Here is a 72089-nt window from a genome sequence, read left to right on the forward strand (position 1 = left end):
TGGATACTTCAGCGAAAGTTCAAGAATAGAAAGCATGGATTAGGCTATGTGAGCATAGTGTATTAAATACAAAGAGGGTACTTGTTGTTGGAGAATTTTATTTAATAGTTTCATTTTGCTCTGTTGACTTAGTACTTTGAAAAAGTTGACCTTTATTTTGAGACTTTGTCGTATTCTTATTCTTAGTTAATTATTTGGAAGTAGATGATTTAAAACAATGAGGTCTTTGAGTAATTGAGGAATTGGAGTTTATATTTGTACAATGAGATACGATTTTTGGTGACACTCCAACCCTTTCGAGACTGGGGCGTTACAGTTGATATCAGAGACAGTTTTGAGATTCTACATACTATAATAAGGAGTTTGATGATTAAGTTTTAAGGTTTTGCAGACTTTATAGATTTAGGTTTTGGGAATTTGAGATTTGAGATTTGATTGGCTTATTCTGTAGGCTGTATGACATGACTTTAAGGTTTAGATTTCAAAATTGTCATAAGTTTGACTGAAAGTCAGGTTTAGATGTTCTGTAGACTATAACATATGAAGTTTTGGATATTTGTGGGTTTAGAGAGTAATTTCATACTTGAGGTATAGAAATTTGTGGACTACGAGATGATCATGGGGATATACTAGGTTTGAAGTTCTGCAGACTTTTAAACATATGAGGTTTCGGATATCTGAGGGTTTAGAAAGTAACTCCGGACTTGAGAAGTAGAAATTTGAGGACTAAGAAATGATTATGTGGATTTTTTTTAAGGATTGATATTCTGTAGACTTTATGGATTGAGATATTGGAACTTTTGAGGTTCAGAGACGATGGAAAAGAATATGATTTTGATGATACCCGAGGTTTTAAATTTTTAGAGATTTTAGGATATGGTATTAGAGCCTATCCCAACCAGAAATGTTGGACTTGAGCCGTGCCACCTACAGTGAACAAGCCCGAAGAGGACCTCGAAAATTTAAGGGAGGAAATTGTGATACCCCATATGATAAGAATAAGGGTATGTAGCATACAGGATTCCACATTGCTTGGGAATGAGAAGTTCTTGCTCTTTATAAGATTTCAATAGAGCTCCAATTGTATCATTCACTAGTCTTTTTGGAGTATAGGCCATGTGGTTTGGGCCTTCCATTGGAGCTTTACAAATGGGAAGCGTGGTGGGCCCATAACCCATAGCTCCCAGGATCGAAACCTGGCTCTGATACCATTTGTATCGCCCCAATGGAAGGCCCAAACCACATGGTCTATACTCCAAAAGAACTAGTCAATGATACAATTAGAGCCCTATTGGAATCTTATAAAGAGCAAGAACTTTCTCTTTTCCAAACAATATGGAATCTCATACGTCACATACCCTTATCCTTATCATATAGGGTATCACATACTATTTACTTCTGAAATTTATTTGTAAAAATTTAAATACTAAATAATATAATTGAAATCCTTATTTATTTTCTTTATAAGTTCTTATATTTAAAACAAAGATCTCACAAACTAAGTTTAATATATAAACAAGATCAGGCCCAATATAGAACCAACATAATGATAGGGGTGTTTTAGGAAATGACCATAACGTGTGTGGCCTCTTTGGGAATTAGGCAGAAATTTACAAAAATTTCTGGAACTACAACTCGAGACCCACCCATGCAACAGAGATGAGAGTTTCATACCGAGACAGAAGGACATGTGAGATCTCCAACGTTTTTAAGCTTCGTTTGAATCTCCTTAAAATTGTTAGTAAAATACACAATAATATAATAAAATTTATAATAAAATTAACATTCAAACGAAATCGGATTGGACTAAGGCATAAAAATCTCGCTCTCGTTAAGGAGATTCAAGTCCCATGCGGTATGTAAAGTTTCATTTGAACCGGTGTTGCAGACCTCATATTGACTCGTCCCCTTTAGGATACAACAGCCCAGCTAATCGTCGTATAACTCCAACCAAGTTTATACAAGTGACTGAGCCCAAAACTCCTCTAAAAATAACACCTCTCTATTGTCCGGAAAACTCTCAATAATCTCTAAACACTACCTTATTTTATCTTTGTAAAAACTCTCACTTTACGTTCCATAATGGACAAAAAGATAGCTTTTACCTTTTTTTTTTTTTTTTTTTTTTTGGTACGCCCCACTACTATCTTCCCAAAGCCCTGTGTTTTTTTTCAAAATACTATACATTGGTAGTTTCACTAGATCCCATCTTGTGTCATAAATGATCTTACTCCTAGATTCTAGAAAATTGAAAAGGTTACAAACGGCTAACTTTGATTTTTTTTTTTCATCTGCTGAAACCAACTTTGAATATTTTCATCAAATTGATTTTTTTTTTTTTAGCCGAAGGTCACATGTCCAATAGTGACCTCATCCTAAATTTTATTAGTAGCTCTCACTTATGACAAAGGAATACCGTGATAATAAGACAAACACTTGGGATCTACAGATAAGATATTAAAACCATCCCTTGTATCAAACCAAAACAAAACAACCAAACCAAACCAAAAAAATTCTAAACAGGCCTATAAGGGAAAACACAAAATTCTGAACAAACCTATATGGTCAAGCCTAAAAAACACCAAAATTGAAACATACAACCAGCATAGTTCTAATGGTCGGGAGACCCACTTTATCAATCCTAAGAATGCCCTTTAACAGCATCGGAAAATGGTCATAGGTATCATAAATAGAATTAGAGCCCAACTCATCTTGTTTATCAAGAAAATCTGCAGCTTGATTCGCCTCATAGTATTGATGGAGCACTCTGAAAGTAACCCCTTGAAGTTTAGACATTAGCACTTCCCAATAATCCCATAAATACCAAAGTACATTTCCTTGCCTGAGTCCAATCCACAATAAGTTTAGAGTCACTTTCGATAACCAGCACGACAATCTTTTGCATAACTGGACCCCCTCTACAATAGCCTTAACCTCAGCCCCATTATTAGGACCAATGCCGAAATGACAAAAGAAGGCTCCCTTCATGTTACCCTCTGCATCCCTAAGAATGCCCCCTCCACCTGAGCTGCCTGGGTTGTTACGACAATTTTTGTAACAATTCAACTTTAGCCACCTTGTTGAGGGCTCAGACCAGCCACTATTTTATGATCTCTCGTCCCAACAGCTGGAACTTGCAATCGAAATTCTTCTAAGATATGTAAGTCATGCATAGATAACGGACGAGTATTAGTGATTTCACCTACAAGAATCCTCAGCCACACCTTTACCGACCTCCAAACTTGATCAGTGCTCTCTTTCACACCCTCCATACGCACCTTACATCTTCTTTTCCACAAACTCCATGTAATTAGGCAAAGAACACTAGTAATCGTCACTTTTCTTGCACAAGTGAACCATGCAATAATTATTGCCTTCTAGGACCTTTGACGTATGCAAGGTACGCCCAGAAGACTACTAGCATGATCTCAAACCCCTTTTGCAAATTGGCCCATGTCTAACACAAGATCAATGGTTTCCCAAGTTCATAAACTACAACAATCACACGCTGAAACTAGTAAAACACCTTTGTTTTGCACCCTATCATCCACAGGTAGCCCATTAAATCATGCCTTCCAAATGCACATAGAAATCCTATTCGGTAATATGTGGTTCCAAAACCAATCATTCCAAAGCATGTAATATCCAAATCCTACTACGTGTATCCTTACGTCATCTATTAATTCTTAAGTTAAATATTTTGAGATAAGGACTTTTATTATTTTATTAATTTATTTTAAGATTCGTGTATTTTTATTTTATGTAGGTTATTAAATAATTCAAGGGTGTGATTTTTATGATTTTACAATATTTCTTTCAAACCCTTTAATTTTTATTTACTGAAGAAATGGTCCAAACTCTTTTTGATCTCCTCACATGTGATCTCCACCGTTCATTCCCTAGCTTATGAGACAAGTTTGATTTAAACCCATTGACTTTTCTTCTCCTTGAAACCATAGCTTCCTCAAGAAGCCAAGTGAATTCCTTTCCTTCTCCTACACGATAGCATCCAAGGCTAGTAAGTAATTTCTTTTCCTCATTTTCCTACACCCGTCAGTCCTAAAGCAAACAAAAGAGAAAAGCTTTCCTCAAGTGTTCCTTCCTTCACACGAGAAACCTCTCAGTTTCCTCTAGCCGCGCGACTTCCTTCTTCTCCTCATGTCAATTTCTTCCACTTCCTAAACCTAAGATTCCCACCGAAATTCTTCAAGGAGAACAACCTTGTAAGTGATTTCTATGACTCTAGCTTCTAGTTTGGGATCTTGGATTTATGGGTTTAACCTAGGGTTTTGTTTAAGAAATTTTCTGTTTGTGTTCCAGATTTGAGATTCGGATTTTCTCTTCCTCTTCTCATTTGCTGTGTATTTCCATGGCTTGAAAGGGGACCAAACCAAGTAATAATCCTTCCGTGAGTTTTTCCTATGATTTGGAGTTTTTCTAAGCAAGTTTGTGCCTTGTAATTGAGGGTTCGAATTTTGGGCTAGCCGAGTGTTGTGTGGAAACTTCCTAGACCAGTTTCTCGTTGCCTTCTCTAGTGATTGATCTAGTGGGTTGCAACCGAAACCCCTGTTTTCTGAGCAGATCGAGTGTCTTGAGATGGCTTTGCCGTGTGTTCTTATCATTTAAGATGACATATTTCCTGGTTTAAGTTTGTTAGTCACAAGTGATGATTATTTTATCTATTGTGTATATATGTACATGAAGAAGCCGTGAGTTATGCTTTGTTTTGGTGTGTATTCCAGTTGTGTTGCAAGGCAAATTTTGTAGTCTTTCTTGTGTTTTCTTAGTCCAAGCCATATTTTGATTATACCTTTATGTGTTAAATTAATGAAGTTAAGGTTTATAATTTTAAACATACTTTCCTCAAGTTCATGGCCTAAGTAAGCCATTAAAAGTTTTAAATCTAAACTAGTAAGCTTACTTTAGGAATTTAAGTTGCCAAGAGTTGTATCTTTTTATCTATGCTATGTTTCAGAAAATATATGAGGTTTTTTTTTAAAGTTTTCTACCACTCTTGTATTATTTAATGGTATGGTTGAGTTTTGGGTAAGTGAGAGATGTTTAAGACTATGAATGTACTAAGACTTGCTAGTTGTCCACGTATTGCAAAATTCTGAAAAATGTTCTGTTTTGAAGCCTAAATCAGCCCATTTTATCCCTTGCTTAATTTCACCTTTTTGTTTAACCAAGGATCAACTTTAGTATGGAAAACCCTTGAAGAACAAGACAAAAAACCAACTTCTTGTAAGCATTTTCTTTTGTTAGAATTACTTTCCACATGATGTTACAAAAGATGTCAAAATGCCCTTTTATAAATATTTCAGATTTGGTAGTACCTCCTTGTTCCCTACCATACTTAAATAAATCCCTGCCATCCTATACACTTTAACTTATGATTCCTACCTATCCCTTGTATAGGATATAATAGCCTTTAAAATGGGACAACAAGCAAGTTATGTACCTTCATGAGTTCTTTAAATGTCGAAATGAGGATATTAATGTCTTGAATTAGTGTCATGTATGTAGCAAAAGGGGTTAAGGGAAATGCTTTAATTCCAACTTGGAAGTTTAGTGAGCGCGTATGGGTGTCAGATAGTAAGCTTAAAGTGGAATGAATATTAATATGTTTATCCCATTTCATTGAATAGGAGTTTATTTTCAAGATTCAAGGAATCTTCTTGTAAAGCAACGAGGTAAGTAGCTATGACCATGCTCCTTACACACAAAGCTCTCTTATGAAAGAATCTCTCTCTTTACACATGTTCTCTTATGAAAGAATAAATGTATATATATTATGTACAAGCCTTTCTTGGTAGCCCCGGTTAGGCACCTTATCGATTACAATTATGTATATGTAAGGTAATGCATCATGAGATTTTTATGCATGCTCTCTTAAATAACTACGCCGTACCTATATGTAGCATGACATGAAACACTCTTTTCAAAGAAAAGCATATGCATTCGGACTAAGAAAAGATAATGAAAATGTTTGACTGAAAAGATAGGAAAGAAATGAAATGAAAGCATGAACGTACGTAACGACCTTATGAATGAAAGGGTACCAAAGGAATGGGCAGATTGCAATGCCGGGTAAGTAGTACTGGTAGTGCACCCAGTGTTGCCCCCCATGAAAGGGATTCCCAACCTATGGCCGCGGGCAGAATCTGAGTCCAAAAGACCGCCAACCCCAACACACGGGGCATAATAGTGTGTACTGGTCCAAGAAAGTGAAACGTAAAGTAAAATTATTTCTTAGGAATGTTTATGCATGAAAGTACAATTATGCCTTAAGCCATTTATGCATGAAAGTATAGTTATTCTTTAAACTGTTACGCATGAAAACTTTGTCAAGAATTAGCAAATGTTATATATGCATGTTTCTAAAAGAAAAGATTATGTGATTAATAAGTTAACGGCATGGTGTACTGCTTACTGAGTATTAGACTCACTTTGTGTTTATGTTTTAAACATCCAGGTATGAATGATGAGACTGTGGAGCTATGCACTGCTGAGGAGGGAGGGGCCGATGCTTAGAGTTCCCTGTTGGTTCGGTTTTGATGATAATGATTATGTTTTTATGCCTTTATGATGGGTCCCATGTTGGGACGTTTTGTTGGCTTGACTTTAAGACAATATGCCTTCGAGCATGATGTAAATACTATAGTGGGGTGATGGTAATGGTGTAACTTCTATGGTGGGGTGACGGTAACCCCACATAAGAAGGTTAAATGCCTTTTTGTATGTGTTGTATGGACTGATATCCCTCTTATTTAGAACTAGTTATGTTTGATGAATAGATGATGGACTCTGAGAGTCCTTTAATTAGAATATTGAACAGATCGTTTATCAAGTGTTCTTTTAAACTAGAAGTGCAAAGTACATGCATGACATGCTCACGCATATCCCTTATTCCCCTAGTAGAAAAAAAAAAAGAAAATATATAGCAAAAAAATATAGTACTAATAATTATAAGGAAAGAATAGGTAAATTGTCGCGGCCTCGACCTAGTCTAGGGCGGGGTTGTGACAAGGCAACATCTCTCTTTTTCTTCTGAGTCGCCTACCATGCAGATGTAGTGGAAAAATTCCCATCTAAAGATGGCTTCCATACACACATCTGGCCCTTCACGACCAATAAACCTGGTCCGAATAATTTCATCAGTAGCAATATCGCCTACTAGCTCCTTCAACAATTCTACATCCCAAGTCTGATCAACCCAACAGTCTTAAATACAAAGTTTTTTGTTCTAAATTTTCATCACTTCCACAAATAGAGGCCTCGAAGCCAACCAACGGTCATACCTAAAGGAGAAATTGTCACCCCTCATCAGAACTTGGACATTATCCATCACCTCCGGCACAGTAGACAAAATTGACCTCCAAAAATGAGAATCAGAGGGCCGCTGAACATATTGCATAATGTGACCATCTTTTAAATATTTAGCTTTGAAAAAGTCAGCCCACATACTCTTGGACGTCAGAAAATGGAATGCAAATTTCATGTGAATAGAGTGTTGAACTTCCTTAATATCTCTCACTCCCAAACGCCAATGCACTTTTATTTTTACTGTCCACATCCCCCCATAAGAAATTAGCCAAGATGGAGTTTATACAGGAGATAATAGCCACCGGAATATTAATCACCAAAATAAGATGAATAGGCATACTGATAGTACATGTAACCACAGTGATCTCACACATTCTCCAATTAATTTGCAAAATTTATTCGAGAAACCAAAGGTATCTAGCCCTTCACGACCAATCAACCATGTCATACGCCTTCGACCTATCAATCTTTATCATCATATTACCACCCAAGATTTTTTTGTGCAAAGAGTGTACCATTTCCTAAGTGAGAGTAATATTTTCAAAAATGCTACTCCCTGGTACAAAAGCCCCTTGTTCATGAGAGACCAACTTATGAATAACCCTTGTCAACCGAGCAACAATAATTTTAGAAAAAGCCTTATACGCCATAGAGCACAAACTAATAGGCCTGAATTTATCAAAGCTCAAAGGAATAGGAATTTTCGGAATTAATACAATAAAGGAAGATGAATAAAACCTTGGCAATGGCGAGGCCCTGAAAAATTTTCTAACAGCCTCAATAACATCCTCTTTTATAACATCCTAGCAAGACATAAAAAAACTAGACCCAAATCCATCAGGCCCTGGGTACTTTGTTGGCCTTGGGTACTTTGTTTTGGAATGGAAAAAATTGCTTCTTTAACTTCTTCCTCAGACGGCTCTAAACATAGCATATTATTATCCTCGTCAGAGATGGATTTATCAATGAGAGCTGATAAATCGCCATACTCCACTTTCGTAGGCGTCATAAAAAATTCCTAGAAATATTTAAAGGCTTCAAATGAACATCTTCAGCATTTTCCAAAATCCGACCATCCGAAAGACCCATACGAGAAATATATCCTTGTTTCCGTCTATGATTAATAACTGGGTGAAAAAATTTCACATTCTGATCACCTTCCTTAGGCCATTTTTTCTTAGCTATTTGCCCTAGCCGAGTAGCTTCTCTTTTTTCCCAGGCATCAATCTTTATTTTGGTCACCAAATAATCAGCTTCAATCTCTTCCTAGTACCCCAACTATAATTGATTATCCAGAAATTCCAACCTTCCCTCAAGGGCTCTAATATTCCCTTCAACACGCCCAAAAATATTTTTATTCCAACCTCGTAAGGCTGGCTTAGTCCTTTTCAATCTGATAGCAAGTTTTAAATGGCCCGATGCCGAATATTGCCAGTGCCATGCCTCCTTTACACAAGATAAGAAATTCTCGTGTGAGCACCACATATTAAGAAATCGGAAAGGAACCAGACCATATTTATAAAATGGCCTGTCCAGAGAAACCACCATTAGGCAATGATCCGAAGACTTGCAACTCAAATAAGCTAACTGTGCAGACACAAACTCATCTAGGAAGGCATTGTTAATGACCACTCTATCCAATTTCGCCCAGCTTCTCGTCAACCTATTGTGACCATTACACCATGACATAATTCTACCACCACCTAAAAGATCAAACAAACCACAAATATCAAGTCATGCATTAAATTCAAACATAGATATTAGTGAACTGAGACTGCCACCAATTCTTTCTAAATTCGTACAAATAGCATTGAAATCACCCAATACCATCCACGGTTTATCTGTTAACTGCCTCTCCTCCAATTCCTTCCATAAATCCCTTCTTTCCATGTAAGTGCATTTAGCATACACAAAAGTGACAAGAACATGCATATTGATCAAATTAAACCAACCAGAAATCGATTGAGAGGCGCAAAATAGTACCTGAAACATAGTAGCCTCTTTCAAAAATATCCACAGCTTCCCACCTTGCTCTTCATTTGAACTAAAGTTATTAAAATTCAAATAACTTTTGAGAGAAGCCATAAGATCCTCTTCAATAAATGGCTCGGCAATAGCCAACAAGTTAACACCCTTCTTGTTTATCAACATCTTTAGCTTGCTTCTAGAATGACCTGAGCCGCTGATATTCCAGTATAAAATTGTGTCTGTCATAGACTTAATTTTTTAGAGCGGGTGTGAACCCTTTGTGATTTCCTCACTACCTTGTCCTCCACCAATATTGTTTTTCCAGCATCAAACCGATCGTCCCTATCAAATTCATATACTTTTTCTTTCCCCAGCATTAAAGGAATTTCTCCTTCCTCTTGATCTGAAAAGTAGCCAAGAGTCAACTCCCCTTGATGTTTTCCTGTAAGCCGTTCCTTATTAGGAGTTTTCGAAAGCACCCCTGTTTCCTTCGGCTCTGCTACCTCAATGCAATGAGTAGCTACTGGTTCTTCATCATGTCAAACTTTTTCACACTCTTCATCACTGGACACAACTTGTTTTCCATTACCAGAAGGAGTATCTTGATCAGAGACCCGATTTTTACCTAGCGACGGTTTCACCAACCTGATCCCCCATCATATTTGCACTGCAACCAACTAGACCTGAGTTTTCAACCACATTTTTAGCTGCTTCAACACCAATTTCATCAACTTGATTAGTATTTCCAGAGATAGCAACATCATTTTGCTTCATTTCCGTGAGATCAGTTACCCCTTGAATCACAAGCTATTTTCCAGATGTCTCATCATTCTAAACCCTTTACAACCTCCGCCTCCTTGGAATCCAAAGGCTCTCCCACTATTTACTCACTTTCTAGACTTTTTTTTTTCTTTCAGTTTTCCCTCCTCCTTACGCTTCTCACCCACCCTACAAACAACAGCGATATGCCCTTGGCAGAAACACTTCTTACAATAAAAGTCCAGTTTTTCATATTTAGCCTCCTGCCATATGCAAGTCGTCGGAGATACCACTATAGGAAAACCCTTCACCAGCTCTAGGGTTAAATCCACCTCCACACAAATTCTAGCCCCCATTGCTCTCGTCCTTTTGATAGTAGCATTATTAGTGCCAAGATAACGGCCAAATAGAGTTGCAAGGATTTTGAGACAATCCCGTCTATATAAATGCTTGGCAACCCTAGCAAGAAAATCCATTGAGGAGCCAAATGAGACTCCTTCTCTAGGTCGAAATCTCTGGTCCATTTGAACAGCCCAAAGGAGTTCCCATCCAAAGCTCTTCCTTCACGTGCCCAACCATGCACAAAATCACGTTCATTTTCCATGTGAATCAAAACATGATAATCATCCATAAAACTAATCAGTGGAATCTCTAACAGCCCCATTTTTTCACCACACACAAATATATTATCAATGGAAGGCCTAACTCGCATGAATTTCATAACCAAAGCAAACTTTAAATCTTCTGCAGCCTTCAACATCTCTGATTCTGAAAATATAACACCCAAATCCCCATCAATATCTAACGAAAAACTCATAGGTAACTTGAAGGAAGAATTCTCTGCATGTTTTGAGACCGCTTGAGCATAAGAATTACTCATTGAAACACCAAGTACGGCATTCCCCACTGATGGCAAGGCCATTAGAGGGGCAGCATGGGCCGTCGAGAGGCAACCCTAGCAACCAAATCTCCCAGAATAGGAAACCCATAATCCCTAGACTTCCCAAAACAGAACAAAAGAAAAAAGAACACATAATTGCCAAAAAATTGCCCCAGTCTTGCCTCTCTCTACAATGCTTCGAATACATATAATCTTACTTACTAATGTGACATATTTCAAAGTGCCAATAGAATCTCAAACCTTAAAAAAAATCCACACCATTAGAATCAATAAGAATGGCATTTGACAATTGAATCAATGTTCTATTTTTCCTTTCAACCACACCGTTAGAAGCAGGTGAGTATGGTGCAGTAGTTTCATGGGTAATTCTCAATGACTGAATAAAATAATTCAACTCATTTGAATCATACTCTCGGCCTCTGTCAGTTCTAAATCTTTTTATCTTTCTACCAAATTGATTTTCAATTTCATAGGGGAATTCTTTGAACTTTTCAAAAGCATCACTTTTATTTTTTAATAAATAAACATGTGTATTTTGAAAATTCGTCAATAAAAGTGATAAACTATCTATTTTCTCAACGAGTTAAAATTCCTTCAAATTCATAAAGATAGGTGTGAATTAAATCTAACAATTTGGTATTTTTTTTCTAAAATCTCATGGGGGAATTCTTTGAACTTTTCAAAAGCATCACTTTTATTTTTTAATAAATAAACATGTGTATTTTGAAAAATCGTCAATAAAAGTGATAAAATATCTATTTCTTCAACGAGTTAAAATTCCTTCAAATTCACAAAAATCAATATGAATTAAATCTAACAATTTGGTATTTTTTTTCAACACCTTTATGAGGCTGGTTTGTAATTTTTGCTTGACTACAAACTTCATATTTTTTAAAATCTTTTTTCATTTTGGGAATAATCCTAAACTATCCATGATTGCAACATATCTACTATTAATATAATATAAACGTGCATGCCAAAAAATTAAAGAATAAGGCATATAAACATAAACATTCAATGCTTTATTATCAACGTTCAATTTAAACATTTCATCACAAACATAGCCCTTGCCCACAAAAACTCCATTTTTAGTAATAACATATTGATCTAATTCCATAGTTTTCTTGAAGCTAGCTTTGTTGAGTAGAAAGCTTGACATCAAGTTCTTCCTCATAGACGGTGTATATAGCACATCTTTGAGTCTCAATATACGTCTAGAGGTGAATTTTAGCTCGACCTCACCACTCCCAAGGACTTTGGTTTTGCTTGAATCACCAAGCATAATAGATTTCTCTTCTTCAAAGGGAGTATACATTGTTGAACAAATCTTTATCATAACAGACATGTCTATTGGCATCAAAATCTGCCCATCACCCTTCAACAAATTGAACCATGTTAATGTTTGTAATCATTGAGAATTATCCAATATTTCTTTGCTCTAGCTTCTTCCGTATCATATTTATTCTGTCAAGCTTTCCAATTTTTCTTTGTATATGAGTAAGAAGTATTGTAGAAATCATAAAATTGATCTGCAAGAAAAATTAAAAGGTAACATCGACAATTATACTTATCTTTTATATATTTCTCAATCTTTTCTTCATGAGTTTTGACTTGTACTTCAGCCATATTCTCGGAAGTGATCTTGCCTGGATTCTTTGCAGTGAGAACATAGGAGACGTTGAGAAGGCTTAGATAGAAGTGCACCTTACACTTCCATCTCTTGAAATGGGCTCCCTTGAAATAGAAGGGCTTGTTGAGATCTCCAACGTTTTCCGTAAATTTTTCATTTGTAAGCTCCATTTGAATCTCTTTAAAATTGTTAGTGAAACACACAATAATATAATAAAAATTACAATAAAATTAATATTCAAACGAAACTAGTTTGGACTGAGGGACGAAAATCTCGCTCTCTTTAATGAGATTTAAGCCCTTTACGATACGTAAAGTTTCAATTGAACCGGTGCAACAGACCTCCTCTTGACTTGTCTCCTTCAGAATACAACAGCCCAACTGATCGTTGTATAGCTCCAATCAACTCTACACAAGTAATTGAGTCCAAAGCTCCTCTAAAAATAACACTTCTCTATTATCTGAAAAACTCTCAATAATCTCTAAACACTATCTTATTTTATCATTATAAAAACTCTCACTTTACGTAAGATATTAATGGACAAAAAGATAGCTTCTAACTTTTTTCTCTTTTTATGGTACGCCCCACTACTATCTCTTTACCTATTTTTCCAAAATACTATACGTTGGTAGTTTTTCCAGATCCCATCATGTGCCGTAAATGATCTTTCTCCGAATTATAGAAAACCGAAAAGATTACAAACGGCTAGCCTTGATTTTTTTTTTTTTTTATTATCATTGACCATATAAAATATAAAATAATATATGCTATCAATTAATAATAAATCATAAATCATGTAATAATTTACATCATTATATGTAAATAGTTAATACGTACATATCATACATGAATAACCATATATAAAATTATTTGATACCTAAATTGCAAGCAAGTATGAATAATCTATGTACGCAATGAAATTATTTGATATTCATTAACCATATATAAAATATATGATATTATTAATAATTATGCATACTAAATAATAAAGTCTACGGTAGGGGGCGTGGTGGTCGCTGGACACCAGAGAGCAGCAGATCGACCTTCTACCATACTTAGCCCTGAAAAAACAACCAAAAATAGAAAATGAAAGAAGAAAACTAGAGAGGAGATGGAGGAGGGATGAAGGAGGGAAGGGGGAGGAAGGAGGGATGAGCCGAAGCTCCTCCCCCCTCGGCGCATGTTTTGATTTGGTGGTGGTCTCTAAAGAGGAGGAGTCTCTCTTTAAAACTAGGGCCGGCTATCTCCCAATCAATAAATATTTTGAATTGAAATGAAATTATTGTTTTTTGTGGATGGTGTTATTGATGCAGTATTTGAGGGTTTCAAAATTTTCTTCGATTCTAATTATCTTAGACCGATAGTACTTTTACTTATTCATATCATTAATAACATGCATATATCTCTCTACGGAAAATATCAAGCCAAAGCCAATTCAAGATATGGACTAGATCTACCCATCCATCACAGTTTTTAAATTAATTACAAACAATCCAAGATCATGGGATTTGGAAAAAATACAAAGTCTCTTTGATCAAGAAAGTGCTGAAGAGATACAAAAAATCCCACTGACAACGATCTCACAGAGTCATGATAAAATTGTCTGAACGCTAGCTAGCAATGGGAAATTTTCGGTCAAAACTGCTTATCACGAAACACTCAGCAACCTGATTCCATAAATGCAAGACACAATAAATGAACTTTTCAAACCTCTTTGGAGATTGTGAATCCTTGACTGACACAAGCTTCTGATTAGGAAGCTACCATGAAATATCCTCCCCACCAAAAAAAGAATCAACATTGTGGAATACCCAATAATTCGTATTTTAGGACATCAAAGTAGCTGACCATTAAATATAGCAAATCTTCCCATCAATTCCATATCAGACTAGATAAAAATGATCATACATCCGGAAAAAATTTTGGGGTTGCGTGATAAAGAAATTCACCACTTTGAAATTTTTGCGATGATTATCATGGATTTTATATGGAGACAGAGAAATGAATCTATCCACAATCAGACCTCAATATCTATGGAGCAAGCAAACAATCAATTGAGCCATATTTATGAAGATTATAAAGAACCACGGGAAAGGAAGCAGAGTAAGCCAGAAGAACTATAGATACCTCCTCCTACATCTTTTCAAAGCTTCTCCTTCAATGCAGCAGTCATAAATAATTTCTCAGTGGCATCTGTGGTACGAAGAAACGACGATGGTGATATCCTCAAAGTCAGAACGGAAAAAATTCAAACATCAAACCCACTGGTAGCTGAAGCTTCAGCAACTCTACTTGCTTCAGAAATGGCAATCCATCAGAATTAAGCAATTATTGAAGGTGATGCCCAAAATGTCATCACAGTAATACAAAATTCTGATCTATCCCTGTTATGGCAAATCTCACCCATTATAATAGATATCTAACAGATTTCTCCACAATCAAAATGGGTGAGAACTAGCAAAAATCTATCGATCTCAAAATCGATGTGCCTACTCATTTGCGCAATGAGCAACAACCAATCTAGTATTTGGATGCTTACCCTTAGATAAAATTCTTAGATGCTTTCTGTATATTGATAGTGTGAAAGACCCTTCCTAAACTCTTGTAATTCGCTTTATTCTATAATATGTTTGATTTAAAAAAAAAATGCATATTGCTCTCGTAAACCAATTGGGTGTGTATTCCAATGTTATATATCCCGACATCTTGACACTTCATCAAATTACAAGTGGCCCATCGGGGGGTGCCACATGATTGGACCTGAGAATCCTTTGCCGGCATAAGCTTCAAGCTTGCTCGTATTGATCTCCCAATTTTTAGACATCTCTTGATGTCCCAATCATGTTTCCTGTCCTCTACCGATCTCGATGTCCCTTCCTTTATAGCTTTCTTTAAGCTACGTTTGGGTAATGAGAATACTTGAGAAGTGTTGAAAATGTTTGTGAATACTTACGAGTAGAAATTGAAGTGGGTTTGTGGGTCCCATTGAGAGTATTTTGAGTTGTTTGGATGTATAAAGTATGTTGAGTTGTTGACTTTTAAATAGGTAGTTGAAAAAGGTGTGAGTCCCATCAATATTATAGTGATTTTACTTTTAGTAATAAATATTATAGTGATTTTATTATAGTGATTTTATAATATTAATAAATATTGTAGTGATTTTATTTTATTTTTATATATAATAATGATAAATATTATAATGATTTTATTTTTAATTTATATATAATAATGATAAATATTATAATGATTTTATTTTTTTATATATAATAGTGATAAATATTATAGTAATTTTATTTTTATATATATAATAGTGATAAATATTATAGTAATTTTATTTTTTATTTATATATTATAGTGATTTTATTTTTAGTAATAAATATTATAGTGATTTTATTATAGTGATCTTATAATATTAATAAATATTGTAGTGATTTTATTTTATTTTTATGTATAATAGTGATAAATATTATAGTGATTTTATCTTTTATTTATATATAATAGTGATAAATATTATAGTGATTTTATTTTTTATTTATATATTATAGTGATTTTAGTTTTTATTTATATTTAATAGTGATAAATATTATAGTAAGTTTATTTTTTATTTATGTATAATAGTGATAAATATTATAATGATTTTATTTTTTATTTATATTTAATAGTGATAAATATTTTTTATTTATATTTAATAGTGATAAATATTATAGTGATTTTATTTTTTATTTATGTATAATAGTGATAAATATTGTAGTGATTTTATCTTTTATTTATATATAATAGTCATAAATATTATAGTGATTTTATTTTTTATTTATATATTATAGTGATAAATATTTTTATTTATATTTAATAGTGATAAATATTATAGTGATTTTATTTTTTATTTATATATAATAGTGATAAATATTATACTGATTTTTGGAAAGATTTTGGTATGAAGATGGTTCATTGCGTTGGGTATGTGGAGTATTTTTAATAGTATGAGAATACTTAGAAAGTGTTGAGGTATGTTGGCTACCCAAACACAGCTTAATCACTTCATCCAGAGAGAGATTAGAAAGGGCAAGAGACAGGAATTAAATGAGAAGAGCAAGAGACGATAGAAAAGAAAGCGAAATGAAACTAAACAGAACAGAAGGACCCTCGGACAGACATAATAGAAGTAGACGTGTTTTTCTTGTATATTCTATGCAGTTCTATGCTGCGCTTCACAGTAATGGCAACTGTCGTTTCAGACGAGAGGGCCACTGATTGGCCGAGACTATTTGGTGTAACCCAATTTTCCTTTTTTTCTTACGCTTCTTACTCAAGTCAATGAGGTCACCTCATCCGGTCCGGGACCGATTCTTAGAATGTGAAAACCGGCCAGTTCCGGTTTTAAAATTTTTTGGACCGGACCGGTTGATAAAAAAATATATATAAAAAATAATATTTGTATTATTGTATATATAAGTTTTATACAAAATATTATATATATATATTATATATATATAAGTTTTATATATTATGTATAATTATAAATTTTTATATATAATATATATAATTATATATATTCATATATGAAATAATTTCTTATTATAATTTATAAATTATTACATAAAATGTTAATACTAAATCACTAAAAGTTTATAACTAATACTAATAGTAAATATATAGTTTATGACTAATACTAATATATAACTTATAACTATACCAATACATGAATAAATGATGTTATTCATTTAAAAAAAATATATATACCAATAGTCTAATATTAATACTATTATATAGTCTAATATATTAATAAAAGTATAGAACAGATATTTTTAAATCAGTTTTTTTTTTTAAACAAATTTTTAATGACAAATTGTGAAACTTACATTTTGAAAAATCTTGAAAACCGGACGGGAAACCGGTAAAACCGGAATTACCGATTTAGGAGGATAACTAGTGCATAATCGGTTTTGAAAAATACAAAATCGGTATATACCGGTTCGATACTAGATTTTGTCCAAAGCCGAACTGAACCGGACCGATTACACTCCTACCGCCCAGCTCCCCTCAGTGCCCAAGTTTTCACTTTTTCTCTGCTTAATTTGGTCTAAACAATTCTTCTCTGCTTAATCACTATTCTTTTTGTTCCAACCCTTTGGCAGCAAGAATGAATTCCCCCATCACGGGAAACAGAAGCAACACAGAGAGAGAGAGACAGAGAGAGATTCATCATCTCTATATGCCCCACCAACGCGTAAACTGCCAAAGCAAGGGTAGAAAGTCTGAGTGCCCAATCACGAGAAACAGAAGCAACACACACACAGAGAGAGAGAGAGAGAGAGAGAGAGAGAGATTCATCATCTCTATATGCCCCACCAACGCGTAAACTGCCAAAGCAAGGGTAGAAAGTCCGAGTGCCCAATCATGTTCCGAGACTTGAAACCCAAACAAAGATAGAAAGAAGGGGGTGGAACATGGCATTAAACAACGTTTGTCATTTGTGAAATTAGTAAGCAAGTGTTACAAAGCTATTAGATTAGTCAATGCTCCTTTCCTTAGAAAGCAATCACATGCTGCCACTTGTCACTTAGAGTGAGCTGGGCTCCTCAGTCCATGCCTACGTTAGCTTGAATAAACTTCAGTAAGGGTAGTTTGACAATGGTCGTATTTTGTCGCCACTTGTCATATGCTCTCTCTTTGCTCTTGTTATATGGTTTGCTCATGAGCTATGTTTTTTTCCACAGCAGCAGTTGTAGTACTCTCCGTACTTTCCTTTCAGGTTAGGCTCTCTCTCATTTAAATTCCCTTCAATTTCTCTCTGCAACAAATGTTCTTCCCCTCTCATGGGTAATGCATCATTGAAACCTTTGTAAACCTGCTGGTTTTGAGTATATGCTGTGAAATCTGAATGCAGGGTGGTGGTTTCAGATTGGCTTGAATTGTGCTTTCGCTTTTGGATAATGGTGTTTTTGAAATTTAGTCTCTTTCAAATGCAGTAATATGCATTGAAGTGGCAAATGCACGTGCTCTAGTCTTCCTAGTTGACTCTGTTAGCTCTGTGTGATAAGTTACTTACAGAAAACAAAGGGTAAAATTTGTGATAAAGGTTTTGAGAAGTTCATAGGGTAAATGGTGAAACTATTGAATTTTTGAGCTAGAAGGTGAAAAAAGCATGGAAAGTACTAACCGCATGCAAATTCCATAGTTTTTTTTCAACTATAGTCCTTACCAAAAGCAAAAAATTTTTCTTTAATCTTTGTGTAACCTACCCCGACCCATTGTTTGATATAGTGTGTGTACTGGAACTGCAGTTGAAGCTTGGGACTTGACATTGATATTGTACTAGAGCCAAGGAGCTTTCTATAGAGCATGGATACTAATATAGTGCTGCGCTTTGGAAATCTGGTTTCGAGGGATAATTTTTCTGTGCTTTGCAAACAGGAAGATGTCTTTGTGAAATTTGATTTCAAGCTCAGAAGATTGGTATTTCTTCTTTTTCCATCTTTCCGTAGAGTACAAGTTTGAAATCTCCTATGAGAACATTTGGAAGATTGAGCTATATTGTCCACGTGATCAAGCAACAAAGTTTCTTCTCATTCAGGTTAGCTTGGTGAAAACTTTAACCCAGTATAACATTTCATCAATTATCTAGGCTCCATACAATATTCTCTAGTTTACATATAGACATATGAAGCTAGTAATCTGGTTTCTCTCTTATATGCATAGGATGCTATACTCTTTCTTACCAACACCCTTAGCACTATTCTAGTTATATAAATTGCCATTGTTCATCAGTGAACATTACATAAGTTCATCAGTAGGTCTAATGACGATTCTATACAAATTCCAATAAAAGAAAAAATGAAACCCAGTATCAGAAAGTCTTTAGTTGGGAGCAGAAACCTTTAGCCCCTTTTAGTTTTGTTTTGGGTCACCTATGCTCATCCCTTGGAATTAATGGTTGTTGAGTCGAAATTGCTACTCTCTTTTTTTCACTTAATGATTTCTTGTTTATATTGCTAGCTACTCGGTTCTCCAAGGATTTCTGAGAAAGCTGTATCTACTGGACATCATTATGAGTGGGTTCAAGAAGTTGATTTCACTCCATTATGTTGCATTGGCCAATCTTTTGCTCTATGTTTGGAGCTTCCAAATAAGCTCCGGCTTCCGAAATTCCACCTTGATTTTGTCCACTATAAAGAAAATGAAGAACGACTTGGATTGATGGAAGGGTCTCATTTCTCTTGCAGTTCTGGTCTTGTGCCCATTGTGAATCCACCCATAGGCTTTGACCTGCCATATAAAATCTTGTTTAAGATCAACTCCTTAATTCAGCATGGATGTGTTCCTGGGCTAGCAATTGATGATGATTTTTATCGGTTAGTCGATCCTAAGAGTACCAAAATTGAGTACATAGAAAGTGCCCTAGACAAGCTGTTCCATTTAGGAGACTGCTGCTATGAACCTGTGAGATTGCTCAAGGAGCAGTTTAAAGGATATGCCACATCTACGCTACTTCCTAGAGCTCCTGCTATTTCTTTATGTGATGGGCTGGTGTATGTACACAGGGTTAAAGTTACTCCATCTAAAGTATACTTCTGTGGTCTAGAGGTGAATCTCTCCAACAGAGTCTTGCGCAATTATCCTAAAGATATTGATAATTTCCTGCGTTTTTCTTTTGTCGATGAGGACTTTGATAAAGTGCACTCAATAGCTTTATCTCCATGTTCATCATCTGCAAAGGAGGTTAAGCAAAATAGAGTTTATGAGAGAATAATATCCACTTTAAGAAATGGCATAGTTATTGGAGATAGGAAATTTGAGTTTCTTGCCTTTTCATCCAGTCAGGTACGAGAAAAGTCTGTTTGGATGTTTGCTTCAAGAGCAGGTCTGACTACAGTAGATATCAGAGAGTGGATGGGTGACTTTCGAGATATAAGGAATGTGGCAAAATATGGTGCCAGACTGGGTCAGTCTTTTGGCTCTTCTAGAGAAACTGCCAGCATTGGTATAGATGAAATTGAAGTTGTTTCCGATGTAGAAGTTAAGAGGGGAGAAGCCACGTATTGTTTCTCAGATGGCATAGGAAGATATCTCAAGAGTTGGCTTGCAAAGTGGCAACAAAGTTAGGCTGCTGTTCTGTTCCATCAGCATTTCAGATTCAATATGGTGGATACACTGGTGTTGTGGCTGTTGATCCGACATTGTTGGCAAAGTTGTCATTGAGAAAGAGCATGTTCAGATACAAATCACTTGACACAAAACTCAATGTTCTGCAATGGAGTAAGTTTTAGCCTTGTTTTCTGAATCGCCAGATAATCACTCTGTTGTCTAACCTTGGAGTAAAGGATCAAGTTTTTCTAAAAAGACAAAGGGAGGCTATAGATCATCTGAATGCCATGTTAACAGATCCGTCGAGAGCACAAGAGGCACTGGAGATGATGTTCTCAGAAGACATCGCAAAAGTTTTGAAGGAAATGCTTATATGTGACTACAAGCCAGATGTAGAACCATTTCTTTCAATGATGCTTCAAACATTCCGTGCATCTAAGTTGATGGACATAAGGTTTGGAACAAGGATATTTGTTCCAAATGGAAGAGTTATGATGGGATGCCTAGATGAAACCAGGACATTGGAATACGGTCAAGTATTTCTGCAAGTTTCTCGCTTTAGTAAAGAGCTCTGTAACCAGTCATCTGTTATGTTTAGTGTCAGCAGTTCAAACCCAAGTAACTTCATTTTTGAAGGTGAGGTGATTGTTGCTAGAAACCCATGTCTACACCCAGGAGATGTACGAGTACTAAAAGCTGTTAATGTGCCTGCTCTACATCACATTGTGGATTGTGTTGTTTTCCCACAAAATGGAAAAAGGTAAGATTCTAATATCCCATTGTAGCTACTTCTAAAACATGAAATGTTATTTGCATGCGTCTGTAATATTAATGACTACCTATTTGTCCTCCTATGTAATCAATAGATAAATAACAAAATCTATTTTTCTCGAGTAGAAACTACACATATAAAGTTAATTACCCTAAAAGATAAAAAGTCTATTTACATTGTCATGTATAATATGCTATTTGTGAAGATACTATATTCAGACTAAACTTTGTTTTTTTTTTTTTTATTGCATTGTTGTTTCTTCATCCACAATATTCAAAAGTCATATGCAACATTATTTTGGTATACTCTTTACTAACCTTGTTTGAGTAATTGTGTTTAGACCTCATCCAAATGAATGTTCGGGAAGCAGTTTGGATGGAGATAAGTACTTTGTCTGTTGGGACCATGATCTAATTCCTCCTCTGCAAACTCAACCAGCGGAATATATTGCAGCACCAACTCTGTAACTGGATCATGATGTTACGATAGAGGTATTTACTTGTACATTTTGATTTGAAAAAGTAACAATAGAACGAGTGCTAGAATTTGATATTTCAAGTTTGTCACTGTAAGTAATTATCATATTAACTGCAATATGAATGGAATGATATATGTGTATGTATATATATATATATTAGCTATCACTGATAATTTTCTTCACATTTGCTTACAATTGAGAGAATACATCGTGCTGCAATCATCTAGCATCTAGCCTTCATTACCTTGCATTTTACCTTTTTTCAACGACAATTAAGCATTTAGCTTATATATAATTGCCTCTATACTTGCACATCCAATGAGCATATAGAAGTATTTGGTGATCTAAGAAGCTGTTTCCAAATGCACATCTATACATAAAAAATGTTTAGACAAAATTTATAAATTTTTTCTGTCTTTGTAAATATTTAACAAATATGCATTGCAGTTGCATCTTCATGTGAAGAAAATAAAGTTAAGTAGGATCGAATGAAAGGCTCTGACCTCTCACATTTCCATCTCCTTTGCAACAACTTTCTTCCACAGCTAACATATGAAAGCCGGTTATTGTTGTCCTGCAGGAATTAGAGGAGAGTTTCATCAACAACATAGTCAATGAAAATTTAGGAATCATCCAAAATGCCCATACTATCTTTGCAGATAGGGAGCCCAGCAGCGCAATGAGCCATAAATGTTTGGAACTTGCTAAGCTATACTCAATTGCAGTTGACTTCCCGAAAACTGGTGTTGCAGCTAAACTACCTCCTCATCTACGTGCCCATGAGTATCCTGATTTCATGGAAAAGCCTGAAAAATGCACCTACAGATCAAGATCTGTTATAGGAAAGCTTTTTCGCGAAGTGAAATACATTGCATTGCGCATGAGTCCTATAAAGCCCTTCACTTTGGAAACAGCAAAACAATATTACGACTCTGACATGGAAGTAGACGACTTTGAGGACTATCTCAGTGATGCTTTGAAATACAAAAGTGACTATGATTACAAGTTGGGGAATTTGATGGACTATTATGAGATCAAAACTGAAGCTGAAATACTTAGTGGCAACATTTTGAAAATGCCAAAACGTTTTCATAGGAAGGGAATTGTAGATGCAATTAAATATGCTATGTATTCCTTAAGAATGGAAGCCAAAACTTGGTTCAATGAGGGAGATGATTCTGACACTTATAATGCAAAAGCAAAAGCATCAGCGTGGTATCATGTCACATATCATCATACTTACTGGGGTCGTTACAATGAGGGAATGGATAGGGCTCATTTCCTAAGTTTTCCATGGTGTGTCTATGACAAGCTTCTGCAAATCAAGAAGGATAAAGGGAGCATAAACCCTTCACTTCTGTCATTTTCGGACCATCAGCTCAGTCAACTTATCTGAATATGAAAGCAGTATGATATCACTACTATTTTACCTTTGATTAGTAATGTTACTGGTATTTGCTTGTAAATGCTCCAGGCAGATTTTTGTGGCTAGAAATATGTTGTAATTCCTATCTTACTTAAACAGGTCTCCGGGTATGTATTTTGTCATTAATTCTGCAATGTATACATATTGTCGGCAACCTTTATGAGAATATAAAACAAAGGTAGCATAATTGGTAGACACCAAAGCTAAGAAAACAAAGGTAGTTTCCACGTGCAAGAGAACAACAACTCCTGCAAACTTTTGAATATCCCAAAAAGTTCAGATTTATAAAGTACTTCGTCTTTAGTTTATAAAAGTAAAACAAGATTCCATCCATCCCTACTCCTGCTTGGCCAATGCTTGAAATAGCTAATAAAGTAGAATTCATCCTTAATTTTGAAAGAGATGTATCCAATGCTTTAAACGATGTCATTGTTATGGTCCTGCCAGTTGTAATTTGAATTCCAGTGTAAATGCAAAAGAAAGAAAGAAATTTAAGAAACAAAATAAGAAAGAAGATGAAGAAATTTCTGATTTTCGAGAAATCAGCACCTCCAAAGAAGAATCATGTATTTACTTGCGAAAGTAATCAATACAATTCAGTCTCTCTTTTTATACAACTCTCTAGGTTTCCGTTAATCTCATTACAATGGAAAAGGGTATTTCCGTAATACCCATATTAAGTAAACATGGCACCTGCTCTCCCTTAAGAGTATTCACAATGGTTCCTTTATCTTATCATTTAAAATATATTACCAAATTTCACTTTGTCTACTTTACATACTGACTTTTAGAGCATTAGCATTGGATTATACAAATGCAAATATAAAATTTGCATAATATGACATCATTTTGCATTTGACTATTCCACTCAAAACTAATTCCCACATTGGATTATCCATCCATCAGCAAAAATAATAAAAAAAAATTATTAATTTAATATTTTTACTATTTTTTTACCTAATTTATTTTTATATATTTTGCAATTCTACAGTTCATATCTTAATTAATAATCAAATTATAATTAAATTATTTCATCTAATTGCACCAATTCAAGCAAAACAGTTGACCTTCAGAATTTAAGCACCAATTCAAGCAAAACATACTAGCTTCATAAGACAGCTATCAGAAGACAGCTATCAATATCTCTCAAGCTATTAGCCTCCCTCTAAAAGTCATATGTTTTGCTTGATGGGGATTTAAGCACCAATTCAAGCAAGACATACTAAATCTGTGTTCTATGCATAAAAAGGAGCATCTATAATCTTCACGTCATTTTCGAGGTTTTGGTGGTTCTTGCATACAAGAATCATGTATGCAGAAATGGGGTGGACGACTTCCATTCCTCTGACCCCCACCACAAATCCTTCTAAAAGAAGCAACACCAAGACCTCCCCTCGGGTAGATCTTCCTTGCCATGGAGGCTGCACAAGATTTGGAGACATAAAAAATATATAAGCACATTGCAGATCACGGGCATAAGAGAAACTGTTTAGGATGCTGACCAGGATAAAAGAAGAGAGGAGACGATTCTTACTAGCTCTCACATAATACCAATCAGGGTTGTAAGGAGCCAGTTCCTTAAACCTTGCAGTCTTCACAATATCTGCCCACTCCGGCAGCTCCATCTGCTCACAAAAGATGAATGAAAAGGAAAATTAGTTCAAATGTAATAAAAATAGCATACAACCACACCGAATTACAATGTAGGATACAACTTAAACTTCCAATAAAGAAACATGCCAATTAATGGCCAAAAGGCTGTTAGATATCGTGCATCAAAACAGCATGCATTTGAGATGCACGTTTAAACTATTTTTCTACCTATCCTAATTGTACTGAAAAATAATTCCAGAAACCCCCGGGCATACAGTCAACCGAAACTTTGATTTAAAAAACAAAAAACATTCCAGATTGTATAACAAGAACCACCAAAACCTCATACAAGAGCATAAAGTAGACGTATATGAATGAGAACAACACACTACACTTGAAAAAGCGTATAGATATTGAAGTGGCGTAGAAACTAAATTAGATCAATTAATTCTTGGAAAAACAGGAGGGTATTACTAGAATGCATTGCACTATGTTAACCTAGCTATTTATTTGCTAAACAACTATAATAAAGAAGCCACAAAAATAAAAATAAAACTTCTTCATTGTCTGTTATTTTCCTCGGTTGTCCCAGCCAACAAAAAGCCCAAAAAATACAGACCCGACTCAGCAATCATAAGTAAGACTCACGGTTACTTCAATCAAAACCAATCTTATTAATATGGTCATAACATCGTAATAAAGCTCATGTTTGGAGAAAAAATAAAAATTAGGGCCAAATCCAAAAACCCATATCAGCCATAAATCAGCTACCAAAAAAATAAGAGCCTAGTTTTCTTACAGCTTATAGTCTTCTACTCCATTTTTCCTCGAAAAACAGGCGGGCTATGTAAGATATATGTGTGTGTGTGTGTTTGTGGTGGTGGATATGCATACCTTGCCGGATCGCTTGAGATGAGCCGAGTAGGCCTTCACGAACTCGTAAGGCGAAACGTCCTTCACAGTCGTCTCGGTCGCCATTATTGAAACAGGGTAGAGAGGCTTGGGTCGCACAGGTGAGGAAGGCTAATCGCTTGGGGGCGACGAAGTTGGCTCTCTCTCTATCTCTCGCTCGCTAGGAATCCTGAATAGTGAAGATGACCGTGAATAGTGAAGATATATCATATTCTCTGTTGAAGATGTGTGTCGACTTCTTCTTTGAGAGATGGATGTGCAGAAATTGGAGAGAAGTGGGAGATCAGAAATGGGGGACTATGTGCAGAAATTGGAGAGAAACGGAGAGAAAAGGGAGAGAAAAGAGGGAGGCTTGGGAATACGCGGGAAAGGGGAGAGAGGGGAGTTGGAGTCTGGACATTAATTTTTGTAATAAAATATTCATTTGGTCTATTTACGGTATTAATCCAAAGAGTGGAGCTACTCTCACTGCTGGCGTACCGCCAGTGGTTTTTTTTTTCTCTTTTTTTTTTTCATATTTTCTTAATATTTTTAAATATTTTTAAAAAATAAAAAAATACACTAATACATTTAAAATTACTTCCTTAATCACTAAATAAAAAAAAAAATTGACCAATGATCAAATAAAACGGTCAAAATGAGACAGCATAGTAGACTTTGTCTAATCCGAATATGACGTGGTAGGAGATCACAGTAGCTCAAGTCATAATATCACACATTTGACTAATCTAATGCAGATATTTTAAAGATAAATTATGCAAATATTTGCAAACATTGACATTTAGATAATCCAATGTTAATGCTCTTATAATATATTATCCTTAACTTATATATTTTTTCTTCATATAATTTAAATAATATTTTTTTGATCTTTTTAAACATTTTCTTTCTACCAATAAATTTATAACATCTATATATTTTTTTATATTTGCAATATATTATTATATACAATGTAATATACTTCAGTCCTATACATACAAAATAAAAATATATAAGACAAATAAAAATTAAAAATAAAATCAAAATATGAAAAAATTGGATAAATAATATTTTCAAGATATTTTTTAGAAAAAAATAAAATAGTGGTGTTTTAAATGATGAACAATAAAAAGAATTTGTATTGAAATGTAAAAGTAAAAGTAAATGAGAGAGTAAATGAAATATAAATAATAAAAAATTTGTTTGAATGATGAACAGTACCCGCTACATGTAGCGGGTTACTTTAGCAATTTGTATTTTACATGTTCTTTTACATAATCGGATGAAACTTATTTTATAAAAATTCTTTAAATAATTTACATTTTTTGTATTATATATAAACTATTGAGAATGCTCTTAAATCACTGAACTCGTAGGCCGGGTTTGGATATAGAGATACTTTCATCTCATCTCATTTCAATATCTAAACAGCACAAACACAAGTACCTAATTATTACCACTTTCTCAAACTAACTCCAAACAAAATACTAAAAATAATTCAATTTTTTCAAGTCTAAAAAAAAAAATATTTTAAAAAATTATATTATAACAATATTTTAACTTTATAATATTTTTATTCAACTTTTTCTCTCTCATTTCTCAAAATCCCATAAAACAATTTAACTCAAACTATTTCTTCCTCATATCATCTCAACTCAAATATCTCACTACTATTAACAAATTATCTTAATTCATCTCATCTCATATCGTCTCAACTCACTATCTTCTTCATACAAGTATTGCACCTCCATATTTCACTTCCTCCACAGCTCACAACATCCCCTTCTCCATCAAAAGACATTGCCCACAAGGTCAGGGTATTGGCTTCTTAATTGATCCACAGGGACCCAAGTAAAATCTTCATCTGCTGCACTTTCCCATTTAACTAGAAGCTCAATGAATGGCTCATTGTCAACTGGATGTAGCTGCAGAATAGATTCTGGCTCAGTTCTAAATCCTACATGTATATCGATCAGTGGCAAAGAAGGTGAAACAACCGCTAATAGTCCCACATGCTTCTTAAAAGAAGAAACATGGAACACTAGGCGGACAATAGCATTAGAAGGCAGCTCTAATCTATATGCAACCTTCCCAATGCGTTGCAATAGTTTGAACGGGCCAAAAAAATATGGGTGCTAGTTTGTAATTTGTACGTTGAGATACACTATGCTGCCCGTATTTTTGTAATCTCAAATAAACCATTCCACACCACCCCCCCCCCCCCCCCCCCAAAAAAAAAAAAAAAAATCTGAGGTCTATGGTGTCTATCATATTGATTCTTCGTAACCACTTGAGCTGCTAACAATTTCCTCCTCATCAACAATTCAAAGATCTCCTTCAAGATCTTGATTGAAAATCCACTTCAAAATTCTGAGCAGCGCCCAAGATATATTGAAGCAAAGTAGGAGGAGGTATTCCACTTTTGTTGGGAAGTTGTGCCAACTTTTTGTTCTAACAAATAGTTCAGACTTTGCTCATATGTCTTAATAGAGAAAGTTTTTCCCAACATGTAAAATCTTCATTTCTTAATAACATAAATAAGAGCAAGTAGCTCTTTCTCATACGTTGACAAATCTAAAGTCTTCTCCTTAAAGGCTTGACTCTTGACTTTTTTTTTTTTTTTTGTAGGCAAGTTTTATTGATGAAAAGGAAGCTGTTACAGAGTTCTAATAGTAATTAGAGAAATAATTATACAAATAAAAGGGGGGGTCCTTTCCACTGTGAAAGTTCAGGAGACATTGTGGGATTGAAATGAGGGGAATGCTTTCAAATTTGAGTTTAGATGCTACCCATTGCGCCAAGTTGTGCGCACCTCGATTCTGAGATCGATGAATTGTTTTCACCTTCCAATCTTCAAAACTGCATAAGCTGTAGTGAATATCCCTTGTTATGGCTTGCATTGTCCAGTCTGAGGCTGTATTTGGGTTAGAAATAGCTTGTACAACCTCTTTTGAGTATCCTCCTATCACAATCTTTTTTATGCCCCTGATTGTAGCATATTGAATTGCCATAAGAGTCGCAGATGCCTCACCTATATTTGGGTTGGTGCTATGGATGTAATCTATTTGAACAAATATTGGGATTCCACTTTCTGATCTGCATATTGAGGCTATGCTACTTCCTTGATCTCTAACTGCTACATCAAATGTCAGTGAATGGTAACCTTCCGGTGGAATTTGCCATTTTAGTTCCTTTTGTAGTTCTTCTATGATCCAGGCTTTACTATGTTCCTTGTGGAGTTTTGTGACTCTGGAAACAAACCACTCAGGAGTTGGGCTTTGAGTGTTGTGGATAACTTGGTTTCTGAGAAACCAAAGATTATCCATTGCAAGAGTTGCAAAGATTTGGAATGAATGGATTTCCTATTCTGGGATTTTTATGAGGCGGGCAAGATTGAGAATTATTTGGATCCAATTAGAAATTGGTTGATGGGCAAAGGTGGAGATGTTGATTGGCCATTGGGATTGCTTGCATAAGATTCTTGAAAAGGGACAGTTAAGAAAGAGGTGGTTGAGATTTTCTTCTTCTGTCTTACAGAGGGGGCAAAGGATTTGATCTCCTTGTATGGTGGGGATAACTCTCTTGATGACTGCTTTGGGGGGGTAGAATATTATGCATTATTTTCCAGAGTAAGAGTTTTAGCCTATCCTGCATTTTAAGTTTCCAAAGCTTTTTCCAGATTTCAGAGTTTTGGTTTTCTGGTGAGGGATTTTGAGTGTTTGTTATGATGGCATAGGCTTGACTCTTAACTTAGATAAGCTAATGGTCTACTTGCATCAAAACTGGCCCAATTCCCACACCAGAAGCATCACACTTAATTATAAATATCCTAGTAAAATTAGGTAAGGCAAGGACTGGTGGTTTACCATAGTTCTCTTCAATGCCTCAAAAGCGGTAGAAGCTTCAATACATGAGCCGAATGCATCTTTCCTCTGTAAGCAGTCAAGGGCGCTACAATCAACCATAATCTTTCTTAAATTTTCTATAATAATCAGTCAAGCCCAAAAATCCCCTCGAGGATTTAACTGATCTAGGTACTGACCATTCAACCATGGACTTGATCTTAGAAGGGTTTGCCTTCACTCTATCAGCAAACTCTAAGACCAAGGTCGTCAATCTCAGCACAATCGAACTTGCATTACCTCCTCTTAGCAAATAATGTATGTTTTGCTAAGTTCTCCAACACCATGGAGAGATGTTGCAAGTGGTCCTCTTTAGACTTATTGTAGATCAATATATCATTGAAGAAAACTATAGTCAAATTAGTATCCAATAGTCTTAGAACTTTGAACCAATCGTTGAGTCTTTAACAATTGGTATCAGAGCAAAGATCACATCACGAGTTCAAGTCACGGAGGGGGCGACCTATAGGATGAATTAAAATACATTGATACTATGTATAGGCATAATATTAAGTCATTGAATATTGATAGATGAGTAAAGCCAACAAAAAGGAAAGACCTACCACCGGGTCAATGTCGATAGAGTGGGCTGCCATAAACATTGGATTAGGAAATGTGGTGGAATGATATGATCCTAAGGGTTACAGGTTTAAACAAATTATCCAAAGTTCTAGGACTTTTGGATTAATAGTTAGGTCTTTAACAATCACAAGACTCCAATGTTAATTGCAGGCTTTTGACTGACATGACATTCTTAATTTCTTATAATTTTGAAAATTTTGAGGAACTGATCACATCATTGTAATTATATATTCAAAATCAAGTTGGGCTTACATCCAATGAAAAAAATCACTGGATTTGTCAGTGTAAGTAAACAGACAAGATTGAGATCAAACCATAAATTTGAGATCAAAACAACATCATTTTGTTTTTGTTTAACTCCCTCCCCTAGCCTTTTTGTCCAGACTTTTATATCTCACTTCCCTTCTCCCTTTGTCGAAAATCCTAGCCTTTCTCTCCTCTCAATCCACTCTCGAGCCAATGCCGCCGCTTACCATCATACAGACCTCATATTTTATTCATTGAACCAAATATTCACTCCCCATACTGAGTTATTTAGGAAGTTCACCGAGATTCACTATTTACTTTCATTTTCATTTTATATCCATATCATTATTCGTCAATTATGCTCTAATATAACTTGTTTTTCTTTTCTTCTTTTCAGTGCAACACAATCATATAGAAGTGGTTTTCCTTTATATTTTGCCAAGGATTTGTTGCTTAACTATAGGTGCATAAATTGATCTAGCACTCTTCATCCGAGTGCAGATCCTGGTATCTGACAAAACTCATATATGCATCCAGGTTCATAAATGAAGATGTATATCCACTCGGGCAGATATCTAGCCTTAGCCGAGGATAAAAGCCTGAATATTCGACAATTTAGGTTATAACTAAATATTCGGATTTAGTCTAATCCATCCAATTGCAAGGGCTTTTTTGGTATCTTTTAAAAAAAAGTTTTTTATGGGCCTATGTATTTCCTTTTTTTAGTGATGAGTATTTTTATCAGCCTTTTACTAAGATATTTTATTTTTATTAAAATATTTACAAGAAAAATATAATGATTTAAAAGTAACAAAGAGACATAATGAAGTTAATTTCAAAACATCAAATTTGAAAAATTATAACCATGGTACAATGAACCTTGTCCATTACAAAAAGACATAAAAAAAAGAAATGCACTTGCATATTACAATACTACATTACGTATATTAAATTGTCTAACATTGTACAAATTACAATACAAAAAATGATAAAGCAATACATTTTTAAAAAGTAGTAAATACTACTTTAGACTATAAGTATTGCATTGTCTAGGTGAGAGTTTTGTGTTGGTGACAACTTGTTTGAGAGTTAAAGAAGCCTTCTTTTTACGCTTTGATAGACTGGGTTTGATAGGAAAAAATGGTGGAACGAGCATTAATATACCATTCCACAACTTAAAAGGGAAAAAATATTATTACATGCTCAAAGTTAAATTATGATCCTTAAGAAAACCAAAACTTTTAAGATTTAATTGAGATATATAGGATCATAATTAGAAAAATGATTGGCATCATTGCTCTAGTTTGAATTCTTAAAAATTTATAGAGCAATAATAATTCTTGTGATGATGTGCCACAGAGTGGCTCAATTTGGACTTGACACATGGCATCTAGCCTTGCCATGTAATCAGTCTTGTTATCTTCGTCCAGGATGACCTGGAAAGTAGCCTGCAACAGTTTGAAACACATGTTGGTTCATCTTTCCACTTGATCTTAAGATGTCCATTTGTCACAAAAACATGCACATGAGAGAGAATAAGTGGGCATTATGCACTAAGCTTTGGGTTAGTTTAGGCTTTGTAAAAGTTGGATTCTTATGACTTAAATAGTGTGTAAAGATTTTTGATGAGCTTGTAAATGAAATATAAAGTATTAGAGTTTAAAATCCTATTTAGAGTTAATGCATGTCTCGGTTAGTATCTTGATGTCCAATGATGTTGATTTAAGTTTGATCTTTGTAAAGGACATATTTTTATGGATGATGTTATATTCATCGACTCGGATTAGGCTTGTAATGATGTGTATTGTCCAAATATTTAAGAAAGCTTTAAAATACAAGTAGATGAATGATATATGTTCAAGAATATCAAAGTGCATGTGATATTTTCCTTTAAATCTTTATATATGTTGGGGCGCCTAGTTCCTCGGTAAAGGACCTGGCAAGGATCCGTGGTGCCAAGGATGCCAGCCTATCAGTCAATGCCCAAGGTTTCGTTGAGACTGGGCTTGCCTCGTCTAGATGGAAGTGCATGTTTCAAGTTACAAATGTAAAATTGCAGCGGAAAAATATAGAGGTTTAGTTAGTACGCTAAGACCTTGGTGTACCATAAGTCTAGATCACATCATAAAAATTATTATTGTCATTCCTTATTAATTCCAAACTTAGAAATACATATAATCCAAATATTTCTTTCTATGTTTAAAGGCGGCAGACTGAATACAAGTGGTCATCCCTTTGAAATGACTGTGTACAATTCAAAATGGTACATAGTTCCTACAATAGAGATAAGTTTCCATACTTAGGGTCTAGGCAGGATCAACTCTTCTCCTTTTAGCATCACCATTGGTTCTAACTTTGCATCAAAGTTTATGGTTCTATAAGATAACCGTTGATGAGAAATAATGCTCTTGAATATGCAATGAACAGTTTCATGTAAACACTGGAAAGACACATATATGTATGCATGGTGAGAAATCACTCTCTCTGGCATAGATACATGGATCTATATACACGACGATGAATCACCCCTTTTGTGAAACACACATATATAAGTATGGCAAGGAATCACCCTCCGAAAAGTTTCCCTCTAGGCAATATATTTTAAAGCATAATATTACCTAGGCAAGGAATCACCCTTTGCTCCAGTATGCAAAGTTCATAAAATCATGTTGATTTCAAACGAACATAAGTTGCCACACAAATGTCTCACACAGAGATAACATGTTGCACCAATGAATCGTCTAGCTGGCCAACCAACTCGAGGACACCACACTTGATATGTCTGGAGAATTCTCCTTCCCTCCATCAAGTGAGACCAATACGATACTGCTCCACCCTAATCATTATTGAGATTTCTCATTCCCGTATGAAGCTTGTGGCAACGTTTCACGGGAATGGTTCGTAAAATTATCCATCCCATCCCATGATGATAGACACATGTTAATAATTTCTCACATAGAGATGATAGTTTCTCACATAGAGATAATGGTTTCTCACACAAAGAAAAGGATTTCTCAAATAGAGATAAATGAAAACATTAAACACATTCAAAGTCTCAAGAATTAGGGAGTAAATATTGGAACAAACATAATGAAATAAATTAGATTTAATCATGATCAAAAAGGGAAAGATCACAGAGTATGCACATGCCTCTTACATACAACATTCACTCCACATTCTCCAGTACTGTCTTATAAGTTAAGCTACCTCTTAGAGTCAGGATCGCTATGTCGCTTCACCGCTCTTTCCTTGTTTCCTAAGAAGAAGAAGACTCCATAAGGTTTAAGGTGTTTAAGATCTCAAAAGGGAGATTTTGTCCCATGTCCAACTCCTTTTTTATAGGGTGGGATTGTCAAACATCCTTCTTTCATACTTATGACGCCAAGTATGTTTAGATAGGAGTCATTTGGCCTCAACTGTCATACTGCAGGATGACAGAGACAAGTGGCCAGGGCATGGTCAACATCTCCTTACAATCTGCAAACTCAATCTTTCCTTGAATGAGGGTCTCTCACGTGGCATTGGGCCATACCTCTGGGTTTAGGTGATATGACCTATCGAGTCATGCCCTTTTATGCTGGCTTACTTGGGATGTGACCCTTCAGATGGAGTATAAGCTTTTGTGGAAGACAATGCCCATCTTCTAAGTATTTTCATATCGTTTTGGAAAGTTTCCATATGTGAAGACCAAGATTTTTGCTAAGCTTTCTATGCATTTTATTAAATAATGCTAATTTCGGCCAAGAGAGGAGGAATAACCCAATGAGAAATTATGTTGAAATAGAAGGCATATGAGATCTTGAGGAAGGCCCAAGTCTATGAGAAATTTGGCCTTCTAGTGGAATTAGGGTAAACGCCTACCCTAGGGAATGAATTCCCTCTTGCCATGTGTCATTCATGTAAGAAGGCTGTCTTGTGAGGTGATAGTATGGTGACATTTGGCACTATTGGGAGAGTTTCTAGAAGGAAGATGAAGAGACATGAAAAGTTGGAACTTGAGAAAAGTGGGCATGCACAACAACCATAGAGGGACATGATTTGATTTTTACCATATGTCATGCATGCAAATGGAAGGTGAGGAGTCTTGTCTTGGGAAAGGGTAAGATCTCGTTGGAAGAAGGGTCTACACACCTACTAGGGTTTCTAGAAGTATTTTTGTAAGAAAATCCCTTGAGGTGGATGGCTAGGGCAAGGAAGTTTGTGCACTTTTGTCACCTTTGTGGCCAATCATTGGTAGAAGAAAAATCTTCTTGGGAAGAAATGGACTTTTCGGCCATCATGCACACACACACTCCTCATGTGCCACTTGGCACACATTCACACTTGTAGGAGATTGAGGAAGATCTTAGTTAGATAAAAGACCATTTTGCCATGAGGTTCATTGAACCAAGACACAAGATGAAGGGCAATTAGGGGATGGAGGTTTTGATTTTGAGAGGGAGGCAGCACTTGTCCAAAAACTCTCGTGTTCCCAACATAATCAAACGATGGAGAAGAGGAAGAGGCTTAAGGGTGAGGTGCCACTTGGCATCCATGCAAATAAACTTAGCTTGTACAAGAAGCCTCTTATGTCTATAAAAGGGAGAGGATGCCGGAAACCCTATTTTTTTTAGTCACTTGGAAGATTTTCTCCTGAAGCTTTCGGCCACTACCTTTCTCTCTATTCTCCATCACTTTCTCACCATCCAAACACCATCCACACTACACTCATTCTTTCAAACACCATTTTTAGGGCAAGCAAAGTTAGAGGATACTTTCTAAGGAGGAAATCACATAAGGTATGAAGCCAAAAACCACATTTCCATTCCACCACACACACAACCATGAAAGGCAAGTTTCGGTTTTAGCAAGTTCACCATGAACTCATGCTCTCTCTCACACAGACACTTGATCTAGAGGAAGTTAGTTCTTGTTTTATGGAGTTTTCCATATGAGCTCACACATATCCTCATAAGGTTTTAGGGTTTATTTTAAACTAGGGCTTAAGTTGATGCAAGTTTCAAACTTGAGGAATGAAAGTCTGAAATATTGGGAGCTTTTCCTTAGACAAGACATCATGAGCTTACACATGCACACACGGGTTAAACCAAACCTAATGATTTTTGTATATATATTTCCAGCTTGCTTTTATATTGATTGTGGATTGTTGTAAGTAAACTTCTAACTTGTACTTGGTATTTTATGTATATGCAATGTGAACTTACTTGTTGTTTGGTTGTATGAGTATGCTTGATATGATGATGTTCTTCTATGTGATATAATCATATCCTTGTCTGTATCCTTGTCTGAATGATCAACCTATGATTGAAATGGTTCATTGTGGTTATCTTATATCATGAATTTGGAGTGTAAGGCCATATTTAAGGTTTCAGATTTTTGCATGATTCTTAACATGTTCATGGAGATTGTTGTATTACCTAATCTTTTAAAAGGATTAAATTCAGAGAAATGTTTGTTTTTCCTAAGCATGCTCACTCATATGTTTCAGCTATACATGGAGGTTCATTGATAAAGTTTTGTTAAGGTCATTAGAAGATTCTAAGTTCACGAAAGTTGATGTAATGTATATTCAAGAATAATAGGTTTCGGCCATGACCATAGATGAAGGGTTAGCATGATGTGATTAGAGTTTTAAAGGCATAAAATTAATTCTCATGCATGCTAGTGTTTATGTGTCTCGGCCATTGCATGATACATGTGAAGTTGTGAATGTTCACTTTTTTGTTTGTTGATTGAATGCCTTAGAATTTATGAAAAAGAACATGGTCGCATGTTTTAATAAGCCGTAATGTGAAATGTACATGGATATTCATGATTGTTTCTTATATTCATGATTATGTTTCAGCATTGCATGTGTCCCATGAAAGTTCAAAGTTTCATAGTTCATGTCACATACATTGGCTTTGTGAAATCTTTCAAAAAGAAAATGAGTCTTTTAAAAGTTTTGTCACAATCCCAAAGGTTAGGATGGGAAAATATCCTAGTGGAACTCCTCTGTCCACTCAGGAGTGTTTAAAATGGAGTGGTAACCCTTGAGTTGACAAAGTATAGTTGGCGGACCTCGAATGATTCCTAAAAGAAAATGATACTGGAGCGGGGTTGCACCTAAAGCTAGTGGGTGTCCTACGATGAAGGAGAAAAACGGATTGGCATAATATGAATGATTAAAAGTAAGACATAGTCACCTTGGTCAAACTCGGCCAACGGTTAATGCAGTAACTAGCGGAGAACACACGGTGCATAGGGGAGCCGTAAGGTATCTATTTATAAGTAAGTCAAAGAAAGGTCTTGAGCTCCAAGTTATACTATGATTGTTATATGAACAAGAACCCGAGCTCACAAGTATGTTAAATGAACAAGGATGAAATGACGAAAAGATGTTTTATGAAAGAAAAAAGTTATGAAAGCCATGATGTACACGGTATTTACGAAAAGTCAAATGCATAAGTAAAGTTTCATGTCCGTGCATTCATTTTGAGTTTGCTTACATATGCCTACTATATCTATAACATGTTATTTGTTTACTTACTAAGTTTTCTCAAAATCTCACTATTTCCACTACCATTTTCCTACTCAGAATGATAAAAGTTGTAATAGGAACCCAATAGGATAGTCATGGGGAAACGCAAGAGACCAGCTCTCCAAATTCCTAAGGAGACTCTAAAAAGACGCAAGGTCTCTCAGGAGCCGTCTATTTTGGAAAGGTTGGAAGCTATCAACCAATTCATTACTGGAGGTGTTGCAGCTTTTTAAGCAACTGAGGATTATGAATCAGGACAAGGCCAAGTAGGATCGGCCTCACTAAAAGACTTGTGTTATGGGACCCTTTTGATAAATGACGCATTTTGATGACACTTGATGTGATGGTCTCACGTTTTGGGAGTTTCTTTTGGAACAATTAAGTCTTTTATGACTATTATGAACATTTCTGCTTTGGGATATATGTGCCTCAATACCATGATATTTGTCTTGTTTATTTGACCTAAGTAGAATTTCACTGCGATATACTGCATGCTGTTAAATATCAATAGGTGCATTGCATCTTAACTGTCATGTACGAGGGGTATGTAGCCTTGTGTTACATGTCCCGACACTTCAGTAACTGTTCAATCCCAAGCGAGGGCTAGGGGCATCACCCCATACATACTCCAATCTTTCCTAGACCATTGCTCGCCTTGGGCAAGTAACCATTGGTTTCCTTGGAGGGGTAACTTTTATCTCATTAAAGTCAATGGCCTTTTCAAATCCTCGTTCTCGCCTTTACAATGGGCCACTTATCTAGCCCACATACCATATGATTAGACGTTCATCTCCATTTCGCGCTAGGATGTGTCTGCCAAGCCTTTTACAAGGTGCATGCTTGCCCACGTGTTGGACTAGCTCTAGTCTACAACACCCGCAACTATTTTTCACCAAACCAATCGACTGGCTTTCATCTTTCTTTCCACTTAACTCCAATGGTGGTCTATCCCCTTTCCGCTAGCAAGCCCTCATAATAATCAAGTGATACTTTTTTGATTGAATGTTTACGAGTGTTAGATTAAGTTATTTAGTGAATGATTAAGCTCAAATGTTTCGGATTTAGAGTTTTCTTTGGTTTGTCATATGAAAAATGATGTTTTGAGGTCAGATTAGATTTAGCATAGCAATTATATGCTATTTCAATTACTGAAAGTTTAGAGGCCAATGTGCAATTTTCAAGAGTTAAGGGGTTAAAGTGAAAATTTTGCAAAAAACTATAAGTCCTTATGATCTTTTATGATTATTAAAAGGTTTTCTAACATTAGTATACCAATACTACTACATGTACATGGAGTTGGGTACCTTTAGGGGAATCGCACATTAGCCGATATATTAAAAAGAAGAAAACAACACAATGAGAGGGAAAGCAATGAAACTCAAAGTGAAACACCTGAAACATTGCTTTTGCTAGGTGGCGCTAGAGCTCAGAAAACATGAATCCAAACCCAACCGGAGCTGGGTTGTGCCATCGCTTGAGGACCGAATCTGGTCCAGTGGTCGTCGTTGTGGGTAGCTAAAACTGCACCGGTGTCTCACTTATTCCTAAGGTCGCATCTGGATTTGTTAACTCTTCTGAAGACACAAGTGGGCTTCGGTCTTCCTGGTTATTCTCAGTTGGCTTTTCTTCCAATGTGTCTTGAATCAATCAAATTTTCCAATGGTTATTCACATTTCTTTGCATTATTAATCACTCAATAGGCAAAAATAATTGGCTTATTTTCTATGTTTCCTTTTTCTTTTCTGAATACTCAATAGCCAAAGGCTTGTTACAACTCAAAAATGTCAGCTTTTATATCCATACACTTGCTAAATGTGCGAAAATGATACCTGTTATGGTAAGTTAATTATGCATTTATTTATTCTAGTCGTCTATTGCTATAGCTTGCTCTGTTCCCTGCGATGAGGGTGTTTCTTCTACTGGGGAAGTCAAGTTTGATCTTTCATGTTTCGGGGGTCTTAGCAACACACCATTTCATTATTGCCCACGTGGAGGGACGGGTACACGGGGGTTCCCCAACCACGGGTGCAAGTAGAGTTTCTGTTAGTATACTTTTATTTCAGCACACGAAGAATATTTTGTAAGCAAGAAAGGTGTAAGTTAGCTTCTAACTTAGGCCCGATTTGTATTTGCAAGTCATCTCAACTCATTTCAACTCATCTTAACTCATCTCACTACTATTCATTATTATTCATCAACTTTAACTCACAAATGTCACTACTATTCACAACTCATCTCACTACTATTCACAGCCCATCTCAACTCATCTCAACTCATCTTCGAATCCAAACGATACCTTAGTCAAAGATAGTGTTCATATGACTTGATGATAAATGCCCTTTATTGAAAAGCATACATGTTTTATTTTCTATATTATGAGTTAAATGTTCATATCATGCTTATATTTTTATCTCTCATGAAGCATGAACACATGTCATGAAGTATAAGTCAAGTATTGAAAATATTTTTATCACAACCCAAGCTAGAATTGGGTATTGTCCTAGTGGAACTTCCATGTCCACTCTAGAATGAGTAAATATAGAGTGAAATCCCATGGGTTAACAAAAAATGATCAACGACCTCGAATGGGATAGTAACAGTCTCGGAGTGATGGTAAGAGTCTTCTTGCTAGTGGGGGTGCTAGAGTACTTATGGTGAAAAATGTTTCGCAAAACTTGAGTATTCTTGAGATAAAGTCGCAGGTGGGAATTACCTATCGTGTGGTGAACATAACCAGTAGGTGCACACGGTTTTTATGAGGAGTCATTAGGTACCATAAGCAAGACTAAAAGATGATGCATGATGTTTTATGAAAGAAAGTATATTATGGTGTTTTATGAAAGATGATGAGGAATTTAGATGGGAGAAAAAATACAATTTTGTAAAGCAAGTTCATATTGATGCATACATTCTCATGTTTATTATTAGTCATGTTTACACAATATATATATATATATTCGTTGTAACTTACTGAGATTTCAATAAATCTCACCGTGGTAGTCTCACTACTAATTCCATTCCGAAATGATAGAAGTTGTGACAGGTCAGAAGGTAGCCAGTTAGGATGAAGAAAAGCAAATCGGTTGGATGAGGTTGACTGATGATGGATTTGATGAAGTTGGAATGATGGAGTTATTGATGTTGTTTTTGGTTAATGTTTCATTTATGTTGATGAATTTGGAAACAATATTTGAAGTTATGATATAACTAAGGACATTGATACTCCAGTACAATGTTTTAAATTCTCTATTATGTGTGTTCTTTGATGGATATTGAACAAACATGCTATATTTTGAAGTTATGTTTGAATTTGGGATATTAGTATTCTGGTACAATTTGTTAAATGGATATACTTTCCCTGCGACTTATTCAAATTTCTAGAAATATGTCAAGTGCATTGCATGTTAACTATCATGAAGGGGGTATATAACCCAATGTTGCATGTTTTGACATTTTAATAGCAGTCAAATCGCAAGCTAGGGGTTGAGGGCGTCTTTGGGTAAACCTACAAGTCACTAGGAACCTTTACTAGAACATATGTTTGATATATTAGAATGTATAGGCTTGAACTGTGTAAAAAATGTGTTAGATATCAATATGATACACTAAGCCTATGTGTCTCAAGAAGGACAATGGCACGTGACAGAAGGAAAAAAAAATCCACCACCAATGGATGAGGATAGAAAGGAGTGTAATCCTCCTATGGATTGGGGACACACAATTACTTAAGCCATCCATCAAATGAAAATGATGAGACAGCAACAGGAACTATTTCTTAGGAAAATGCAGCAACAACGACAAGCCAAGCATATAGACACAATCAACCAAGAGTAGAGACTATAGGCTACTCCTATGAGAAATTTTTAGTATATCGATACTCAAATTTTATGGGTACTAAGGGGCCCATGAGGGCAAATAATTCTTTGATCGATTTGGACAGTGTTCAAAATCAATGAATGTATCGAAGAGAGAAAGTTTCAATATCCTGAGCATCTATTACAAGATGAGGTTGGTATCTAGTGGGATACCAGAAGGAAACTTTTGATAAGGAAGAATTTGACAATCATTTCTTCCCATAATCGGTCAAGTAGCATAAAGCCCAAGAATTTGCAATGCTAGTACAAAGGAACCAGACTATGAAACAAAATGCTGCCTGTTCTATGGAGCCAAAAGTTATGCTCCTCACCTAATCACCATTGAGCAAATGCAAGCCCAAAAGTTCCAAGGGAGATTGCAATCAAGGATACACAAATCACATCGCTTGTTTGTGAATAAAAAATTTCCAAGAATTGGTCGATGTGGCATCTATAGCCAAGGCGGAGCAGAAAATCATTATTGCTTAGATTAATTTGCAAAGAAATAAGGCTCTTTCGTATGATGCTTAGGGAAGTGCAGAAAGAAAATGGGGACTGGAAAGGGTATAGTTATTGGGAGGCAAGCAATAGTTTCACCCCTTATGTGCTGCAAGTATGATAGAAATCATAGAGGCGAATGCAAATATGTTGTGAGGACCTGCTTCAAGTGTGGCCAGTCAGGCCATATGATTTAAGATTGTCCCAAGAAAGGTTAGGGAAATGTGGCTACACCCAACCCTAGCACCGAACTGAGACAAAGACCACCTATGCAAGCCCATATGTATGCCGTTACCCCTGGAGAAGTTGACGCCAATCGTCCAAAGACTAAAGATGCTGGAGTCATTATTGGTATTTTCCTAATCATTATGTGTATTTGAATTGGTTAATTGCTAGTTAATGGTAGTCTGCATTACTATTGATGTTAGGAAATGTCAAGCTGTTGAAATACACATCTTGTGCATTATTCAGTTCGGGTGCGTCACAGTCCTTTGTGTCTGTTGTGTTTGCATGAATGTGTAGTCTGCAAACTAAATTGTTACCTCAAAAGATTGTGGCGACAATTCCTTATGGGAGTACAGTTGAGTGTATCCAAGTGGTCAAATACTATCCAGCAGAAGTTGAAGGGAAGATACTGAGAGTTTATTTGAGCATTTTCTATTTAATGGGGTTTGATATAATACTGAGAATGGATTGAATATTAAGACACTATGCTAAGATAGATGGTCATAGAAGGGAAGTCGTGCTTGAATTTCTAGCTAAAGATGGAATCAAATATTTTCGAGAAACAATTAGCCCTCCACTAATCTTGGCATGGCAAGCTAGAAGATGCATTGCATCGGTGCATTGACTTGTTTGGCATTAGTCGTAGAGAAGTCTAAAGAGAACAAGAAAATTTAGGAAATAACAGTGGTTGAAGATTTTTCTGAAGTATTTTAGGATGATTTGATAAAGTTACCCTCAAATAGAGAGATCAAATTTGTAATAAATATGAGCCAACCACAACCTTAATCCGACGAATGGCTCTAGCAGAATTGAAGGAATTAAAAGTGTATATTGAGAAACTGTTAGTGAAATGATTCATTCGCCCTAGTTCGTTACCATGGGGGTTCCAATTTTATTTGTAAAGAAGAAAGGCTGGTCTATGAGAATGTAAAGAGTTGAACAAGGTAACAATAAAGAATAAATATATGTTGCCTCGTATCGATGACCTTTTAGATCAACTGCAAGGAGCGTCAGTGTTTTCGAAGATAAACCTAAGATCAGAATACCACCAATTGAAAACCAGAAATAGGGCATTTTGAAAATTACTTTCCAAACTTGGTATGGACATTACGAGTTCCTGCAGATGTCGTTTGGGTTAACCAATGCTCCTGCGGCTTCCATGGACATGATGAACAAATTATTCAGACTATACATGGATAGCTTTGTTGTGGTGTTCATTGATGACATATCTTGATCTACTCTAGGACTGACAAAGAACACAAAAGGCACCTTAGTGTAGTGCTGGATAGATTAAGGGAACACAAGTTATATACTAAAATCAGTAAATGTGAGTTTTGGCTACAAGAAGTGAGATTTTTTTAATATGAAATCTCAAGTGATGGTGTAGTAGTAGACCTCAGCAAGATAGAAGTAGTGATGAATTGGTCAAGACTAACAAATGTGCATGAGATCAGAAGTTTCCTTAGACTAACTGGATATCACAAACAATTTGTAATTTCTAAACTCTCTAAACCATTCAATACTTTGACTAAAGAGAACGCTTGATTTGTCGAGGGAGAAGAATGTAAAGTGAGTTTTCAAGATATGAAGAAAAGATTGATAACTGCACCAGTATTAGCGTTGCCTAAGCCCCATAAATCCTATGTGGTTTATAATGACGCATCCAAATTGTGCCTTAGATGTGTACTAATGCAAGAAGGACGAGTAGTTGCTTACGCCTCTCGTCAACTGAAGAGTCATGAGTAGAATTACCCCACTCATGATTTTGAGTTGCCTAAAAAATTTGGAGGCATTACCTGTTTGATAGACTTGTGATGTGACACCCCTAGGCTCTGCTTGGGATTTAGCAGGGCTTGAAGTGTCGAGACATGCAACACAAGATTATCTGTCCCTATTCATGAAAAATAAAGATGCAATGCTCCTAACATGCATCTGACAATATATAATATTCATAGCGGATAATTTTTTTCTTTGAGCAATACTATGTACTAGATATAACATATTCCAAAATAAAATAAACATACTTCATAACCATATGATAACATGCGTCCAAATGTTACAGTGTTTGTCCAAAAGGTATCTAACAACATGAGTACTAGAGATATCACTCCTTAAGTATAGAAATAAGAAGAACATAACTACTAAGCTAGCTTGATGAATGGCTTGAGCCACTCGGCTAAGATAGCCATGATCCTATCTAAAACTTTTAGCACTAAACTGTTAAGCTCCTTGTCATCAAGTCGTGGCCAAATCGACCTCCTCTAGGTGATCCTTTGTTGACTCTCCCCATCCTAATGCATGATCTACCATTATGAGGGCAATAGTAGTTAGGACTACCAAGTGAAATTTAATTACAAATCTCTGCAAGTTAACAATCACCTCAGACAAGCAGTATACAAATGCATGCATGACATTAAAAAACATGAATGTTAAAATGAACATGAATGAGAGTGACATGACTTACCAAATAGCATGATAGATTCTGACATAACTAGAAAACTAACGTGGACTTAACTGGCATGTACTATAACTAACATGAACTAAAATTGAATGTGAATTGAACTCACATGAACTGACTTAAACTGAACATGAACTGACTTAAACTGAATATGAAACTGTGCATGAACTTGGAATCCTGTTCAATAATAAACTGATTTTTTAAACATAAAATGTGATTGACTGGAAATATGTGACTAAATATGGATGTGATATGACTTGATTGAATCGAGCATAACATAACTGAAACTGACTTGACATATACATGTTAAAATGAAAAGCCTTAACAATCAGAATGTTTTAATCAGTTGTTTTCGTTGGGAATTTGAACAAACAAATTGTTTCTGTCCAAAATATTATGTCGGAGATACTCAGACAACCAGAATGATTAAACCATGAATATTTAAATAGAAGTACCCTAACAATCAAAATGATTCCGCCAGGAGTACCTTGTACTAGTTTAAAAAATGAAAATACTCAAACAATCAGAATGATTAGGTCTTGATTATTTTAGTGGAGGTACTCTTACAATCAAAATAATTCCGTTACGAGTAGCCTTTGCATGATTAACTTGGAAAATATTTCACGTGTGACTCCTGATATGTAATTATGACGTGTAACAGATAAACATGTACAGTAAAAATGATATGACGTAACATGACGTGAAATATATGCATGACTAATGACATGACATGGCATGACATGTAACAAATAAACATGGCATACCATAACTTGTAAGAGACAAACATAACATAACATAACGTGTAACAGATTAACATGGCTTGACATAACATAATGTGTAACAGATAAATATGTACTTGGATGTAAATCATGGCATGGCATAACATAATATTTATAATAAGTAAAACAAACATGAGTGATGGTTTCTTACCACTATACATACACAAATATATTGAAAATAAGTTAGGTTAACTTACAGTGATTACGCATGACATATAAAATTGAGTGAAAATACGTGAATTGAAAATGAGATATTCTAAGGGCTAGAATATCCCATTAAACACTTAGAAACATAAAAATTTATAAAATTACCATTTTACCCCTCTACTTGTGAGAAATGACACTTTTACCCCTAAATTAAAAGTTTTGCATACTAACTAATTTTGTCCTAATTCCAAATATGTAAAAAAAAAAAAATGAAACAAATCACAACTACATAAAACATGCCTTAACCGAAACTACACAAAGACCAAACTCTTATTTTTGTTACAATTCATCCTAACATCAACTATCATGCTCAACCCAATGCATGCAACATGAAAAAATCACATCCCTTGTTTAAAAAATTATACTAAGGCCACAAAATGCATTCTACAAAAATTGCAATCTCTTCATGTCAAAAAAAGTGGCAAAACACTAAATTTTAGACTAGTAGAATACTCCTTAATTCACTTGATTTAATACTTTTCAATAAAATCCAAGAACTCCAAAAGTCCATAAACTCTCTCTTAGCATGCTTATAAATCTAACATAAGTAACAACCATGCTTTAATATCAACAAAAATCACAAAAATCAACACTTAAACTACTCGGCACGCTCATAAGGTCCAAACAGAGTATCATGTGTTCTTGACTTACAACAAACACATTAAAACCGAAATATCCAACAAGTAAACCTTAAAGAATAAAGCTAAATACTTCATAATCAAGTCCTAAACATGATCCTAGCATTAAATCCAAAAATCATATTGCAAAAGTTTCATAAAAACCTTAAGCAACCCAGAGCCTCTACATTTATCCATACTCAAACATTTTCACGGAAAGCATGCTACCAATAATTAATCAAACCAAATCTCTTAAAAAAGCTCTTAACATCTAACTAAAAGTCTTAGAATCATTGTATAAGAATCTCAGAACCATTGGACTAGGTTTTAAGAACTAAAAATCATCGAAACCTCAAAAGAGAAACTGTTTTGTATGCTCCAATTTCAACTCCAAAGAAAATATGCATGATTCCAAAATAAAAATGCTAACATGCTTTGGATCAAATCCTATATAAAAACCTATTATCATTTCATCATATCAATATCAAGTCCTATCTTTAACAAAAAGTTCATCAAAACATCAAGATCTCCCAACATCATCCAAATTGTCGCCCAATATGACCTCTATTTTTTCAAACTCACTATTCACCAATCAATAGTCCACAAAAAATAAAAAAAAATACGCTAATTGAAACTAGACTCAGAGAGGAGCAATTCATATGAAGAAAGTTTTGTGAGAATCTACATACAAAGGCTTCAAGTTCTCTCAAAGAAAGAAATAAAAGCAACTAAAATATGAAGGAGCTGGCATGGACATCTTACTAGAGGGCTACTGGAGAATGTGAGGATAATCATTTGATGGGGGTTTCATCATCCAAAACTAGGGGCAAAACTGTGGGCAACAACCCATTGTCTTTAGCCTTGGAAGTTGTTGTGTGATGAGGGTTTTGGGGTGGCTATTTTACCTCCCATCAACTACTATTTCAGCTGACAAGGGTAGTGGGGGAAACTTTCTCAAGAATCCACACTTGGGTGGTGCTTTCGGTGGGTCTTAATGAGCCTAAACCGATTGCGTCTCATTTAGGGTTTAAAGAGGGTTTGGTTTGGGGTTTGGGTTTCTAACAAACCCAAATCTAAATTTTCTTGGCCCAATAAATTTACCAAGATATAAAAAGAAAAAAAAAAGAGTGTAATGAGCTGAATTTGAGTGGCTAATAGCATTTGGAAGTGATTTAATCAAGTGATTAATCACTAAGTTAAAATTGGGCAAAAATAGGGTTTGGGAAACCATTTACAGTTTCGACTTCCACCAAGATTTTAGGATAAGATTTTTGGGTTTCACTAAGGTTGAAACTCTTTTTGGTTTAGCACAAAGTGTTTGGTTGAATTGAATAGTGCTTGACTTAGGTGGCATATGTTTGATTTTCCTTCCTTTCTTTCACATTTCCATATCATGGTTCCTCTTAGTATCAATTGTCCTACACTATTTACTAAATGTGGTTAAGATATTGTCAAATGTCCAAATAACACTTCTCTAGACTGATTTGGACAATTCACATTGTGATTTGAAAATCGACTGGACTGGGTGTCATATGGCGATATCACAGATGTTACTACTCACTCTGAAAAAATTGAAAATAAATATTGTACCATAAAATCTTAAAAAATCATACGAACCTAGTGGTACAATTCGTTTACAAAATTTGATTCCTAAATGCCTCGAAGAAATGAAAAAGAATTTCTGAGCAGTTATCATCCGAAAAATGAAAATCATAGTATTGGGTTGTAAAATCTTAAATATTCATCTAAGACTAATGGCACAAACAATTTCTCATTCTAATACTCCTAAGTACCTCAAATAAATAAAATATATTTCTGTCACCATAGTGGGTAAGAAACTGATTATGCTAACATATTAAAACTTAAGAGATTGGTCGAATTATGAAACATTTCCAAGTTTTCACAAATTTTCTAAAGATCAAGTACTTATTTAGTTAGAAGAACTTGAACATCAGAGAGAGAAGATGGTTAGGGACAGTTAGTGATTACCAATGTGAAATAAAATATCATCCAGGAAAACTTCATCAGAAATGCAGTCTCTATTGAGCAGTATGAGGAATTTCTTAATTGGAACTCTCCAACGGGATGAAACCTTTAGATAGTAAAGAGTTAAGGAAACATCAGATGAAAGATAGTACATTGTAGGATATCCGACGAATGAGAAGTATGAGGGTCCGAAGTATTTTAGGATTAGTGAGGATGGAATGTTGTATTTCAAAGATCGAAGAGTAGTTCCAGATGAATAGTGATGATGAAATGTTGTATTTTAGGATCAGTGTGGATTGAATGTTGTATTCAATAGTGCCTATCATCATCAAACAGAACAGACAATACAAACTCTAGAAGATACTAAAGGCGTGTGTTCTTGAGAATAAAAGTGATTGGGAAAGACATTTTCCTTTAATAGAATTTACTTATAACAATTGCTTCCAAGCAATCATCAAGATGGCACCATATGAAGCATTGTATAGAAGAAGATGCAGATCTTCTTTGTATTGGGATAAGGTCGGGAAAGGTAAGATCCTTGGCTCAGTAGTTCTGCACGATATGAAAGAGGAAGAAATAGTCTAAAGTTTGAGGTTGTGACTGGGTGCATATAAAAGTATTAATGAAGTGAGTGACTCAATTAGATAAAAGTGTTAAATTTAGTCCAAAGTATGTGGGACCCTATGAGATAGTGGAAAGGATAGGTTCAGTCACCTATTGGTTGAATCTTTCCTATAGAATTCCAAGGGATACATGACGGGTTCCGCATTTCCTCCTTGAGGAAAAGTTTTGGAAACCAGCCACCTACTATAGTTGATCCAAAACATATATAATTGTAACTCAACTTAACGTATAAGGAATGGTTAGTGCAAATTATTGATTCAAAAGAGCAAAAGTTGAGAAATCGAAAAATACAACAGGTCAAAGTACTATGGCAGGTCTAAGATATCCAAGAAGGCAATTAGGAAAAATAAAATTAGATAAGAGCCAAATATCCTCATGTATTTGGGATGTAATATTTTTATTTGATTTCTTATGTATCATGGCTTAGCCAAATACTTGTAACTACATTGTTTTGTACAACATACATGTAATACCCGAGTCCTACTACATAGGTCCTTACATCATTTTATTAATTCTTCAAGTTAAATATTTTGAGATAAAGATTTTTATTACTTTTAATTATTTTATTTTAAGATGACTATGCTTTATTTTTTTAAAAAAATGATTTATTAAAAATAAATCAAGGGTATTATTTTTAAGACTTTGAAATATTTCTCTTAAGTCTTTTAATTTTATTTATTTAGAAAATGACCCAATTAATCCCTACCATTGGATTGGTAGGTGAAAAGCATTCTTGAGGTGGATTGATCTCCACCATCCATCTTCTAAGCTTAGGTGATAAGCTTTGACCAATGCAAAATTTTTCCCCCACCCTTTCACCCGTATTAGGCTTCCAAGGAAAGCCATTAAGCCTTTGACCCCCTTTGACTCCTTTCCCCCTTGAAACCCGTAAGCATCCAAGAAAGTAATCCAATTCCTTTTCTTTCTCATACACCCATCGGTCAAGGCAGCAAAAAGAGAAGAAAAACTAAAAATTATCCTAAGGCATTCTACTCTACCCGTCGACCCTCACCCAAGGAAAAGAAATAAAAATTTTCACTCCCTTTCCAAGCTAGCTAAATCCAATCCTCTCTTCTTTTCCTCCCTTTTGTTCTTCAAGAAACCAACTCCACTCATCATCTTCAAGCTTTTGACTCCATAGCAAGGTAAGAGTACCCTTAATCCTTCTCCTTTGTGTATTTCAAATTTAGCCATGGTTTAATCAAGTGGGTTTTCTTTTGACGATTTTTATGTTTCAGTTTTGGGGTTTAAAACAGTGATATCGTGTTGCTTTTCATCCACGCGACTATATCTCTATTTGGTCTTCCGCTTGTGTTTTTAAAGGAGCTAAGAAAGGCAAAAATCCTAATTTGATTCATTTGATTTTAGTGTGATTTTGGAAGCTTACTATGTTGTTTTAACTTGTGTTTTGATGTAGTTAATTTCCTATATTGCAAATAAATATGTATATCCTATTTTTGGCCCAAACCGAATGGTATTATAGTTGTTTTGCTATGTATTTTCCTATATTCAAAAATACTATGTTGTTATTAAACTTGGTTTAATCATAGGTGATGATTAAAGTGATTTTAAATTATATGTGTTGGTATTATGTACCTTGTATTGAGATTAGTTGGTAATCTATTTTTAGGACGCTAGATGTTTGGTTTAAAGGTTTTACTTGGTCCTATAATTTTATATCTCACTTCTAAAAGGTATTAAGTGAGTAAATCATAAGTTTAAGTATTTAAAAGTTTTAAAGTTTCTTAATGGGTGACTTTGCCATACTTTATGCTACTTTAATTTTAATGGGAGGTTTTATCTAAACTAATTAATGTATTGCTTATGTAAATAAGTTATAGCTTAGTTAGTTTAGATATAAGAGATTAATTGTGCTTGGTATATTATGATATGCAAAGCTGTCCAAGTACCCCTAAGCCCATGTCATCCCATATCTTGATATAAAAATAGTTCATTTATGTTGTCCCTCGTTTGGTTAAATTCTACCTAACCCAAGAATCCAAAATATTATTAAGCTAACCTTCTTATAGTGGGAGACTACAAGTCGATTAAAGGGCATGTTCCCTAAGCTTGTTTAGCCTACTTGAGATGCCTAAATCTATTTTGAAGGCCATTGTCGAGAATTCCAGATTTTTATCTCCAAATGTCTATACCCCAAAGTGAGTTTGAACCAAAGAAACCTTACTTGAAGCCTATAAATTCTGAACTACTTTTCATGTAAGCCTTCTAAATAGTCTTTCTATGGACAGCTAGCATGTCTTAATATTTAAGTTATTTCTTTTGTAAGTTGAGATGAGGAGTAGTCATTTGGATTAATGTTAAGCATAGGAGGGACGCTAGATTGTAATATCGTGGCTTTGTCTTTTTAAAGGGAGGGCTAAAGAATATTGTATGAGTATTAACACACTTATGGTATTTATTGGAATAGGACCTATATTGATGATGGAAGTATCGAGGAGCATAGAGGTAAGTAGCTATGACCATGCTTCTTACACCAGGTTCTCTTTATGAAAGAATGTATCTCTCTCTTATTGCAAATGTTCTTATAAGGAAAGAGTAAATGTATATAGTATATACAAGCCCTTTCTTGAGAGCCCCTGTGAAGCACCCTATCGATTATAATTGTGTGTATGTGTATAAGGTAATGCATGCACGTAGGTTCTAAGTCTTGGGATTTTCATACATGCTCTCAATAAACTTATTGATTATTCTTATATGTAGTATAGCATGAAAATGTATCTTATTCATAAAATGCATGTGCATCGAAGTAAGAAAGATGATGAAAATGTTTTGATTGCAAAGGAAAGGTAATGAATGTCTCATGTCTTATGTTTCAAGTGATGCTTTAAACGAGTTTTAAAATGCCCCTATGAACTTATGCTTTCAATGACATGAAGAAAGTGTTTTAAAATATCCGTATGAACTGATGTTTTAAATGATGCGGGGAAAACGTTTTAAGATGTCCCTATGAACTGATGTTAAATTGTCCCTATGAACTGATGCTTTATGGATGCCATGAAAAATGATGTTTAAGCTCATGCTTTAAAAATGATGTTTCTTCATGAATGCAGTGTTAAATGAAAAGATGATGTTAAGTTCATGCTTTTAAATGACGTTTTTCATGAATGAACTATTTAAATGAAATGACTGAAAAGACTAACATGAAGGAATGAAAGAAAGGACTGAATGAATGAATGCTTTAATGTATGAACCTATGTAATGGCCATATGAATGAAAATGGTACCAAAGGAATGGGCAGATTACAATGCCGGGTAAGTAGTATTGGTAGTGCACCCAGTGCTGCCCCCTGACTGAAAGGGATTCTCAACCTGTGGCCACGGACGGAATCCAGGCCTAAAGGAAGACCGCTAACCCCAACACACGGGGCGTAATAGTGTGTACCGGCCAAAAAAAGTGAAACGTAAAGTAAAGTTATTTCCAAGAAATGTTTATGCATGAAAGCTAAGAAATGTTTATGCATGAAAGCAATGAAATGTTTATGCATGAAAGTATGGCTCATTTCTTAAACTGTTATGCATGAAAGCATTGTCAAGAATTAGCAAAAATATTTATGTATGCATGTTTCAAAAGAAAAGAATAGATGCCTAGTAAGTTCACTGCATGGTGTACTACTTACTGAGTATTCGACTCATTTTTGTATTAAATGTTTTAAACATCCAGGTAATGATGAAAAGGCTAGGGAGCAAGGCATTACTGCAGAGAGAGAGGCAGATGCTTAGGACCTTCCCTAATGAGGACAGTTATGTTGCGAATGATAGGTTATGTTATGTATAGATATTTTATTTTGGGATGGACTCTGAGAGTCCCTTATGGATGAATGTTCAAATAGAATATCCATTAGGTGTTCCCTTTTATTAAATTAGAAAAAAAAATTAGAATGCACGTGTGTCATGTCCATGCCGATTGCATGTTATTTGAAAAAGAAAATGATGAAAAAGAATGAAAGAAAAGGACAGGCACATACGTCGCGATCCCGTCCTTCTCGGGACGGGGTTGTGACAATACAAATTTTGTATGCATTAAAAAATTCTTTTGTACATGATTAAAAAATCAATAAAGACAATTGTTTAGTGAAAAGGGATGGAAGTAGAAAAGGGGGTTTGTGGCAAAGTGGTACTAAGTCAAAACCGAAGGGTTTGAGGGTAGTTTTGTCCTTCATCAAGGGCTTATTTGCTAAGTCAACCATCTTACTCAGATTCCTAAATTACGAGCTTGTTTGGATAGAGAAACGATATCGTCTCATCTTATCTCATTATTGCAATTTTTCTAAATTCTCACACAAAATATAATAAACAATTCAACTTTTTCAAATCTCTAAACAATATTTTATTCAACTCATCCAAAACCATCTCATCTCATCTTACTATCCATGCAAGTCCTACTTGTACCTCTTTTGAGAAATTTGTCAACCAAGCTATAGGCTAACGAAATCGTACTCTCTTGCAAACAAGAAATATGATAGTGTTCTAGTAGAAATTGCAAATTAAGGTAAATTACTCTACCACCATGCTTATGAATGCATGTTACACGAGTTGTTTAAGTTCCATGGTATTAATTCTTGTAACTACTGCATTTATTCTAAGGGTGGCAAATCATGTTAATGGGTCATGTTCGTGTTGTGTCAAGTTGTATATATTATATGATATGGGTCAACTCGAACACAACTGTTAAGCTTAACGGTCAGATTTTCAAACCCTAACACAACCCATTAAAATAATAAGTTGACATGACACAACCTTTTTGACCCATGACGAATTAATTAGAAATATATCAACACGAAACGACCCGTTTCGACCTGTGTCGACCCGTTTATGTAAATGGGTTAAATTGACCCAAATAATCTATTTGACCTGATTAACATAATTTTATATAAAAGTTAAAATCACAATATCTCTCAAAAATATAAAACTAACAACATAAGCCCAAAAGTACAATACAAATAATAAAAACACCAAAAGTTACAATCCAGTGGTAGTGTGGGAGGCGGTCGTGACTAGTGAGAACAAACTCGACTGAGAACTAAGAGAGAGTGAGGATTTGAGAGAGAGTTAGGAAATACATAATAGAATTAGAGTATTTTTTTAGGTTAAAAAGAATATGTAAGTGTAATTTTGAGTAAAAACTTTAACAGGTCACTAATGGGTTAGGTGGGTTTACCCATTAGTGACTCGCTAATGAATCGTGTCTTAACGGGTCAACCTGTTAACATAAAACCCAAACCTGCTAATTTTGTGGTGTGTTCTATTGGGTTAACAGATTGTGTCACATATTATCAACCCTAATTTATTTATTGCCTATGCATCTTTTATCATACGTATGTTTTTATGAAAACTGAATTGATTTCTAAAAGTGGCGTGAAAGTTGGATCACGAGCCCAAGCTAGGATGAGGCATTATATGAATGGAACTTTTCCAACTACTCTGGAGTGTTTAAGAATGTGGTGGTATCCCCTAGATTGACGTTGGGCTATCAACAACCTCAGACAAAAATGTAATGATCTCGGGTTGCAAGACTTGTCTCTTGGTTGGTGGAGGCTAGAGAAGCTTAAGGTGAAGGAAGATTATATGGAGCCTTAATTGTACCTAAGACGAATTCACACTGACAAATGTTACTCGTTGTCGTGATGAAGGAAACCAGGACATTCCCACAAATCTTTAGAGAAAGTCATCGCGTAGAGATAATAAGGAATGAGTGAGGAGTTTTAGAAAGGAAGATATTGAGGAGTCTAGAGAAAAAATTTCTTGGGTGCATTTTATCCTCATGCATTTAATCTATTTTGATATGGGTAGTGATAGCCTTACATTTCCTTTACACTACTTTACTACCCAGGCTTTTTTTTTTTTTTTTTTGAATCTGAATTGAAAATCTCATAAAATGACCTTCTTGCATAATCTAGAAGAAAATAGATTCAATCAACCAACATAATCATGCAAGTTAATTAAAAATAAAATCAATTTTATAAAAATTGACATTCTTTTACTTTTTGAGTCAATTTTTATAAAATTGTATTTATTTTTAATTAAATTACATGATTACGTTGGTTAATTGAATTTGTTTTCTTCTGGATAATGTAAGAAAGTCATGTTCTAGGATTTTTAATCCAGATTCAATTAACAAAAAGAGAAAAAAAATAATCTGGCAATTTCAGTGGCTCTAGGTAGGGGTGTACCCACTAATGACTCTTGCAAAGCTTGTAATTGTCGTGTCTTAGAAAATCTCAAAATGAGTTATTTATACATATGAGAAAGCTTGTTTTAGCAAATTTAAAAACGAATCTTCAAAATCTATCATGCACATTTGAAAAAGTTTTATCTCCTTTTAGCACATGTCAATAACTTTCATTTGCTTAAGTGTGGAAATGGGTATCTTTTATTTTTTATGTTTTCAATGTGAAAGATGCTGCAAATCAATTTTTCATGAGTTTTGAAATATATTTTTGCCTTAAGACTTTTTCAAATTTGTAAGAGACATACAAAAAATATTCTTAGATCTTCATAGGTGAACTTTTTTCTTTCTTGATCAATTATTGTCCTTGATCTTCAAATTTTCATCATGTAGACATATTGAGACTTCTTTAAACTTAAATTTGAGTTCTTTGATTTGTTATTGTAAGAAAGGGGCACCCATAGTGGGCACCCCTTCACCTCCTCTTGGGGGTTATGAAGTGGCTCTTAAGCCACTTCATGAGGCTTGATGGCAGGCTCTTAATGGCCATAAAGGGGGTTACACTAGAGAAGCTATTTACATAGTCTCTCTCCCTCTTTGGAAATGTGACTTGGATAAACAAGCTTTCTCTCTCAAATGGTTCTCCCTAGTCACGGCATCTAGGCTGTGAAACGTGTGAGTGTTGCTCTGGTATTACGACGTAGCACACTCCACCATCGATGCAAAGATCATGAACGAACAACGACACTGGATAATCTGTGGAACAACTGTACTAGATTCGAGATATTTCCTATGAGGTAATATCATTTTCGCTGTGCATTCTGATCTAATATTTCTAACATTCGTATCAGAGCGCACATCGGAAATAGGCCAGCATAGGCTGTGCGACCATCAAGCACAGCTGTAAAAGAAAAATGGGAGCACTATACCAAATCTCTCCAAGAGAAGACCAGCATAGCAACATCCCTAAAAGTGTCTCGTTATGCCCCGACTCATTTGGTCACATTAGACTAAGCATCCCTAATCCCTCTCGAGTTCAAATGACTCAAAGCAACGCTCAATCTCCATAAAACATGATGTACTCACCGCTATATCGCAACTCCTAAGAAGCAACATAACTTGCCAGCAATGAGTACACACCATTATCGATGTGTTACCAAATAGTCTTCCCTTCGCGCTCATGTCATTTAGTTTCAGTCTAGTCGCTTTCCCAGCAATGCCTCTTTAGACCGCATCATACATGGCCATAGATAACATGTCAAAGTAGCAGACACTAAAACATCAACCTCGTAACACAGTCAAAGGTCTCCTAAGGGCATAAATAAATTAAGGTCATCAATAATGACCTACAGGACTCACACGGTGAGGAAGCAGGGAACTATTCACTCACCTCTACTGTTGGTCGCAAAAGCACATGTAGTATAAAATACATGTTACGGTAGATTTCTCTTTCCGAAGAAAAAGCGTATATCTAATCTCAATACACCGTACAGATCTTAGTCTAGTCGCTATGTCAGCGCCTAACCCGAGTCTCTCCATTTGCTCGCTATCCAAAGCGCCAAAGAGGATCTCGCATCTGGCTAAACCACAGGCTACATGGATTGTGGGAAACCATGCACGGTCGTTAGACCTCATCTTAGCTCCCACTAAGGTGACATATCTTTTGTGTCTTATAACTTATCCCTCCCTGGATAAGTACTGAGTGACACATTGTCTCATCTTTGCTCGCTATCTCTTTATAGCGCCAAAGGTGATCGCTCGTGTGGGTGAGCCGATCTAAGCCTGTCAATATACTTTTTTCACCATAACTCCTAAATTTATGGTGAATATGTGTGCTTACCAAAGAATGCTTCTAATCACGCCACATGATCATAGAACACATCAGTATCATGTGCATGACGAGCAATACCGTGAGGTACAGAGAAATCACATGGTCAACAACAAATTATTAAACCGCAACTCTTAAGTGGTGTTTAATGACCATTTCTCTCTATGCGCATTCTAATGTGTAGTAACTTTCTAAAACATGCTCCTACCAAGAGACTCAGCTTTTACATGTAAAAGTCCTTTGCACAACCATGAAGTCAGCGATGACTCATCGCGAATCTAATTTCTGTCAAACTCACAATATAAGCCGTAGATTCTAGTCAGCAAGTCTAACTGCGATTTTTAAGAATCTACAAGGTGACCTCAAATGTTATTCAGCAAACTTAATTTGCGACTTCAAGGTTTCATATAAATATCTTGCACTCAACAAAAGCATGTGAGATAACCATAATTTTTTTTTCATTAAGGGTAAAGCGATTAGGGCCTTTGCCCCCAAAGACAATCATAATAGTCTAGTCATTACTTTTAACGACAACCGCATCACAAACTCACTTAACAAAGTAAGCCATATTTAGACACTTTTCTAATATTGTCAACAACGTTCAAAGAACCACATTTTATTCAATAGGTTGTTTAAAAAAAACGACTAGGTACATTGGGTATCTTTGAATTGATGGTTTGTTTAGGCCGCATGTAAACAGCACCAGCAACATTCATTCGCTTTATGTACCAAAATAGTACTAGCAACAATCATGCGCTCAAAGTACTTCATCCCTAAACATCACAAAAGTGAACCATCTAATTCTCCTATGAGAATCAGCTATTTAACACCCTCAAGAAAAGTTTGAATAAATATTCAATCAATGGCTATCAAAATGCAACTCAATTAGTGCCAAGAGATGGATCTATACCTCTATCAACTCCACTTTTCCTTTATCAATTAGATCAACAACCCCAAGTTGGATCATATAAGTGAAGCGAATCTAAGATTCTATGTTGGGATTCCTACTATGTGAATTCAATACCTTTAGCGGAGCCATATTACAAATATTCTCTTCTAGTCTCTAAACGACGAGATAATATTGATATAAAGCTACCACGCTATTTAAGAGAATCTTCATATTCTATAACTTTTGGGAGTCACTATCACTAATGGTACACCTTAACTCAAAGGTATACTCCCACTATTTTTGGCGATCTTATATAAAAATAATTTCAAAAAAATATTAAGGTTAAGGAAATGTGGAATGAAACATTATAAAAACGTTCTTTCCAAAAATAAGTGTTACAAAAATCCACAATTCCCCATCCTCGCCGAAAATACGAGTAATTTTCTTGACTCAACCAAAAAATGATCAAGCTGATATCCTCTCGATTTTTAATAGAATTCACGTTTGCACAAAATAGTCACTCGGCCTTTTTCAAAAGCGAATGAACTCGATCTAAGGACGACAAATCAAAATTAAGGCTACAACCCCATATTACATCAACCCAAGTGTGATATAACAACTGATTTGCGCCATAATTCATTTATAACACCATTCTCAGCAAGTCAATAAACTGCGAGATAATTTGTTCTCATCATATAACTCATACGATTGCGATTTTTTAAAAAAATTTAATTGAAAAATATATTTTCATAGAAAAAATTTTGGATCGCATTTATATGATGAAACAACATATTTATTATCAAAGTCCTTAGTGTGCATGTATAGGAACTTTCACATAGAAAATGCTCATATTGCCTTTTCTCTTTGACTCTACTAATCCAAGGAGAGGGATCTCATTAGCGAGAAAATATTCAATTTCTCAAGCTAACATCCATCATCCTAAGCCTCAATGACATATTTTAGTATATTATTTCCCCACCCGAGAAATAATACCACTGAGTCAATGAGTGATCGTCCAACTTCTAAACCTCTAGGAATTCTCACTAACACCACTACTTTCAATAAGTCTTAAATCAAATTAGGTCTAGACTTATTTAATATCGCATTAAAAGCACTAATAAAAAATATTGCTTTTTGTAACAAATGCAGTATGCGACGTTTTAGCCGCTAACTAGCGATATATCTTTATTTCTTGCATACTCAATATTTTTCATATTCTCCAATCCACTATAGGAGAGAAAACAAAAATTTTGTAAGAAATTATTTTAGCCTAAAACCTGTCTTGCATCAATGCAACCACGAGCAAGATTTTTAGGCTTAATTTAAGTCGTACCTAATCATTCAGACTTTTGCCACAGTTACCATGCAAACCTCCAAGGTGCTTGGTATTATTACTCTCAACGGGTGCTCCAAAGTTTATATATCTGCAAGAACCTATTTGTTCTCGCTAGAGAGAAATAAAACTTGAGCAAGATTACCAGTGCTATTACCACATAGAGTTGCATTGATAAAAACTTTAAAAAATGAATGTGCCAATTAAGAATGTCCTCAATACTCCTGCACACCCAAATTTTAATGTCCTGACTCGCCAACCATACTAGCAAGTAGAGGGGGTATATACTTATCTGTGAGTTAATATAAGTTGCTTCAAGATTATATGCTCAACCTCAAATATAGGGGCAATCAATCTTTGCGTTACAAAAACAACACGCAACTTCTGTTATTACCCACAAGATTCAAAGGCAAAATAGTGGTTTAGCTCTATCTGACAGTTGATCCCATCAACTTCCATAAAAAATTATAGTGCAAGCGTCCTACACGCACTTCCAATTATAGTGCAAGCGTCCTACGCGCATTTCTAATATTTCCAATTTTTTTTTTCTTCCTGTAACCAAGGCTGCTGTGAGATGCCACCTACACAGTGCAAACCATAGGTGACTGGAGCACTTTGGTGTTGTGCGCTTGCCAGAGGGCAGCGGCGTCCATCTGAGGTGCTGCGGCACCATGTGATGATGCCGCAGACCAAACGGGGTTGGTACACCTCACTGCGACGGTGCATACTCGTGAGCCCACAATGTGTTGTGCCCACTGTGGTGGTGCAGCAGAAAAAATGGCATGCATGGCCGCCTCTGCTACATGTTCAGCTGCGCAAGACTTAACGGAGGCACTATCCTCTACTGCGTGCAGAGCAACGCGCACCATGGTGGTGTTGCAAGCGCTGCCCCCCACAGAGCATGGAACCTCTTTTGTTTTTGGTGCTGCACGACAAGCACCGATTGGGTGCTGCATTTCCCATAATGCTGCACGAACAGGCAGCACAGGTGCAACGATGCACCCTGTACTGAGCTGAGCAGCAGTGCACTGAGCCCTGCAGCAAGTAACACTGCTGCAGGCTACAGTGCCTTGGGCACTAAAGGGCGGTGGCGGCGAGCACCAAGTGTTGTGCGCACCAGGAGCCAACACCAGGTGCAGCGAGCACTAGGTGCTGCGCGCACCAGTCAGCAGCGGAGGAAGTCAAGAGCCCCGCGGAGTGTCTGCCATGGAGGGCAGAGCCCCGTGCGCTGGCTGATAGGGTGGCAACGAGCACTGCAGCTCTGGGACGTCGCCCATGGCTGCACAGCGCATTGCACGCAACTGTGTGACGCTGCCATGGTGTAGCGCTGTACACAGTGCAACCCACTGAATGGGGGCGGCGCTGCCATGGCTTGGAGGACCTTCGGAGTCTTGGTTAATCCCACCCACTGCAACATGCAGCGGTTTCAAGCTGCTGTTTCAAGTTTTTTTTTACGTTACATGTACTGTAACCGTCGGGTGAAGGAGGAAGATGAACAATGATGTTCATTTGTTTGTGATGAAGTTTGGGCTGGATTTATAAGGAGTTGGGCCTATTTTTTTTTTTTTTAAAAAAGGTTCTGGGTCCGGCCCATATATTTTTTTTTTTTTGTTTTAGCAAAACCCATCTGTTTTAATTAAAGGAAAACAGTTTTGGTTTAAACTTTTTATGGGCGTGGGCTGCAAAACTATGTGTTTTATTTCGGTTGAAAAAGAAAAGCCCAACTATATATATTTTTCAAAAAAAAAAAAAGGGAGGCTACTGAGATTTGAGCAGGCACAAGCCTGCTTTGCAATTGGGAGCCCAAGAAGGTGCGGTCCATTGGCTGTCCAAGAACAGTGGCATAAAGTTTTTTTGACAAAATGCTTGGGTGGTGTTTTGAACCCAAGACCTCACACGCAAGGGCTATAAGCTCAACTATTGGGCTAGAGCTTATTGTTAGTATGTATGTTAATTTTAGTTATTTATTCAGCATGTTATTGTGGCATAAAATATTTTTTTTTTTTGAAATATTTTTGCATGTCATTATGGTTATTAAATACATATTTGCCACGATATTATTTTTGTCACATTTGTTTGGCATTTTATTTTACGTTATAAATTGCCTAGATTATTATTTTTTGTGAATAATAATTATTTGGATGAAATGTGATGTGATTATTTTTAATACATGTATTGTGATTGCATGTAATTGTGAGCTTAATTTATCACTTATATTGTTAGACTATTTTTTTTAGAATTGTCTTCAATTTTTTAGAATGTGATAAATTTAGAGGATTAGGTAGCCCGAGTTTGATTAGTTCATGCTTCTGATTGGCTTAAATGAATTTCTTCGATTAGAGAAGAAATTTTTTTTTATGTGACTAACTCGGTAGATTGCTTATCCTAGTGGGAGTATGGTTGAGATTAATTTGGAATTAATCTCCTATATGATATAAATTTGCGTGAAAATTAAATTAGAAATTAATAATTAGACATTGAGGCGCAAGAGATGATTAAGAAGCTTAGCGAATTTTCGATCTTGCGACATGTATTAATTATTTTTGTTCTGACTTAGATTAACGTGGCAAATTTCTTAAATGTGTGTGCAATTAGATGCGCATAATTTAGTAACTTTGAGATAACCATGAAAAAAATCTAGAGATTATTTATACGACTTAATCGTCACATTAATCTCCTCCATGAGCAGTAGTTGGTAACAAATAAAGATTATTGTGAGTGTCAGATTATCTTAGACCATCATTATTATGAAACCTCTAAAAGGTTTAGAGTAAAATTGGAAGTGCGCGTGAGACTCTTGCACTATAATTTTTTATGGAAGTTGATGGGATCAACTGTCAGATAGAGATAAACCACTATTTTGCCTTTGAATCTTGTGGGTAATAACAGAAGTTGCGTGTTGTTTTTGTAACGCAAAGATTAATTGCTCCTATATTTGAGGTTGAGCATATAATCTTGAAGCAACTTAGATTAACTCACAGATAAGTATATACCCTCTCTACTTACTATATGTTTGGCAAGTTAGGACATTAAAATTTGAGTGTGCAGGAGTGTTGAGGACATTCTTAATTGGCACATTCATTTTTTAAAGTTTTTATCAATGTACCTTTATGTGGTACTAGCACTGGTAATCTTGCTCAAGTTTTATTTCTCTCTAGCGAGAACAAATAGATTCTTGCAGATATATAAACTTTGGAGCACCCGTTGAAAGTAATAATACCAAGCACCTTGGAGGTTTGCATGGTAACTGTGGCAAAAGTCTGAATAATTAGGTACGACTTAAATTAAGCCTAAAAATCTTGCTCGTGGTTGCATTGATGCAAGACAGGTTTTAGGCTAAAATAATTTCTTACAAAATTTTTCTTTTCTCTCCTATAGTGGATTGGAGAATATGAAAAATATTGAGTATGCAAGAAATAAAGATATATCGCTAGTTAGCGGCTAAAACGTCGCATACTGCATTTGTTGCAAAAAGCAATATTTTTTATTAGTGCTTTTAATACGATATTAAATAAGTCTAGACCTAATTTGATTTAAGACTTATTGAAAGTAGTGGTGTTAGTGAGAATTCCTAGAGGTTTAGAAGTTGGACGGTCACTCATTGACTCAGTGGTATTATTTCTCGGGTGGGGAAATGATATACTAAAATATGCCATTGAGGCTTAGGATGATGGGTGTGAGCTTGAGAAATTGAATATTTTCTCGCTAATGAGATCCCTCTCCTTGGATTAGTAGAGTCAAAGAGAAAAGGCAATATAAGCATTTTCTATGTGAAAGTTCCTATACATGCACATTAAGGACTTTGATAATAAATATGTTGTTTCATCATACAAATGCGATCCAAAATTTTTTCTATGAAAATATATTTTTCAATTAAAATTTTTTTAAAAAAATCGCAATCGTATGAGTTATATGATGAGAACAATTATCTCGCAGTTTATTGACTTGCTGAGAATGGTGTTATAAATGAATTATGGCGCAAAGCAGTTGTTATATCACACTTGGGTTGATGTAATATGGGGTTGCAGCCATAATTTTGATTTGTCGTCCTTAGATCGAATTCATTCGCTTTTGAGAAAGGCTGAGTGACTATTTTGTGCAAACGTGAATTCTATTAAAAATCGAGAGGATTTCAACTTGATCATTTTTTGGTTGAGTCAAGAAAATTACTCGTATTTTCGGCGAGAGTGGGGAATTGTGGATTTTTGTAACACTTTTTTTTTGGAAAGAACGTTTTCATAATATTTCATTCCACATTACCTTAACCTTAATATTTTCGAAATTATTTTTATATAAGATCTCCGAAAATAGTGGGAGTATACCTTTGAGTTAAGGTGTACCATTAGTGATAGTGACTCCCAAAAGTTATAGAATATAAAGGTTCTCTTAAATAGCGTGGTAGCTTTATATCAATATTCTCTCGTCGTTTAGAGACTAGAAGAGAATATTTTGTAATATCGCTCCGCTAAAGATATTGAATTCACATAGTAGGAATCCCAACATAGAATCTTAGATTTACTTCACTTATATGATCCGATCTGGGGTTGTTGATCTAATTGATAGAGGTATAGATCCATCTCTTGACACTAATTGAGTTGCATTTAGATAACTATTGATCGCATATTTATTGAAACTTTTCTTGAAGGTGTTAAATAGCTGATTCTCAGCGGAGAATTAGATGGTTCGCTTTTGTGATGTTTAGGCATGAAGTACTTTGAGCGCATGATTGTTGCTAGTACTATTTTGGTACATAAAGCGAATGAATGTTGCTGGTGCTGTTTACATGCGGCCTAAACAAACCATCTATTCAAAGATACCCAATGTACCTAGTCGTTTTTATTTAAACGACCTATTGAATAAAATGTGGTTCTTTGAACGTTATTGACAATATTAGAAAAGTGTCATCATAAGAGATATTGCGAACTGGTTGTCTTAATAATTAATTGTCGCCTAATAAGAGGTTTTCCATACTACTAGGTGATGGACATGGATTTGTGAAAAGAAGCTCAGGTTTCATGTCTTGTGAGACTGTTTATAAGAAAAACAGTTTCTAGGAGCTCTTGTTCAAAATCCATAGACAATTAATGAGATGGAAAATACTAAAAAATCTAGTTTTGTTTATACTGTTTGGTGTTTCCATTATGGTTTGCTCATGGGAGTTAGAGGTTAAGATTTTGTTAGAGGGTAAATATGGCTTACTTTGTTAAGTGAGTTTGTGATGCGATTGTCGTTAAAAGTAATGACTAGACTATTATGATTGTCTTTGAGGGCAAAGGCCCTAATCGCTTTACCCTTAATGAAAAATAAATTATGATTATCTCACATGCTTTTGTTGAGTGCAAGAGATTTATATGAAACCTTGAAGTCGCAAATTAAGTTTGCTGAATAACATTTGAGGTCACCTTGTAGATTCTTAAAAATCGCAGTTAGACTTGCTGACTAGAATCAACGGCTTATATTGTGAGTTTGACCTAAATTAGATTCGTGATCAGTCATTGCTGACTTCTTGGTTGTGCAAAGGACCTTTACATGTAAAAGCTGAGTCTCTTGGTAGGAGCATGTTTTGGAAAGTTACTACACATTAGAATGCGCATGGAGAGAAATGGTTATTAAACACCACTTGAGAGTTGCGGTTTAATAATTTGTTGTTGACCATGTGATTTCTCTGTACCTCACGGTATTGCTCGTCATGCACATGATACTGATGTGTTCTATGATCATGTGGCGTGATTAGAAGCATTCTTTGGTAAGCACACATATTCACCATAAATTTAAGAGTTATGGTGAAAAATGTATATTGACAGGCTTAGATCGGCTCACTCACACGAGCGATCGCCTTTGGCGCTATAAAGAGGTAGCGAGCAAAGATGAAACAATGTGTCACTCGGTACTTGTCCAGAGAGGGATAAGTTGTAAGACACAAAAGATATGTCGTCTTAGTGGGAACTAAGATGAGGTCTAAGGACCGTGCATGGTTACCCACAATCCATGTAGCTTGTGGTTTAAGCCAGATGCGAGATCCTCTTTGGTGCTTTGGATAGCGAGCAAATAGAGGGACTCGGGTTAGGCGCTGAGATCGCGACTAGACTAAGATCTGTATGGTATATTGAGATTAGATATACGTTTTTTCTTCGGAAATAGAAATCCACCGTAACATGTATTTTATACTACATGTGCTTTTGCGACCAACAGTAGAGGTGAGTGAATGGTTCCCTGCTTCCTCACCGTGTGAGTCCTGTAGGTCATAATTGATGACCTTAATTTATTTATGCCCTTAGGAGACCTTTGACTATGTTACGAGATTGATGTTTTAGCGTCTGCTACTTTGGCATGTTATCTATGGCCATGTATGATGCAGTCTAAAGAGGCATTGCTGGGAAAGCGACTAGACTGAAACTAAATGACATGAGCGCGAAGGGAAGACTATTTGGTAACACATCGATAATGGTGTGTACTCATTGCCGGCAAGTTATATTGCTTCTTGGGAGTTGCGATATAGCTGTGAGTACATCATGTTTTATGGAAATTGAGCGTTGCTTTGAGTCATTTGAACTCGAGAGGGATTATGGATACTTAGTCTGATGTGACCAAATGAGTCGGGGCATAACGAGACACTTTTAGGGATGTTGCTATGCTGGTCTTCTCTTGGAGAGATTTGGTATAGTGCTCCCATTTTTCTTTTATAGCTGTGCTCGATGGTCGCAAGACCTATTTGCCAGTATGAACAAGATTGAGAACATATTGAGAGATGCAGACCTGGGGTCTTTCCCACTATGTGTGAGTGGGAGATGTAAGAAAGGGGCACCCATAGTGGGCACCCCTTCACCTCCTCTTGGGGGTTATGAAGTGGATCTTAAGCCACTTCATGAGGCTTGATGGCTGGCTCTTAATGGCCAGAAAGGGGGGTTACACTAGAGAGGCTATTTACATAGTCTCTCCCCCTCTTTGGAAATGTAACTTGGATAAACAAGCTTTCTCTCTCAAATGGTTCTCCCTAGTCACGGCATCTAGGCTGTGAAACGTGTGAGTGTTGCTTTGGTATTACCACGTAGCACACTCCACCATCGATGCAAAGATCGTGAACGAACAACGACACTGGACAATCTGTGGAACAACCGTACTAGATCCGAGATATTTCCTATGAGGTAATATCATTTCCGCTGTGCATTCTGATCTAATATTTCTAACAGTTATAATCACAACCCATAAGTAGGTATGTAGTCATTTGGCTCTTGAAACGTTGGGGTCAATAAACACCTAATCAAATACTTCACAAGTCCTTGTAGACTAATACTTCATCTTCTGCATCCCTCTTAGCAATCATATTTTTGACATCTAAATGAAGAAGTTTCACAAGAACTTCAAAAAGTGGTGCGTAATGGATGAACTCTCACTCTTATAATAACACTTGAATAGCCTATTTAGCCTAATAATTGTACTGGGCTTGCGAGTTGTCACGATCAATGGGTTCTACTTTTGTAAAATCTCCGAAACCACCAATTTATTTTTTGCTCTTTTTGGGTATTTTGGTTAATATGGTAGGGAATGGATGGGGTTTTGTGTACTTAGAGGAAAGTATTTGAGGGTTCTCGTGCTCCTCCATATATAATATAATAGAAGCGGCATCACCACCACCCCAATTCTTGTACAAATATTACATCGAATACTAATATTTTAATGAAATAAAGTATTATATACTTTCACTAAATAGTTGATGCAATAGAACCATGGACATCAACAAGATCAATTAAGAGATCTGGTGTAGATTCTTTTTTGTCAAAAAATCTTAAAAAAAATAGACATTTCTGGCTTGAAATCATGTGAAGCGTTTTTCAAGACAACTTCATCAACATTTAGAATAAAGCCTCGTTTGTTTTCACAAATATTCTCATCTCATCTTATTATTATAATTTTCTCAAATTTCTACATAAAATAAAATAAACAATTCAACTTTTTCAAATTCTAAAATAAAAATAATATTAAAAAATATATTCTAACAATATTTTATTTAAGTTTTAACTTTTATCTCAACTCAGTTTATTTCGTCTACGAAAACAAACAAGCCCTACACATGGTCACGACCTCTAAAAGCACATACCTAAAATATTAGCCACCGTAAGAAAAGTCGAGCGTACAAGAAAAGTTGAGCGTTCACTTTGTTTATCGATGCATAACTTTGTCAATATTTCTCAATTGATTTATCAAATTATCATTAGCTTTAATAGCAACATTATGCATTGAACTTTAATCATCAGCTATTAAAGTTCACTTTGTTTACTTTGATAAATCGAGCGTTCAATTTGTTTATCGATGCATAACTACTTTTCTTATAATTTATTGATGCATAACTTTGTCAATATTTCTCGATTGATTTATCAAATTTTCTTTAACTTTAACAGCAACATTATGCATTGAACTTTAATCACTAGCTATTAATTTATTGATAAAAGAAATAAAATGTGGTGAGTCCTAAATAAAGAATCGTAAAATAAAGTTATAAAAGGAATTGTTAGGCACAGTGATTCAGAATATCACACAAAAATTGAATCTCTAGATTTTACTGGTCCTAAACTAGGTTACAATTGTAATGATACTTGTTGCCAGACAAAGGGTAAGACAATCCATGTCTTATCTAAATCTGAAGAACAAGAAAACCTATTGCTAACCTTGATTTCTCAAATAATAAATCCTGAGCTTAAGGAAGAATATCTTCTTAAGTTAAGAAAGGTTATGGCTCGCCAAGAACCAAAACCCTCTAAGCAAAGGATTAGTTTTCAAGAAATCTTAGAGAGATTTCAAAAGAAAAAACTCAAGGAAATTTCTAATATATATATATATATATATATTGAATAATGTCCTCAAAATTGGAGGAAACCATGCATGCATGAACAAGGACTCAGGAAAAAAAAATCAACCCAGACTAAACGCATGATCACAACTTCAAGACTAACATCTTAAGAAAGGAAGGCCTAATTTATCCTTTAGCCTATGCGGTAGATCAGCAAATAACGTCCAAATACTAGGCGATTCAACATCCAAACTAGCAAGAAAATCAGCACAAGCATTACTCTCTTTGAAAACATGCCAAATCACAATTTGTCTAGATAAGAGAATATAATATATTCAATTTATTTTATAATTAAAATTTATTTACAATTTAACATACCATATTAATTCACGTGGGAAGTATTATATATAGCTACAGAGAGATTCCATGCATGATTGCCGTATATAGCTTGCAGGTTACGCACGAGGGAGGATATAAACACTTAAAATAATTACTTTACTTTTCTAAAATTTATCTTTCCAACAAAATGCCCCCCCTCCTCTATTTATGGGTTTCCATCATAAATATACACTATACAAATCTTTTAAAAATGCATAGCTTCTTTGATATTAATTAAATTCAAAAACTATTTTTCTATTATTATTATTATAACAAATGCTTCTCATAAGCACACACTTTCTATTGCTAAAATGATATTACTTGAATAGTAAGAAAAATTTAAAATTAAATTTTGTCAATAAAATCGTACCATGTTAGCAGTTTGAAGAATGCGTCTTCCATACTGACTTGTAAATATATTTTTAGTATTAATTTTAAACAAGTTAAAAGTCTTTTAGAACTTAAAAGTGTTTCTTTTAAATGTTTTTTTAATTAGAAAATCCTAATATGAATATTAGAAAAAAAAACTTTAACCACTTATTAGAGAAACATGCATTTTAGTATTGAGTAGGAGGGAAAGAATTGATATTAAAAGTCTTTTCTTTTGTAATTTCTCAAAAATTGTAACATAGTTTGAAAAAGTTATTTTTAGTATGAATAACTCTATTCTAAAATCTCGACACCACACACCATCTACGTGGCCACCCGCTATTATATTGTTTTATTTTATCCTGACGAGTAGAATTTTAATTTTATAGTTGTGTAATAATTGATTGATAGAGATACTCACGGATGTATTTGTGACTTGTGGATGGCAAATGCAGTAATATGCATTGAATTGGCAAATGCATGTGCTCTAGTCTTCCTAGTTGACTCTATTTGCTCTGTGTAATGAGTTAATTGCAGAAAACAAAGGGTAACGGAGCATCCAAATTCTAAAGTCTTGCCAAAAGCAAAAGCATTCATTGTCTGATATAGTGTGTGTACTGGAACTGCAGTTGAAGCTTGGGACTTAACATTGATATGGATACTAATACAGTGCTGCGCTTTGGAAATCTGGTTTCGAGGGATAATTTTTCTGTGCTCTGGAAACAGAAAGATGTCTTTGAGAAATTTGATTTCAATATGAGAAGATTGTATTTCTTCTTTTCCCATCTTTCGGTAGAGTACAAGTTTGAAATCTCCTATGAGAACATTTGGAAGATTGAGCTATATTGTCCACGTGATCAACCAACAAAGTTTCTTCTCATTCAGGTTAGCCAGGTGAAAACTTTAACCCAAAATAACGTTTCCTCAATTAACTGTGCTCCATACATTCTTCAGTTTACATATAGGCATATGAAGCTAGTAATCTGGTTTCTCTGTTATATGTATAGGATGCTATACTTTTTCTTACCAGCACACTTAGCACTATTCTAGTTATATATATTGCCACTGTTCATCAGTGAACATTACATAAGTTCATCAGTAGGTCTAATGACGATTCTATACAAATTCCAAGAAAAGAAAAAATGAAACCCAGTATCAGAAAGTCTTTAGTTGGGAGCAGAAACCTTTAGCCCCTTTTAGTTTTGTTTTGGGTTGATATCATGTGTATATTTATTAGATACTCAAATAAATGCTGTTTTCACATTTTGATGATCTCATTCTAGTTGGAAATTTCATGTCGAGGTCAACTATGTCCATCCCTTGGAATTAATGGTTGTTGAGTCAAAAGTGCTACTCTCTTTTTCTTCACTAAATGATTTCTTGTTTATATTGCTAGCTACTCGGTTCTCCAAAGATTTATGAGAAAGTTGTATCTACTGGACATCATCATGAGTGGGTTCGAGCAGTTGATTTCACTCCATTCTACTGCATTGGCCAATCTTCTGCTCTATGTTTGGAGGTTCCAAATAAGCTCCGGCTTCTGAAATTCCACCTTGATTTTGTCCACTATAAAAAAAATGAAGAACAACTTGGATTGATGGAAGGGTCTCCTTTCTCTTGCAGTTCTGGTCTTGTGCCCATTGTGAATCCACCCATAGGCTTCAACCTGCCATATAAAATCTTGTTTAAGATCAACTCCTTAATTCAGCATGGATGTGTTCCAGGGCCAGCACTTGATGATGAGTTTTATCGTGTAGTCGATCCAAAGAGTACCAAAATTGAGTACATAGAAAGTGCCCTGGACAAGCTGTTTCATTTAGGAGACTACTGCTATGAACCTGTGAGATTGCTCAAGGAACAATTTAAAGGATATGCTACATCTACGCTACTTCCTAGAGATCCTGCTATTTCTTTATGCGATGGGCTGGTGTATGTACACAGGGTTAAAGTTAAAGTTACTCCATCTAAAGTATACTTCTGCGGTCCAGAGGTGAATCTCTCCAACAGAGTCTTGCACAATTATCCGGAAGATATTGACAATTTCCTACGTGTTTCTTTTGTCGATGAGGACTTTGATAAAGTGTCCTCAATAGCTTTATCTCCACGTCCATCATCTGCAAATGAGGATAAGCGAACTAGAGTTTATGAGAGAATAATATCCACTTTGAGAAATGGCATAGTTATTGGAGATAGGAAGTTCGAGTTTCTTGCCTTTTCATCCAGTCAGGTACAAGATAATTCTGTTTGGATGTTTGCTTCAAGAACAGGCCTGACTGCAGTAGATATCAAAGAATGGATGGGTGATTTTCAAGATATAAGGAATGTGGCAATATATGGTTCCACACTGGGCCAGTCTTTTGGCTCTTCTACAGAAATTGCCAGTGTTGGCATAGATGAAATTGAAGTTATTCCTGACGTAGAAGTTAAGAGGGGAGAAGCCATGTATTGTTTCTCAAATGGCATAGGGAAGATATCTCAAGAGTTGGCTTGAAAAGTGGCAACAAAGTTAGGCTGCTATTCTGTTCCATCAGCGTTTCAGATTCAATATGGTGGGTACACTGGTGTTGTGGCTGTTGATCCGACATTGTTGGCGAAGTTGTCATTGAGAAAGAGCATGTTAAGATACAAATCACTTGACACAAAACTCGATGTTCTGGCATGGAGTAAGTTTCAGCCTTGTTTTATGAATCGCCAGATAATCACTCTTTTGTCTAACCTTGGAGTGAAGGATCAAGTTTTTCTAAAAAGGCAAAGGGAGGCTATAGATCATCTGAATGCCATGATAACAGATCCGTCAAGAGCGTAAGAGGCACTGGAGATGATGTTCTCAGAAGACATTACAAAAGTTTTGAAGGAAATGCTTATATATGACTACAAGCCAGATGTGGAACCATTTCTTTCAATGGTGCTCCAAACATTCCGTGCATCTAAGTCGATGGACATAAGGTTTGGAACAAGGATATTTGTTCCAAATGGAAGAGTTATGATGGGATGCCTAGATGAAACCAGGACATTGGAATACGGTCAAGTATTTCTGCAAGTTTCCCGCTTTAGTAAAGAGCTCTGTAACCAGTCATCCGTTATGTTTAGTGTCAGCAGTTCAAACCCAAATAACTTCTTTTTTGAAGGTGAGGTGATTGTTGCTAGAAACCCATGTTTACACCCAGGAGATGTACGAGTACTTAAAGCTGTTAATGTGCCTGCTCTACATCACATTGTGGATTGTGTTGTTTTCCCACAAAAGGGAAAAAGGTAAGATTTTAATATCCCATTGTAGCTACTTCTAAAACATGACTACCTATTTGTGCTCTTATCTAATCAATAGATAAAGAACAAAATCTATTTTTCTCAAGTAGAAACTACACATATAAAGTTAATTACCCTAAAAGATAAATAGTCTATTTACATTGTCATGTATAATATGCTATTTGCGAAGATACTAGATTTAGACTAAACTTTGTTTTTATATTGCATTGTTGTTTCTTCATCCACAATATTCAAAAGTCATATGCAACATTATTTTGGTATACTCTTTACTAACCTTATTTGAGTAATTGTGTTTAGACCTCATCCAAATGAATGTTCGGGAAGCAGTTTGGATGGAGATAAGTACTTTGTCTGTTGGGACCATGATCTAATTCCTCCTCTGCAAACTCAACCAGCGGAAAATTTTGCAGCTCCAACTCTGCAATTGGATCATGATCTTACGATAGAGGTATTTATTAGTCATTTTGATTTGAAAAAGTAGCAATAGAACAAGTGCTAGAATTTGATATTTCAAGTTTGTCACTGCAAGTAATTATCACATTAACTGCAATATGAATGGAATGATATATGTGTATGTGTGTGTATATATATATATTAGCTATCACTGATAATTTTCTTCACATTTGCTTACAGTTGAGAGAATACATCGTGCTGCAATCATCTAGCATCTAGCCTTCATTACCTTGGATTTTACCTTTTTTCAACGACAACTAAGCATTTAGCT

The 72089-nt window shown here is 35.4% G+C and overlaps 1 protein-coding gene, 2 long non-coding RNA genes and 2 pseudogenes across 3 annotated transcripts; 3 read left to right on the plus strand and 2 right to left on the minus strand.

The window, feature by feature from the left end:
* Positions 1–4219: 4219 nt before the first annotated feature.
* Positions 4220–6825, plus strand: LOC121258104. The gene is made up of 2 exons (XR_005939339.1): positions 4220–4394; positions 6476–6825. It is a non-coding gene; the product is annotated as an uncharacterized LOC121258104 (long non-coding RNA).
* Positions 6826–17852: 11027 nt separating this feature from the next.
* On the plus strand, positions 17853–23511 carry LOC121258103 (annotated as a pseudogene).
* A 10-nt stretch (positions 23512–23521) lies between these two features.
* LOC121258105 lies at positions 23522–23771 on the minus strand. Its single transcript, XR_005939340.1, has 2 exons — positions 23686–23771; positions 23522–23593 (listed from the first exon to the last, which is right to left on the minus strand). It is a non-coding gene; the product is annotated as an uncharacterized LOC121258105 (long non-coding RNA).
* An 843-nt stretch (positions 23772–24614) lies between these two features.
* On the minus strand, positions 24615–26240 carry LOC121258670 (40S ribosomal protein S19-3-like). The gene is made up of 3 exons (XM_041160215.1): positions 25833–26240; positions 24880–24970; positions 24615–24766 (listed from the first exon to the last, which is right to left on the minus strand). The coding sequence occupies exons 1-3, from the start codon at positions 25914–25916 to the stop codon at positions 24615–24617; spliced, it is 327 nt and encodes a 108-aa protein (XP_041016149.1). The 5' UTR covers positions 25917–26240.
* Positions 26241–68752: 42512 nt separating this feature from the next.
* Positions 68753–72089, plus strand: part of LOC121258671 — a 4448-nt pseudogene continuing 1111 nt past the window's right edge.

The sequence above is a fragment of the Juglans microcarpa x Juglans regia genome, chromosome 3S, assembly GCF_004785595.1.
Source record: "Juglans microcarpa x Juglans regia isolate MS1-56 chromosome 3S, Jm3101_v1.0, whole genome shotgun sequence".
Lineage (NCBI taxonomy): Eukaryota > Viridiplantae > Streptophyta > Magnoliopsida > Fagales > Juglandaceae > Juglans > Juglans microcarpa x Juglans regia.

Coding starts and splice junctions, on each gene's coding strand:
- LOC121258670 (XM_041160215.1), bottom strand. CDS start 25,916: ATGGCGACCGAGACGACTGTGAAGGACGTTTCGCCTTACGAGTTCGTG. Junction 24,971..25,832: donor ATCTCAAGCGATCCGGCAAG/GTATGCATATCC, acceptor TTTTGTGAGCAG/ATGGAGCTGCCGGAGTGGGC. Junction 24,767..24,879: donor TTGGTATTATGTGAGAGCTA/GTAAGAATCGTC, acceptor AATCTTGTGCAG/CCTCCATGGCAAGGAAGATC.